General features: G+C 44.9%; 2 protein-coding genes across 3 annotated transcripts in view; one reads left to right on the top strand and one right to left on the bottom strand.

The window, feature by feature from the left end:
- The window catches only part of LOC123030861 (CD2 associated protein), a 117,179-nt gene extending 110,263 nt beyond the window's left edge, over window positions 1-6,916 (bottom strand). The window contains exon 1 of the mRNA XM_044445151.1: window positions 6,759-6,916. Within this exon, the coding sequence (XP_044301086.1) occupies window positions 6,759-6,762 (4 nt within the window). The 5' untranslated portion in view covers window positions 6,763-6,916. The remainder of the gene's footprint in view (window positions 1-6,758) is intronic.
- Window positions 6,917-28,982: 22,066 nt separating this feature from the next.
- On the top strand, window positions 28,983-66,586 carry TNFRSF21 (TNF receptor superfamily member 21). Of its 2 annotated transcripts, none has more exons than XM_044445191.1 (4): window positions 28,983-29,012; window positions 53,470-54,055; window positions 54,908-55,414; window positions 66,273-66,586. In XM_044445191.1, exons 2-4 carry the CDS (start codon window positions 53,476-53,478, stop codon window positions 66,569-66,571), a joined length of 1,386 nt encoding a protein of 461 aa, XP_044301126.1. In that variant the 5' UTR covers window positions 28,983-29,012; window positions 53,470-53,475; the 3' UTR covers window positions 66,572-66,586. The 2 variants fall into 2 exon arrangements, with proteins under 2 accessions (XP_044301126.1, XP_044301125.1); XM_044445190.1 differs by lacking the exon at window positions 28,983-29,012 and adding an exon at window positions 46,341-46,838.
- Window positions 66,587-71,676: the final 5,090 nt, after the last annotated feature.

Raw genomic sequence — 71,676 nt, 5'->3', positions numbered from 1 at the left:
AGAGGGATACCATAGTTTACCTAGACACAACATTTGAATTTATTATTTGGAGAGAATACAAATTTGAATACAGTCCTGAAGATTATTTCGGATTCACTCAACATCTGAATTTAAGATGTATTTTTATTAGACCAACTAAAGGTCACAAAATAGTGTTCAAGCTTTTTGAGTTCTCCAGAACAAAGCAAAAATCTGTCTAATAAGAACATTCACATGGCCCATCCAGGCATCCATACACATTGCTCTGGTTTGGGGGGGGATGTCAAGGGGTCAAGTGCAGAAATATAAAATGTCATAAAATTATGAATCCCTAGAAGGAAAACGGTCATGGTACACAAGAAGTACTCAGCAGGGGTGCTGAGTTTCCTCTTCCAAGGAAGAAGCTCTGAGGGGACTACACTCCAGTGGTGGGTGAAACTGAAGGCAAACGGTGTGGACTCAAAGGAAAAGGGCTGAGGCCAAAATGAGAATAAATGTCAATGTGTTTTGCCTTAAAGCACTCTTTGCTAGCAGCTAAGCCTTGGAGGGGCATTTCAACCTTTTAGAATGGATGGAAACTGCACAAAGACCAGGAAATCACCAAACTGTTGGTTACTGGGGGCAAAGGAAAAGGGGCGTGGCTATTTGGAGAACCTCACAGGGCAGGGTGGGGAAGGGACAGACTGGCTTTGGTTGCTGGGCTACCACGCTGACAATTCAGGTACACAGTCTCTTTGGTCCAGCATGGCTCTGGAGGCGGTGGCACTCTCTGTGGCACAGCCTCTTTATCATCCGAGGCTTAGGCTGACATACCAACTACGACCCTATCCAGAGAACTTGTCTAGCTATGGCTGCCATGCTATGGTAATTTTGCATTTAGATTACCACAGTGCATTACACATGGGGCTACCTTTGAAAGCAGTTCCAAGTCTTCAGCTGACCCAAAATAGGGCAGAGAGATTGTAATCATGGTCTAGCCAAATTTATCATATAATAGCCGTGCATTCAGCAGTGCCAGTTGGTTTCCAGATCCAATTCAACAGTTTGATATAAGCCTATGTTATATGAATACTCTCCATCCATCTATACCTGGCCAGACCCTAAGAGCATGCCCCCACCAAAAGAGGTGAGGTGGATGGCTACCAAGGAGTGGGCCTTGTTAGTGGTGGCCTCCGAGTTTTGAAACATACTTCCCAGAAAGATCTGTACCTACTTCCTAACTTTAGTACTATCAATACCAGGTGAAGATATTTTTGTTTTGCTAAGATTTTTAGTCCTTCATTTAAAAATGTTGTTACTTAAGTTTTAGATCTATGGCAAGCTTTTACCCTGCTTTTACTTAGGCTTCATTCTCTTTTAAAGTTTTAATACATTTTACTATGTTATTGTATTATACTGTTTTAGGTTTTGTGAATCATGATGAGGATGTAAACTACTTGGAAGTATACCATTGTAATAAATTAACTGAGCTGCATTTAAATTAAGTACTGTATTTAATTTAATTTCTGCCAAAACGGAATAAAATTAAGACTTTGAAGAAAGTTGCAAGAGCAACCATGTTACAATTGTGCACAATTTTCCGTAAGTTAGGATATGTTATTGTGAGACCAGATGAACAAGATTTAAGTACATTTTGAAAGTATTGCCTAATCAGTACATATTTATATCACCTTATAGCCATCCCCCCCTTCATGGATCACTGCCTTGTCGTGGCAAGGGGCTTGTGCAGCTCAATGAAACTATGAGCTATGCCATCCAGGGGCACCCAAGAAGGACAGGTTATAGCAGAGAGCTCTGACAAAATGTGATCCACTGGAGAAGGAAATGGCAACCCACTCCAGTATCCTTGCTATGAAAACCCCATAGACAGTACCAAAAGGCAAAAAGATATGACACTGGAAGATGAGCCCCTCAGGTCGGAAGGTGTCCAATATGCTACTGGGGAAGAGCAGAGGGCTAGTACTAGTAGCACCAGAAAGAATGAAGTGACTGGGTCAAAGCCGAAAGGACACTCAGTTGCAGATGTATCTGGTGGTGAAAGGAGAGTCCGATGCTGCAAAGATCTATACTCCATAGGGACCTGGAATGTAAGATCCATGAATCAAGGCAAGCTGGACGTGGTCAAACAAGAGAAGACAAGACTGAACATTGACATCATAGGAATCAGTGAACTAAAATGCACAGGAATGGGGGAATTTAATTCAGATGACCATCAGGTATACTACTGTGGGCAAGAATCCCTCTGAAGAAATGGAGTAGCCTTCATAGTCAATAAAACAGTAGGAAAAGCAGTACTGGGATACAATCTCCAAAATGACAGAATGATCTCAGTTCGAATCCAAGGCAAAACATTCAACATCACAGTAGTCCAAGTCTGTGCCCCAACCACTGATGCTGAAGAGGCTGAAGTTGACCGGTTCTATGAAGGCCTACAACACCTTCTAGAATTAACACCAAAAAATGATGTCCTTATCATCATGGGGGATTGGAATGCTAAAGTAGGAAGCCAAAAGATACCTGGAATAACAGGCAAGTTTGGCCTTGGAGTACAAAATGAAGCAGGGCACAGGCTGGTAGAATTTTATCAAGAGAACACGATGGTCATAGCAAACACTCTTTTCCAACAACCCAAGAGACGACTCTGCACATGGACATCACCAGATGATCAACACAGAAATCAGCTTGACTATGTGATCTGCAGCCAAAGATGGAGAAGCTCTATACAGTCAGTAAAAACAAGACCAGGAACTGACTGTGGCTCAGATCATGAGCTTCTTGTTGCAAAGTTTAGGCTTAAATTGAAGAAAGTAGGGAAAAGCATTAGGCCACTCAGGTATGACCTAAATCATATCCCTAATGAATATACAGTAGAGGTGACAAATAGATATAAGGAATTGGTTCTGATAGACAGAGTGCCTGAAGAACTATGGATGGAGGTTCGCAACATTGTACAAGAGGTAGCAACTAAAACCATCCCAAAGAAAAAGAAATGCAAGAAAGCAAAATGGGTGTCTGAGGAAGCTTTACAAATAGCTGAGGAAAGAAGGGAAGCAAAAGGCAAGGGAGAAAGAGAAAGATATACACAATTGAATGCAGAATTCCAGCAGAATTTGTGAAGTCATGTGGGTCTTAGGAAGTCTGAGCAACAACAAAGTTAGTGGAGGAGACAGTATTCCAGGTGAGCTATTCAAAATCCTAAAAGACGATGCAGTAAAAGTGCTACACTCAATATGCCAGCACAGTTGGAAAACTGAACAGTGGCCACAGGATTGGAAAAGGTCAGTTTATATTCCCATCCCAAAGAAGGGCAATGCCAAAGAACGTTCAAACTACCACACCATTACACTCACTTCACATGCTAGCAAAGTAATGCTCAAAATCCTACAAGCTGGGCTCCAGCAGTCTGTGGACCAAGAACTACCAGAAGTACCGGCAGGGTTTCAAAGAGGCAGAGGAACTAGAGATCAAATTGTTAACATACGCTGGATCATGGAAAAAGCTAGGGAGTTCTAGAAAAACATCTACTTCTGCTTCATTGACTATGCTAAAGCCTTTGACTGTGTGGATCACAACAAATTGTGGTAAGTTCTTAAAGAGATGGGAGTACCAGACCATCTTCTTTGTCTCTTGAGAAACCTATAGGCGGGTCAAGAAGCAACAGTGAGAAATGGACATGGAACCACTGATTGGTTCAAAATTGAGAAAGCAGTTCGGCAAGGCTGTATATTGCTGCCCTGCCTATTTAACTTGTATGCAGAGCACATCATGAGAAAGGCGGGGCTAGATGAATCACAAGTTGGAATTAAGATTGCTGGGAGAAATATCAACAACCTCAGATATGCAGATGATACCACTCTAATGGCAGAAGGTGAAGAGGAAATAAAGAGCCTCTCGATGCAGGTGAAGGAGGAGAGTGCAAAAGTTGGCTTGAAACTCAACATTAAGAGAACTAAGCTCATGGCATCCGGTCTTATCACTTCCTGGCAGATAGATGGGGAAGAAATGGAGGTAGTGACAGATTTTATTTTCCTGGGCTCCAAGATCACTGCAGACAGGGACTGCAACCAAGAAATTAAAAGACGCTTGCTCCTGGGGAGGAAAGCTATGGCAAATCTAGACAGCATACTAAAAACAGACATCACCCTGTTGACAAAACTATGTATAGTCAAGGCTATGGTTTTCCCTGTTGCAATGTATGGCTGTGAAAGCTGGACCATAAGGCTGAGCACCAAAGGATTGAGGCCTTTGAGTTGGGGTGACGGAGAAGACTCCTGCGAGTCCTAGAGGAGATATCGACCCTGACTGCTCTTTAGAAGTCCAGATACTGAAGATGAAACTCAAATACTTTGGCCACCTAATGAGAAGGAAGGACTGCCTGGAGATGATCCTAATGCTGGGAACAATAGATGGCAAAAGAAGAAGGGGACGGCAGAGGATGAGGTGGCTAGATGGAATCACTGAAGCAGTCTGTGTGAGCTTAAGTGGACTCCGGGAGATGGTGGAGGACAGGAAGGCCTGGAAGAATGTTGTCCATGGAGTCATGACTAGCAACAAGCAACATAGCCATTTCCATGAGCCTGAGCAAATATATGCATCCAAACACACTTTTTAACTCAGAGTAAGTTTCAGCTGTATTAGCCCACTATTATATATGTGATTAGTGTACAGAAACAGGCACACAGGTAGGTTGCCCCAGCCATCTCTTATAGCAAAACCACAAGTGCTCTAGAGGAGCACTTATGTAGGTACTACTAAATGTGACAATATCTGCATCAGAAAGTTGTGTCTTTGTAGTTAGCACTGAACAAATGTAGTTGATATTATGCAAGAGACAACTGACAAAGGAATTCTTGGAAAGAATTACCTTGCAGAAGAAAGGAGTATATTTGCAGACAATATAAAAGTACAAGGAAATGCTTTGTATTATCAATAAGTAGTGAGGTACACAGTAGCTGCACTACATGATCATCTATACCGTATCTTGGGCTATAATTTTAGGGTTGTACTAATCCTAATCAATGTACACGTAGTCAAATTTAGAACATGCCCATAGGCAACCATGCTTCATGGGAGTGGGTTGGAGACAGCAATCCAGCAGCCACAGGATACCATATTTTTCTGTGTATAAGATGATACTACTTCTTTAAAATATTTACATAAAAATGTAGGGGTGTCTTATACACAGGGGGCCAAAAGGAGAACCACAGGCGCACTGGGGGGGGGAGGCGGGCACGGACGCGCTGGGTGGGGGAGGCTGGTGCGGGCGCGATGGGGGGGGAGACTGGTGCTGGCGCACACATGCAGGGAGGTGGCGGGCACATGCGCGCAGCAGCAGCTTGCTCGCTCAGAGATCAGTAAAAAGTGGGGGGCGTCCTATACATGGGGGTGTCTTATAGTCAGAAAAATATGGTAACTCAGCAAAGCCCTTAGAAAGGGGAGTCAAAGAGCTAACCCCAGACCCACCTCTGGTAGAGAATATAGAAGGAAATAGGCCTGCTGCCTCTCCAGCAGCAACTCAGAGGAAGGGGGGGTGCTGGTAAATGCGAAGAGCCTCCTCCACTCCCAACTCCAAAGTGCCCTTACTAGATAAGTTTAAAAGCTCATCTAGCAAAAATACAGGAGTTGAGAGGAGTGAAAAGCAAAGATCAGGCTCTTCCCACCTTGCCAGCTTCAGGCCAGGAGGACATAGGAGTCTCAGATGTCCTAAGTTCAAGGGCTTCCCAGTGGCAAAGGCAGTCCATAGGATTGAGTCCTTAATGAAATACTGAAGCAATGAAATAATAATGAAATATAATAATACTGAAACATTATGAAGCAAACATTCAATTCATGTAACTGTATTATTTCCACACAACAGAAGCCAATGCCTGCTGAGGAGCAACTGCTAATTAATAACAAAAACAAGACTTAGGTCATATAAAGCAAATTATTCCTCCAATTATTGCATTGCCTATACTTGTTACATTGCACAGTACTCAGTAGTCCAAACATGCTTTAAAGATAGACACAAAAACTGATCATAACAATAGTAAAGACATTTGACATGTTATTTACTCCCTCAGTAACAAAATTGGAAGAGGAAGAACATATTTTCTTGTCCCCGTACAATGATCATCAGCGAGTAGGATACACACTTCTTGCTAACTTCAAAAATCTAGGAACAGAAAAAGGTCTGAAACAGACCAATATTCTATTCTGAGTTCTAATTTAAGAGGAAGCATAGTTAGTATCCTACCGGCCCACATAATTACAAAAGACGGAGAGGATAGCCTGAAAAAAGAAAAAAACACTGGGAGAAAAGGAAAATCAAGTTGCCCGCAGACTAGATTATATCTTCCATGTCTTTACGAGGGCGGAACCAACCAAGCCCATTATTCCCACCTTCTTTGCAGCCTGGATGGTGTTTGTGCGGAGGTGGAAGCTTGTGCCAATCTATAAAACCTAAACTGGCGGGACTCATGTAGACCAGTCCAGTAGGTAGCGAAGGACAGGTGGGACTGGTGAGGACTGCAGTGCGGAGGTCCACGAAGGAAGCAAAAAAGCGATTTCCCCACTTAACGCATCCAGTGCCCCGGCCTTGATTTGAGATGTTAAAGGATGCGAAAGCGCTTACCGCCGGGACATTCCGCAGGCTGCGACAAGCAGCCATAGACGAGCGACCCAGCCGCCACTTCAGGAGACTGGGCAGAGGAACGAGAGAGCGCCGTCCTGCCGTCGCCCCCTCCCCCGCACCCGCGCACCGCCGACGTGGCCCCGCTCCCCATCGCTCCCCCGCTTACCCATGCTGGGCTGCGAGACGGTAGGCGCCTGTGCTGCCGCCTCTCAGCCGTCCGGGCCGCCCCTTCCAGAAGGCGAGCTCAAGCCGGACGCGCCGGCTCCTCCATCGGCAGCGCGTAAAGCGCGGAGGAAGCGGGAAGGAGACGAAACTTCCCCAGGCGCCCGAAGTGGCCGCTGCGGCGCCGCCCACAACAGCCACCGGCCGCCTCGGCGCCGCAGCTTCGCCTCTCTCGCGTCCCGCCCGCCGCGGGAATGGGGACCGCACGGGGGAGTCAAATCCCGCGAGACCTCGGTGCTCCCGGGCCTCTTAGCATCGGCTGAGCCTGCCTGCGGCGCGCGGTTGCCAGGTGCGGCGTCGGCTGCTCCTCCCTCTCGGCTCTCCTGCCAGGCTGGGAAGAGGCAGAGAGGAAGAAGGCGGAAGTGCCTGCGCCGTCGCCGCGCAGCTTCGAGGTCCGGCGGGGCTCGGGGTCCTTCCAGACGGAGGGAGGGCTTCCAGCGCTCGGGAAGCACCTGCGGTTTTCCCACTTACTTAGACTGTTTCTGTAGCCTATCCATTTTCCATTTCCAGTTTTAGGAAACTACATGTCATTTTTCCTGTAGTTCTTAGCCAGCAGAGCTACTTTTACTTTGCACACACATCAAAGAGCTCCTGCAATATAATTTTACCAGAGACAATATTTCAGTTGTTGTGGAAAGGGACATTAGGGGGCTAAGCTACCTGTTGAAAACAAAAACAAAACCACACTTTCTGCTGTAAATATTATGGTTTTACTCAATGAGGACATTTTGTCCACAATGTCTAGCTGAAGTCTGCTAGATATGAGGAAAAAAGCATCTACTAAAGAGATGCCATCTGTAGTTATAGGAAAGAAAGTGGGAGTTTCTTAGGAAATGAACCTGATCTTTTTGTGGTTGTTCACGCAGGAAACTGCTTTAAATTTAGTTCAGTCTCAGATTTATTTTTATAAGCAAGAGTCCATCAATGACAGAATCATAGAGAAAACAAAGGCCCCTGAATTGTCTATGCTTTGGAAACTGACAGGATAAGCAACAAAAGATTATTAAAATGGATATGCTGCAGTGACATATGAAATTCAGAATCTACTACAGATAAACAGGGATCTGACAGTGGCCTGAGTTACTGAACAAGGGAATGTCTCTAAATGAGCCCTGTTTATATGAAAGCAATCGTTTAGGGATTTCATCTGAGTCAGGATTCGGCCCCAGGAAGTGTTCTGAATACACAGAAAATGTGTCAGCATAAAAATAAATAATTATTAAGTAAATTAGTTTTTTTCTCTCTGATTTTGGGTGCTTCCAGAGAGAAGGCTCCCAGTTCTACCAGTCAAAATGCATTGTGTAGTGTTGGGAAATTTCAAATAAATCCTCATAGAAAAATGTTGCTTATATGTGCCTTTGTGTTATAAAATCAAATATACACTCTTTCTCACAAAGCAGCAGAATTCCCAGCCAGGTTGCTGTTTGGAGTTGCTGTTGCCTTAAGATGATGCCATTATTAGCTGCAGACAAATACCTGTGGAAGAACTGAAACAGATGGTACCAATTTGCTTCTGAATGGGCCCACCTAAGTCCCACTGAGGCAAGCCTGAGTGTAGTTGTCAAACCAGACTTCCTGAATGGCTCCTCCATCAGAGATATTTGCATGTTTAAACAGACAGACATGCTGGCTGACCTGAACTGTCAAGGATTTGCTAGACCAGGGGTCTCAAACTCAACGTCCCTGGGAGCCGCTGGAAGTAGAGTCTGGGTGAGGCTGGGCCGCATCAAGTATTCCACCCCCGCGGTGGTGGTGGGCTGCTCATCCCGTGTGGCTCCCGGAGGCCAGTGGCACTTTGAAGGCCGCAGGGCCTCTCCCCCCGTCTCCTGCCCGTCCCGGCAATGGGCCCACGGGCCGCGAGTTTGAGACCCCTGTGCTAGACTGATCTATCAATACAGCAATCAGTACTGTTTTCCATACTATTGTTACCAGTATTTCTGATCAGTTTAAACTTTAGAACATTATGTCATGCCTTAAAGGCATCAGGATGCTCTTGTGCTAAGATTACCCGGAAACTTAACACTCTGTATTGGTGCACCTGACTAGCACGTTTTAAAAGTGTCTGTACATGGGCTGTGATTTTGTAGTTGAGTTTCCCTCTACCCCGTAATACATTACGTATCGTGACTGACTGCAGGGTACTGGGGCACTGGTCAATAAAGCAGCAGAAGTTCAAACATTTGATCTTTCCCACGGACCCAAGTTTTTATTTCCTCACAAACTGAAAACCGAGATTCCGTCAGTAGCTATTTCGTTTTTCTCATCCCTAACAGATTTTTTGTGGAAACAAAAGCAAAGGGGTGAGCAGCAAGAGAAGGTTACAAGTGAAAGATAACATTGTCCAGACCACACATGTGCATAGAATTCTGTGAATGGGGCAGGGCAGGGTAGTTGCATGATACAAGCCTATTCTGGAAATACTCCATGAGTAGAGAACATTTCAGTCATCACTAAGTAGTTGTGTCTGTTCATATGTCTCTGTGAAAATAGGCACAGCTATCAAATCAGAAAGTTGAACCTTGGTTTTTCACTGTTTGGGGAAAAAAGTCACTAGCCTTCAGTCAACAACCTCTGAAATACTACAGTTCTCCCAACATAGGGAAGGAAAGGGAGCTTAGCCCTGGTTTGTAGCCTCCCTTCCAGAGGAGAGCCAGGCAGGACGGAGACCCCTTCCAGCCCTTGCTTCAGTGGAGCAATTATCCCTTTTTACTCACAAGGCCTTTTTAACTAGCTGCTGTGCTTAAATCTTCCTTTTGAAAATTTCTTTATTTGTGTGTTGTTTAAATATTGTTGTGATTTGATTTTTTACAAAGAAACACTAAGAGTTCTTAAATATTACATAGAACATCATGTAATTTTAAAAATTGCTGTAAATCAACAATTACTATCCGTTTTACACAATCACATTTTTAACACTTAATTAAAATTCATTGCAGATTCTTCTGATCTCAAGCAATTTTCTCAAAAATTCTGTTTCTTTTTACTTGTATTTTTCCATTGTTAGTCCCATTAAAAAGTTGTGTGTAATATAGTTACCACTTAATTTCTTTGGTTATCTTTCTACGTTCCTAGTTAGTCCTACCCAATGCTTTTTTTGTAAAAAAAAAAAAGGTGCCGGAATCACACACCAATCCCAAGCAGCTATCTCCCACTATCAGATAGCAGATAGCAGACACAATAGCAGCCTGCAGGCACTATGTTAATGATGTTTGCTGCTGATCTGCTTCGATTCAAGATTCAAAATCACTTCGTAAAATCCATTGAAAAAAAGGTGCCGGATCACAGTTCTGGTGCGTTCTATGACAAACAAAGCCCTGGTCTTACCATTACTACATAGGCAATTAACTTATTTTTCCAGTCTTCAATAATTATATTTGTTCTGCTTTCCATTTTAAAACAGTTTTAATTCTAGCCACAATTATCATGTACTTAAATAGCTCTGTTCATTTTAAGTGAACTTACTATAACAATAAAACATCAGTACAGGAGTCAATCTCTATCAATATTTTCAAGAATTCTATTCCATTTATATAACTCTCCTTACTATAATACTGAAGCATTAGGTTAAATGTTACCTCGGAAATTATTCCACTCTGTTCATATTTTTCTATTATCCCCATTATAAAGTAAGTTGTGCATAGTAGAGTTTCCATTTATCATTGAATTCTTTTGCTAGTTTTCTATTTACACAATTAGTCAATTTTGTAATTACTGCATAGTTGGTTAATTTATTTTTCCAGTCCTCAATAGCTGGGTGATCTTCTGCTTTCCATTTTGAAGCAATTATGACTTGGGCTGCAGTTACCAAATATTTGAATTACTATATTCTTTGGCAGAGTTTCTGGTACAAGCTCAGCAACATAGTCTTAGTAGCCATGGGAAAAAATAATTTTCAAAATTGTCTGTATTTCCACATGTATTTCTTCTCATTTTTTTATTTTGTCACATGATCAACACCTATGATAGAAAGTTTTGTCGACTTCTTTACATTTCTAACACTTTCCTATGTAATTCTTATCCATTTTCTGTATATTTTTTGCAGTAATATACCAACAGAAAAACATCTTGTACCAGTTTTCTCTCAATGTTTGACTAACTGTAAATTGTATATCCTTTGTCCATAAGGTTTTCCATTGACAGAATAGTATTTCTTCTTGAAAATTCTGCATTCAATTTATCAGTGCTTTTTTTGTAAGAAAAAAAGGTGCTGGAACTCATGAAATTATTTACCTTTCACACGTAATCAGTCACTGTACACACACCCACACACGTCAGTTGTGTAACAAAACATAACAGTCGCTGCCCACAGTAAGCTCAGCGCGCGACCACACGACCAATCACAAGCCGAGCAGCACCACAAGCTGAGCAGTGCCATCACAACCAGTGTTAAGTACGCATGCATCGGATTCGACACACAAGCAGCCTGAATACCTTTTTATCTACTTGCATTTCCATGCTTTCGAACTGCAGGGTTGGCAGGAGCTGGGACAGAGCAACGGGAACTCACCCCGTTGTGCAGATTCGAACTGGTGACCTTTCGATCAACCAGCCCAACAGCACAGTGGTTTAAACCACTGCGCCACCTTACTTTTCCTTAAATACTTAACATAATATGCTTAAATTGGAGAAAAAATAGAAGGACTACTTCTTCTTAAGGAATACCAAATTTTAATGAGACCATCTCTTATATGACTATTGTTTGGTATTAGAGCCTTTTTGGTAGAATCCTTAGTCCATAGGTAACTGTGTATTTCTTCTTCCAAATCTGTTGTTTCTCATTTTAGTAGCCTCTCATTAGGATTTCTAATCCAATCTTTAATCCAAACCAAACTAGCCACATAGTAATATAATTTAATATTAGGTACTGCAAGGCCTCCCCCCTCTTTTTTCTTCTTGTAAGACTTAAATCTGATCCTTGAGTTTTTCCCATTACAAGTACATGTATTCAGTTGTATTTGCCATTCTTGAATGAGTTTTCCCTGCATAAAAATTGGTATCATTTGAAATATAAATGATTTATTAGCAGGCCTTTATCTTAACTGTAAGCCACCTTGGAAGGAATTCTATCCTGAAAGGCAGCCTGCAAATATTAACTGTAAAAATAAATGAACAATCAACAATACTGACAATGTACAGCCATCTTTAACTTTTGGAAACTTCTGAGATAATTTTTATTCTTAAAAGTGAATTCCACTGACTTACATGAAACTTAGTGCAAGAAGGGAAAACCGGTTGCTTAGCAGCTCAAAATCAATGCCACTGGGGAAAATTTTCACAGCAAACTATTTTTCTTTCAAGGTACGTTACTTCTATCCTTTATGTCTTTAAATGATGTACCCCTAAATGTCCTGGTTCATACCCCAGAGGCTATGCGCACCCCAAACGGAGAAACACTGAGCTAAGCTAGGTGGTCAGTTTTGGTCATTTAACTGAGGTGCTTCAAACAGTGGAAAGGAGGCTGGAACATTGCACAGGTAGATTATATTGGGACAGATCTGGTCTCTTCCCCTCCCTGTCCCTACAGAACACCTTTCTCCCAGGTTGTTCTTACAGCCTCAGAGATAGAGCTGATGTAGTACTTTCTGTTCAGCCGTAAGTGGGGGAGAGGGATCTGACCATGAATCTGGAACTTTATAACATTTTGGAACTTGGTATGAAGTGTTTATGCTTAGAGACATTTTTTCTAATCTTAAAAAAAGAGTTTGTGAGTCATAAAATATTTCCAAGCTATAATTACAGAAACTTTTCATTTGAGGATAGAGAATGCGGCTGTCTCAACAGGAAGAGCAGAAGGGAAAGACTTCATAATTATACTAACGCAATTGCCAGATCTCTGCCTCTCATTAATCATTTAATATGCATCTCTCTCACACACACACCCCTAGCATTCACAAGCACTAGATTGGTTGGAAGTTTAATTTCTGATAACAGTATTTCATGCAGTTTTGCTGCTCACATACTCTCAGCTCTTGATGTTGACAAGGAATTACAAGAGAAAATGACTGGATGATTTCAATAATTCCTTCCTTGTACAATTTCCTTGTACTTGTGATGTCATTTCCATTTCATTTCTGGATTTTTGCAACTCTAGGGAAGAAATCAATAGATTCTTGAAGTTTCCAGCTGGATGTCTCATAGCACCTTTTCTGAGAAAAAAAAAAAAAGCTGGAAAAAGTGGTGGGAAACGGGGGTAGGGCATTTACAAAGCATAGAAAGTGTCATTGGGACCCCTCTTAAAATAAGGTGTTTAAGGTAGAGTGATTGCAAAATACTACATATTTTTTTTAAAGGTAAATGGTATATTATTCCATTAAACGCCTAATCTTTTCAGGATGCCTGTCACCTCTGAATCTGGAGGCTTGCAGGACTCCAGTACACAGCAGGAGAAGGAGGAGAACAAATCTTTTCCTCCCAACCTTCCCACCCTGCATTTTTGCTAAACTGGCTCCTTTGCCCATTTAGCTAAGGAGTCTTGGAGAAGAAGGGAAGGAAGCTGCATTTTCTGGCCATTTCAAAAGACAAACTGTCAAGGGAAAGCCTAAAGTGACAAGTTATTTTTGCTTGCAGAAATTGGCAATTGCTATGTTGTCTACCTTTATTTTTTAAGCTGAACCTGTCCTTTCTCAACGTCCTGCATTTTCTCCACCCTTTTCCTAGAGTCTGGGTGCTCCAGAAGGAGGAAAAGTGCAAGCCAACCGTTTTCTGGGAGCATGCAGCCTTGAAAATTATCATTCTAGGTACTCAGAATGGTGGAAAAATGTAAGTCACTCCATGTCCAAGTCCATCAAGCCCTACAAAAGCCATGGGTTGTTAAGATAGCCATGACCAAGCCACCTTGTGGAAGCAGTCTGGGTTCACATGACACAAGAATCCACCCTAGTTTGTAATCCGTGATGAATGCAGTCATTATGAATAGTGTGAGCCTGCATTAGCTACAAAAGCTAGAGACACAGAGCTATAAAAGTTAGATTGAGGGAACTCGGTCTTTTCAGCCTGTAGAAGAGGAGACTCCAAGGGGATCTTTTAGTGACTTATAGGTATGTGAGGGGATGTCATGTGTAGGAGGGCTGTGATCTGTTCTTCCCTGCAGTGGAGGGCAGGATGTGTTCCAGTGGGGCAAAGCTCAAAGACCCAGACTTCAGGTTGGATGTCAGGAAATACTTCCTGACTGTTAGGACCCATAGGATATGGAATGGGCTTCCACGGGAGGTGGCTGGGGCCCCATTAGCGAGGGAAAGGAAAGACTGGACAACCACATGCTGGGGATTACATGAACAGGGCCGGCTGGAACTGAGGGTCAGACTAGATGGCCTGGGAAGCCCCTTCTGACTCACTTTGTTTCTGTGTTTCTAAAATAGGTCTTTTGATAAAACTAATCACATTTTTTGAAAGGGACATATGGATATGTATAAGCCCCTGAGAAAAGAGCAGTTAGCCCTGTCAGAGAAACCCACTGTCAACACTCTCTGTTCCTGGGCAAGGGGTGGCTCATGCTTTTCCACTTCCCCAAGCACCTAAAGCATGGCTCCTCAAACTAGGGCCCGGGGGCCGGATCTGGCCCGCCATGGCCATTTATCCGGCCCGCCTCAGAGGTTTTCAATGTGCCACGTGCGCACCCATGTACCACACACCCCACGTGGAACAGTGGCAGCTTGCTCGCGAGGAGAAAACAATCCCCAAGCGAGCAGGCCGCTGCAGCGCACGCCCCCCTCGCCTCTCCTCCCCTCACTGCTCACGCACACCCGCTCGCACCTCGCTGCACCAGTGCGCCCTGCCCCCCCGCCTCAGCGCCTGCCGCCCGCACACCCCACCCCGCTCCCACGCCGGCCTGCGCGCCCAGCCAGCACCACCTTTCCGGCCCGCGCCCAGCACCAGCACCTTTCAAATGGTCCCCTGGTGGAAAAGTTTGAGGACCCCTGACCTAAAGTCTCGGGTACTTAGGAAGGTGGAAAATGTGGGAAAAAATGTTTTGCAAACTACCTACTCTGCTTAACCTATTGGCAAGGTGATTTTTAACAACATGTAAACCTGGGATGATCCTTCTGCTCAGGACTTAGAGTAAGGAACTTGTGACCCCACAAGTGTTTTGCCTCCAGTCTTGTGATCTCTCACCACTGGCTTGTGAGAATTGTAGGAGGGTCACAAGTTGCAAAGCGACTAGTGGTGTGATGGCTTAACTTGGGAATCTAATACTAACTTGCGAAGAATATCCCTAAACGAGTTGCACTGAAAAGGCTTTAAGCAGTATACAGGAAGTCCCCTTACTTGAAATTCTTCTCTAAGAAACCTTATATTAATTTTGTGTAAACATTGTATGACTACCACTCCAGAGCCTCATCTTCAGGCTTAACACTGAATGGCATAGGCGCTGCAGCAGCAGGAATTTTGTCCATATTCACAAGCATGGCACAAATTAAACAGTTTCTCAGAATCCTCTCTATGAGCCAAGAAACCCAAATATGTGAGAACTGAAACAAAAAGCAAAGGACCAAGCAGAGAATTTGATCAGAACTTGTCTGGCAGGATTGAAGCCTGGAAAACCTTGTGGAATGTCAAGGTTGATAGAAGTTCCTGTCAGTCTTTTCACCTGAAGGCATGTGGGAGCTGAATCATTCCCTGCCAGCAACAGTTTTTGTCCTTTGCAGACTTAAGAACTGGCAGCTTCTCCATGAATCCTGCAGAAGGAAGGCTAGCTTGTGGACTGCCACTCATTTAATCTTCATAGCCTGTATTTTTATGTTTGGCTCCATCACTGCTTAGGACTAAGGAAGCACTCTGTGCATTGGCTCTCTGGACATTCTGCAATGAACCTGAAATGACTATTTTTATTAAGCCATTTCTTCCTCTGAACTGGGAGGTCATGCCCATGCCCCAAGATACCTATGACCCGTGCATGCTGTATTCAGCCTATGACTTGACTTACATGCCCAAATACATGCCCAATTCAAGAGCAGGTTCCAGGAGGTGTCCACTTCTTCAGGGTGGAGGGATGACTTGCATAAATAGTCAAATGCTTTGATATCTTGTGCAGTAACTCATTTTCGAATTTACTTGCATTTAATCACAAAGACCCACTGATTCACTTACCTCGTACTTTCACACAAGCTTGGCTCCTTTTCTGAATAAAAATGCTTGCACCCTCTGACATGTTCAAAATTTGTTCTGTAGTTTTATTTCTTACCAGTAGGTGGAAGCAGAGAACAGCCATGCTGCCACAAACTTAATTGACATTCCCTCTCCATTTCCCCTTTGGCTATGGAGGATACTATTCATGTGCTATTACTGATTAATTATATAATTCAGGTTAGGTTTCCATGCCTTCCATGATGTGGATCTCAGGAAGCATCTGGGCTGGTGTCAGCCATATTATTATTACATTGCGTTCATATTCTGTCTTTTCTACTCTTGTGAGGAACCTAAGGCAGCTTACATACTTCTCCTCCTCTCCACTTTTATCCTCACAGTAGCAAGCCTGTGAGGTGGGCTGGGCTAAAAGCATGCTTCTGACCCAAAGTCACCCAGTGAGCTACAAGACTGCATGCAGACCAGAAACCAAATCCCCCAGGTCCCCACTGCAACACCCGAATCACCACACCATGCTGGTGCTTAGTCTTACATCTTGGTCTTTACTGGGGTTGTACCCACACAGTGTAGAGCTCCCAATGCTAGAGGCTGTTGAGATCTGTGCTTGTGAGGACTCTATGTGTTGCCCTCCCCTGAACCTTTCCAGCTTGATTGCATCTTCCTTAAACTGTGATGCCCAGAACTGGGCACAACACTCCAGATGAGGCCTAATAAGTCCTGAGTAAAGGGGAACCTGTACCTCATGTGATTTGGAAGTGATCCTTCTATTAATGCAGCCTAAAATGGCATTTGCCCTTTTAGCAGACACTTCACAGTTGATTCATATTTGGCTTGTGATTTACAACAATTCCAAGATCCTTCTCACTTGCAGTATTGTTGAGCCTAGTATTCCCCATCCTGTAACAATGCATATTGTTTCTTTTTCCTATGTAAGAACTTGGCATTTGTCCCTAGTGAATTTCATTCTGTTTTCAGCCCAGTGCTCCAACCTATCAAGATCACCTTGAAACTTCTTTCTATCTGCCAGTGTATTAGTTATCCCACCCAATTTTATGTCATCTGCAAATGTGATAGCATTCCATGCACTTCCTCATCCAAATCCTTCATAAAGAGCACTGGGCCCAGGATTGAACTCTGTGGTACCCCACTAGTTACCTCTCCCATATTTGAGAAGGTATCATGGCTGAGCATTCTTTGAATCTAATTCTGTAGCCAACTATGGATCCATCTGATAGTTGTTCCATCTAGCCCACTTTTAGCCAGTTTTCTGATCAGGATATCATGGGATGCTTTGCCAAAGGATCTGCTGAAATCAAAAAATATTATTCCCACAGTCCACTGGGGAGGCTCCACTGTCCAAATATGAAATCAGCTTAGTCTGGTAGGATTTGTTCTTGCAGAATCCATGTTGGCTTCTAATAATCACTGCATTGTTTTCAAGGTGTTTGTTCCCACATGCATATGAAGGAAGAGATACATGTCAGTGTGCTTTGTGAGCCCAGGCAATCTTTCTGTTTTATCACCAGTCTGTCCTCCAGGAAGACAGCATACCTGATGAGTCCATGGGCCCTGCAGACATAAATGGGTTTCCATCCCACACAACAGGGAGTCTCCCACAACTAGCACTTTTCTCTTGCTCTCGCATGCCTTGGTATCATTGCCACCGCTTGGTTGACCATCAGCCTCTTGCTCAGTGTTGCACAGAATCCCTTGTAGTTCTTCCACTGCAGGCTGCCCTGCACTCTCATCCTCGAGTAACTGAACACCTTTCCGTAGTTCTTCTCCTTCCATTGGAGCAGAGTGTCTTCTAGTTCTTCTGTCAATCTTTTCCAGGGGGTCTCTTCCTCATTTTCCCTTCCCTAAGCTTTCTCCTGCTCTGTCTCAGCTTGCTGTTGCACTTCTAGCTTCTGTACTACTCTTAGCTGTTGCAATTCCACTAAAAACTCTTCATCTGCTTTTACTCCCTTGGGAGTGGACACTTGCTGCTCTAGTGCTCTCAACTTTTCTTCCAAGGCCACGTTGCCCTCAGACAAGAAAACAAACATTGCAGCGAGCCACCACTGGGGAGTCTTCTCAGTCCATACTTTCTGTTGCCTTTCTGATCCTACCTTGCTGGTCCTGCTACAACAACTAGTGCTTTCTCCTATCTTCTCTGAAGTTTAACATTAAAATCCTACCGGTAAGTGAGAGTGTGTTACACAGAAGAAGAAGAAGAAAAAGGGGGGGACTAAGGGGGGGGAGAAAAAAAAAGTTAGGGAGGGACCTCCCCTACCAAACTTTACTGCCAAATTCCTGTTAGCTCTCCCTGCTTGCTTGTTCTGATTGCTCACTTTCTGGGAGCTTGGGTACTTGATTGCCTGGGAAGAGAGGACCTCCGGAATAATTTTGCCCCTCTCCTTTGTTCTGAGCCACTGAGGTTACAACGGAGGGCCATCTTGTCATGGGTCCCTAGTAAGGCTGTAGCAGTTAAAATTTGTGGTAATTGCCACAAATTTGGGTGGCGTGGCAATAGGAGCCACAGAAAAAGCCAAGAAGTATGAATAGCACATGCTTTCAACCACTGGTCTAAGAGACGTGTTCGTGCGAGTAAATTAATTAAAAGGCTGAAGACTGATGTGATGGTTTATTAGAATATACAAGAAAGTTTTTCCTTGTATTGTTTGGAACAAATGCTTTTATTCATAGGAATATTTGAAAGAAACAGATTTTAAAACATTCCGCTGGACTTTCAAGGTAATCTCTAGAGTTAATCAGAGAATGTTTTAGCACTGATAGCTAATAGTTTTTGAAAAGTTTATTTTTCAATCTGATTCCCAACAGTATCATTTTGAAACAAGAGTCCAACATGTTCATCGATGAGCTGACAGTCTGACATTAATGGGGCCAGGTGATACCTAAGAGGATTAGAACGAAGAAGCCTCAAAATGTGTGTCATTTGAGGGCATTTTAATTTGAACCACTTACACAGAAGCATGTTGCTGAAATAATTTCTGAAACTGCTAGTATAAAGGAAATTGCAAGAATTTGTATGGCTTCTAGGGTTCTTTGGCCTCTAGTGGTGCAGTTGGAAATTAAATGAAATATTCCACTTTTTTGGTGCAATTTCCAGTCAATGATAAGTCCCATGGCACTGTAATAAGGAAATGAGTCCAAGACAGGTAAGTTGTGTTGTGTTGTTTTGTTTTTTGACAAAAGAAACTGTTAAGGCTGAATAGCTAGCAATTCCAATAAGGAAAAGGGGGTTTGTTTTTAGATCATCTCTAAGCTTTTTGTGAAGCCACATGTGAAGCTTTTTGTGAAGCTTCTTCTGTTGTCTTCGACCCTTTTTCCAGTCAAGCCATTTTAATTAAATGGTATATCCAGGCTTCTTACAGCTTCTTACAAAATTGATAAAACACATCAAAGCAATAAAAGCAACAACCCACAATGACTGAAAGTAGTATCTGTTACTATCTGCTTGTACTGCCACTACTTCGCCAGTGTTTTTAATATTTGTCTGCTTCAGAACCAGGACATGTCTGTTCCTTCCTAATTCTTGGTCTTACCTGCTATCCCCTCACTTTGCTATTGCTCTTACCTTGCACCTTCCCCACTACACCCCAGAACCTGTTGAAGTGGCCACCCATCTTTTCTAAATCATTTTTCCCCTCTGCCCCATCTCACGGTTTGTGATTTCCCCTGTTGGTAGTCATGTTAAAAAGCCTTGAGATAGTAGACATTTCTACCTTGCCACAGAAACCCTTCCAGTTACAGTACTCCTCCCCAAATTTGGAGGGGGAGCCTAGGATGGAAACCTGCATGGAATCCAGGACACTCCTCTAAGAGGAAAGTCCAGCTTGTGGAAGCCCTTAATGTTCTTCTTCTTGTTCTGCACCTTTATGACATCTGCAAGGTATAGTTGAGTCACTACACACAGTCTCCTGGAAGATTTCACAGACAGTGGACTTTCCCATAGCTAAGATGGTGTCCACAGGCAGGTAGCCAGCATTGACAGCTAGTTTGTACAAGGTTTTTGCCAGTCTTTTCTCTGATATGCACCTGTGTTGGCTTAGACACAAGTGGCGAATGATTGGTCCAGTCACAGAGGCTATGATGTCAGATGTTTTCCTGGATATGTGGAAAGTACCCCTGAACTTGGCATTACCCCAGCCTCGAAGTGCAGCACTGATGCCCACATGGCTTTGGTGTGGTGGTTAGGTCCACCTGTATGCAGTGCACTGGGCTTCCATTAGCTGCTCCTCCAAGGCAGCAGCAGGCATTGCTTCTCAGGAAGCTTTCTTGGAGTTGATCACCTGCATATCCCATAGCAACTTATAGCACTGCACAGAGATACAAAGCCAGTTCCTCAGTATGGGTTGCCCCGCCCCTTGTGCAGCACCTTCCACATGCTATTGTCATTGTTGGTCTGTCCCTCTTTCCCAAAATGAAAGCAAGAAATGTTCTGTGCCCCTGAAGCAGTGCCCACCCCCCACTAGGCAGACATTTCAGGTTGCAGCAGTGTTGCATTCCACTGTTGGCCTGTATCCTTGGATACCCCCCATCAAGGCATCGGTGGGTCTGTGTCCACGGCTGTGGCTAGAGGAGCAAATTCACGCTTGGCATTGTGCTCTCGCACATACCACTGTGGAGCAGAAGCGCTTCTCCCAGGCTCCTCTAGAGGGAGCAATGCGTGCTACCAGCCAAGGTGCCGGTATCCCAGTGTAGGAAACTTGCGTGGAGGCCATGGGGGGGGGGGACGTGAAGCTAGGTGGAGAGGACCCCCATGCTCACAGCCCAAATTGAGGCTGGGTCCCGTGCCCTCGGGCTGCTGCTCGGCAAGCTGCTGCCAAGTTCCTCGGGATGCCAACCCTCTTGACGGTTGCTGCAGTGTGGGCCTCCCTTGTCTGCTCGTGGGTGAAGCCGTGCTGTCCTGTCTGCACTAGCGCACCGACCCCCTGGAGGCACCAATACTGCCCCCAAGCGCTCTCTCTCCTTGTTTCACTCTCTTGCTGATTCGTTTCCCGGAACAGCCCGCACCCTCTGTCTCAGTAAGGGAGACCCAGGCTAATAGTGCCCAGTAGGTTCTAAGCTTGTTTGGCAGGGAAGGGATGGGATGGATATTGAATAAATGGCTCTTGCTTTGTTCGCTGTAGCCATCTATTTATTATATCCTATAAATAAATAGGTATTATGTGAGCAGTTACTCCTCCTCAGACAAGTCAGCACCTTCTTCTCTCCGTGTACCCCTGGAAGCCACTTCTGCAAGGAAGGCTGCTGATGCAGCAGCAGAGCCCTGGTTCTCAGCGCCCCGGGGAGGTGGGGTTGCTGGCCTCTGCAGCAATGTGTTGTTGGTGGCAGCTGCCCCTCCCCTCTGTGTCAGCTCTGGAAAAAAGGGGGCCTCTAGCTCGCCTTTGGTGTGCGGAGGTGCTGGTCCTGTGGCGGCCAGGCGTCGCGTGTCAGCTGGTGCAGCTCGAGCATCTGGCGGAATCCTTGACAGGGGCCAAGTTCCCTAGTACCTTGGCTCTTCCCAAGCTAGTGGTATCTATTTAGTTCGGAGCTGGAGTTTCAGCTCAGGAGTAACTTGGTGTGGACATGCTCTTGGCTAAATGACCCTTCTTCTAGTAACTGTAACATAATCCCACAGTACAATGGCACTCATACCCTGTTTTGGGCAGCCTGAGCTTGACTACACCACATTGCACTGGTGCTGGGTTTGAGGGCATGGAAGAATTGGGAGGAGGTAGAATCACCAGGCAGAAAGCAACTGGAGGAGCTGTGTTGCAACTTACAGAAACCTTGCTGGCTTGTTCCTTCTGTCAAGTCAGCTGTTTTCTGTTGACAGATTGAATCAGAAGGGCCAGCATCTGAGGCTGGTGCACTCTAGTCCACTAATCCAAAGCCTCATCATTCAGGCCCTCCAAGTGCTGAGCCACCTCTCTGTACACGTCTTTTGTCATGTGCCGTTTCCTCCACTTCCCATACTAGTCCATGTTTGTTTTTAGCCCAAAGCTTTTTTGGAGCCACATTGGTTTCTCCTGTCTTCTCTTCTCTCTTTCATTTTTGTTGGAATTATCTGTAATTGTGCCTTTAAAATTTCTCTTTTAAAAATCCCACCTATCCTGGACTCCATTCTTCTTTAGGGTCACTTGCCATAGGACCTTACTTATAATTGTTCTGACTGTATTAAAATCAGATTTCCCAAAATCCAGAGTATGTTTATGGCCACACTCAGTTTTTGTTTCCTTTAAAATCATGAACTCAGGTATGCCGTGATCACTTTCCCCCAGAGTTCCCATAACCTTCACTTTATCCATTAAGTCAGTATCCATTATTTGTCAGTATTAAGTTGAGGGCAGCTGATCCTCTAGTTCCTTCCTCCATTTTCTGTAGAAGAAAGTGATCTGCTGTGCATGTCAAGAATTTCTTGGAGGAGTCACTTTTGATAGAATTTGTCTCCCAACATAGATCTGGGTAATGGATGTCCCCCATTACTCCCCACAACACTCTTCTTTGAAATGCTGGCAATTTGTTTAATACGAGTGTCATCCTCAACTTCTTTTGCGTGGGTGGTCAGAAGTAGACTCCACTATCATGTTCCTTATATTCCTTGACACATTTATTTTGACCCAGTTGCTCTTGATGGGCTTACCTGGTTCATCTTCCTTCATTTCTGTGCAGCAATAAATATTTTTAACATATAATGCAACCCCACCTCCTTTCCCATTTCTTCAGATCTTTTAAAATAAGTTTTACCCTTCAATTGCTATATTCTAGTCATGGGAGTCACCCCACCAGTCAAGACATTATACCTATCAATACATGGATATATCCTTGCCCAAACTCCCTTTTTAAAGGGAAGCCTGAGTTTTGACAGCTCCTAAAATGGCTCTGCTTACTCTTTTCCATCTTCCTGAATACTTAGGGAAAAGCGGAATAGTCAGGTCCAAGGGGGTGGGGGTGGGGGGACTGGAGGATCTCACTTTAAAGGAGGTAATCCTCTCACTACCCCAGTTGCAAACCAAGATCCATTGCATGTTTGCTTTTTCCTGACACCTTGCCTTTTGATAGATGTCAAGAGAGTGTGATGTAAAATAATAAACCTACTGGCAGCCTCTCTAGGACGATTTCTATGGTTGGTGTCTACTCCTTGACAGCAGACACTTCCCAGGACATTTCCCAGTGAGGCTTCCCAATGTGGACTCTCATAAGTGCACACTTGTGCAAGGCTAACTAGAAATTTAAAAAGAAAAACATTAGATGAATTTCATGTACTTAAAAAAATCATTTTTGAAAGAGCAATGGACCAGGACTAGCATGTGTAATGTAGTGTTTGGGCCCTGTGGAGGGACTGTGGCTGGCTGTCACCCTGGAGATCCTGAAAAGCAATCTCTGAAAATAAAGGCAGGAAAAAATGAAGAAGGGCTTATGCTCACTGTGGGGAATGGTAAGCCAGTGATGGTTGCTCAATTGGGTTGGGGGGACACCTGTCCCCATTGGTGGCCCAGCCAAGTTCAGCAAGAAAAGCAAGGGGGTTTTGCTGCCGTTGCCATGGAGGTTTCTCATTGCTTCTTAGTACCCACACTGGTGTCAGTTTCCTGGTTTAGGAAAACATAAGAACCCATCAAGTGCACAACACCCTGCAGCAAGCCATGGGTTGGCAGGATGGCATGCGGCCCACAAGCTGGTCTCCCTGCTGGAAGTTATCCAGGGTCACACCACAGAACATAACACCATGAGAAGTTACCCACTCTAGGTTGCTGTGTCATACAAATCCAGTCAGTCCTTACTCTGAGGTTCACAATCTCAGAAAACAGGAAAAGAGACTCAGAGTGGGGAGCGGAACAAATTGTTCATTTGCCAGATAGATAGGAACATATCAGCTAAACTCAGGTTTGCTCTGCGATTATGGTTCACCTGGGCTGACTTGTTTCTCCTTCCCACCGCCCACTTTCTGTTCTCTTCTTTCTTTCTTTTCTGCACTTCTCTTCTTTCGAGCTGAATCCTAATCTGTTTCTTCTCCCATCCCCTCAAAAGCCCTTCTGCTAGAGTAGTGAAAATACCAATGTGCAGGCCTGGATAAGAATTAAACAAACACTAAACATATTTCTGGATAAGAATTAAACAACCCTACCAGCATGTTCAAATATTTTTCAATTCTATCTTTGTTTGCTAAAAGAGCTTTTAAAGAAGATCTACTTCAACACATCTTAAGAAGATGTGTTATTTCAACAAAATCACTAGATGTCACTGTACTGCTAATTAGACCTTTGAAATGCAAACTGTAGGGAAACAGTTGTGTTGCATTTTTCTTGCTATTTACAGATCATCTAAAAATTAAAGAACTATACAAAGATTAAAAATATGGTGGTGTCTAAATGAAGGCTTATGATCCAACACACACAATACACATGAGCAAAGGAATGCAGTGAGAAGAGTGAAGCAAGCAAATTGAAGTACCAGTGCTTTAACTTATATAACCGATCTTACAGTTACTCTGGGATGGCAATAAGGAGACCGTTCCAGGAACAGAGGAGCAACCGAATGGCAGCTGTTCACTGCTGCCCTGAGGAAGCAGGCTTTGCTGTCTGTCCTCTCCCTCAGACACCATTGTGTGTTTTATGAGATTTTCCTTCTGAAATGTTACCCATGCCCCTAGATACCTTCAGTGGAAGCATGCTGTATGGCTTCCAGAGCTTTCTCTCGGGGTAAATGAGACCTCCATGGTGGATGCCCTGTCCTAGCAGAACTTCTCTCCACTGGTGGATGGAGATGCTGTGTATATCCTGACCACTCCCAAATGACACCTGAAAGAGTTAAGTGTGTTCTCTTGGCCACAATTCATGTAGACAGGCCTGGTCCATTCACTTTGGGGCAGTTGCATGAACTTTGCAGTTGCATTCCTGGTGGCTTTGTGCCCAGGGCATGACCTGACTTTTTGTTGAACCAGCACCCAGTCTTTTAAAGTTTCTAAAAAGGCATGTGCCAAGACTTTCCCAGAAAATTGTGTTGAGTCAGAGGCTGATTTCACAAGGGCATTTCCAGGTGACCTTTTTAGCACAAACAATGACTAGCTACTTGGTCGTCACTGAAGTTTTTAATTTCTACTGCCTTTTGAAGTAGAAATTCACATTTGCCCACAGTGATTAAAGTGTATTTGAGAAGTGTTCTATCCTCACACAAGCCATATTCTGTGACTGTCTGCATTGCTCACCCCCAGTCCCATTAGAATCAGCAAGGGACAGCCAGCACTGATGAGTGGAGACAGAGTCCCAGAATTTCCAGCAGAGGATCAGAAACGGTAGGGCAAGGTTTTCTTCATCTCAAGTGGTCTGGAAACTTCAGGAAATGGGAATGGGGAATGACTCCCTCTGTTTACTTCTTCTTGTTTCCAACCTCTCTTGTGGTATCACTAGTGACAAATAATATAGCTCCTTTCCTCCTCCACTCTTGTGTCATTGCTGTACCTTTTAAAAACTTCATTTTATTGTATTGTACTTTAATTTATTTTAAGAAACTGAGCCATTCAAGCTCAGGAGCTCTTCTTAATGGTAAGAGGAATGCTGCCAAGTTCAGTTCAGAGCCATAAGTGTTCCTGAAGCTAGGAGAGCATTCAACTGTTTTTATTTATTTATTTATTTATTAAATTTGTTTCAAGGACACCCATTAGCATCACACTCTCAGGACAGCCATTACAATAACATTACTAGTAGGTAACATAAATAAAATAATATAATTAAAAGTATACAAGATAAAATAACAAATAAATAATCAACAAAAATAAGCATAAATTAGTAAATTAAAACCAGTGCAAATCAGATTATTTTTACATCAAGTGGTGCCATAAGTGCACCAGAAAAGAAAAGTTTTTGTCATACATCTAAAACTCACCAGAGTAGGTGCCTGACAAATCTCTGATGGTAACACATTCTATCCTTGGGTGCCAGCACAGAAAAATCCTTGCAACCTCCCTCTTAACCTCCTTATGGTAAGGACCTCCTAGGACCTAGGATGACCTCTGTTAATGACCTTAAACAACGACAGGCAGGAATATATGCATTGCAGAGGTCCAATCTGGAGGTTACTAGTACATGATTGACTGTGGTAAGACTACCACCATTAAGTGCAGCAATCAATAAAAGCCAACATGGTGCATGGTTTTATCAAGAATAAATCCTGTCAGATTTAATCTCATTTTTGACTGGGTAACCTCCCAAATGGACAGAGGAAACACTGTGGACATAATCTACCTAGAATTTAGCAAAGCTTTCAACATAGTGCCCCATGGCATTCTGATAAGCAAATTAGCAAAAAGTGGACTAAATAGAACAACTATTAGGTGGATCCGAAATAAGCTGCTAAATGAGACAAATGTTCATCAATGGCATCTTCTCAAACTGGAGGGAGGTAACCCCAGGCCCAGTGCTCTTCAACATCTTTATTAATGTTTTGGATGAGGAAGTACAAGAAAAGAAAATCAGATTTGCCGATGATAGAAAACTGGGTGGAATAGTGAACACTCTGGAAGACAAGTAAATGCATTAATACAAGATGGGGAATATGTGGTTCAACGGAACTGGAAAAGAAAAAGGCCTTGGAGTTATTGTGGACAATAGGCTAAGCATGAGCCACCAACTTGATGCAGCTGCAAAAAGGGCAAATGTTATTTTGGGATGCATTAACAGAAGTATTACTTCTAAATCATGAGAAGTTGTAGTTCCCCTATACTCCTTATTAGTCAGACCCCACCTGGAATATTGTGTCCAGTTCAAGGCACCAAGGTTTAAGAAAGATGCAGAAAAATTAGAAAGGATTCAGAGCAGGGCAACAAAAATGATGATGGAATCATAGAATAGTAGGAAGGGGACATATCATCAGGCATCAGCAAGAAGATATCTTGACCTTCCTCTTTGTGACAGCCTTTGAAGTGCTTATAGAGGGATATCAGTTTCTCCTCATAAGACAGCGCTTCCAAACCCAGGATCATTTTTGTTGCCCTTTGTATTGTCTCCAAACCAGAGTCAGACTAAATATCAGGAAAAGTTTCCTCACTGTCAGAGCAATTTCTATGGAATGACTATGAAGTGACATTGGGACCAGTTGCCTGGAAAGGTGGTGGGCTCTCCCACACTAGAGACATTCAAGGAGAAACTGGACAGCCATCTGAGTGGGATAGTGCAAATTGTGTTCTGCAACAGCAGGAGGCTGGACTCAAAGGTCTTATTGGCCACCTCCAATCCCCTTCTATGATAATTAGGAGCATAGTTGGTAACTCAGCCAAAGCTGATAAAAGGCATCCCTGGCAACTGAGCCCACCTTTGAGAAGGGAATTACACAGCAGCCTCTTCCGTTTATCAGGGAGTGCTATGCAGTATTTATCAAAACACACCACCCGTGGGACACATGCCAATGGATATGGGGCAAGTTCCACTGTGCTGAATGTGTGATTTCATCACATTCAAATGCAATTGTGGGAGAAGTAGAAAGAGTTGGGAATGGGAAACTATTTCCCACCCAAAACAATCCCCTAAAGCATGTGCAGCTCCTATTGCATGGTGACTTTCTGAAGAGTAAACACTGTTGAAGCGAATGCATAAGCAGCATTGAAGAAAATAGAATTTAATTTTGAGTAGACAGGTCTATAAGCACCATTGAAGTCAATGTGATTTACTCCTGAGTAGATAGGGAGTTCCCCTTTCCAGAGAAGTGTGAAGATACACCAGGAAAAGCAGCGGTGCGTTTACTCTCTGGGTCAGTGCACAAGTCATGGGAGGAGGGTGATAGATGTGAAAGGATGATTTGAAACAAGGGAGTAGAAAAATTTAAAAATGTAACAGAGAAAATTACTTAGCCCAAAGGAGAGGAGGGGCTAAGATCAGATAGCACAAGGTGTGGGGAAACAGGCACAGGAGGGTCAAATACTTCCTGATTGTTTATTGACAAGCTGGGCAGAACAAAATGAGCCTATTGTAGCCCACCGGGGGCAGGGCTGGATTGGGAAGAAGGGTCGGTGTTGGGGTAGCGCGGAGTAGGCAGGCGGAAAGAGTGTTAACTCTCAGTACCCTAGCCAATAAGGGGAAAAGGGGAGGAAGAAGCGGCCGGGGTCAGGGCATATAAAATGAGATGTGAACAGAAAAGTGCTCGGGTGAACAGAAAAGTGGGAAGGAAACCATTTTTTTCTGTTCCCTTCATTGCAATAAAGTTTTAAAAAGAACTCTCTGCATGTCTGGAATATTCTTCTTTTCCGATGGAAAGAGTGATCATAACAAGGGGCAAGAGCCTCTCTTTCACTGAGTGGCTGCTGTTTTGCTGAAGCCCAGTAGGACGCTTCCTGATCCCACCACACGGACCCCCTCTTCCCATGCAAGCAACTCCTCTTCCCAGAACCTCACGGCAAGTTTAGCACAGACCAAAATATGTGACTGGGGAAAAACGCATGCTAGAGCAATAGCGTGATCTAACTCGTCTAAGGAACTCTGGGATATCCTGGCAGAAATTGTACAGGGGGAATGGCTTGGGGTGAGTGTTCCCATGCTGTAAAAAACTCTCGCGTGGGTGGTGCATGCCTCGTGAGCAACAGTGCTACTCTAGTGAGTGGGTAGTTGCTTCTTTGGAGCAGCAAGAAAAACAAAAAGAAAACAAAAAAGGCAGCCACTGTGGCCATGCCCGGGGAAGTCTGTGGGCCAATGAGGGGAAGGCTGGCCAGACAGGCAGGAGAGGTGAACTCGAAAATTTATTCGGAGCTGTGGGGGCTGATGGGATCTGTGTTGCCATTTGGAGGAAAGATGGAGGAAAAACTCATCAGTAGTTACCACACAAATATGTGAACCCAGCGCACAAGGTAAGGCACCATGCTGTGCGGTCACAGTGCAGCATTGTTTAGCATCATGTGTGAACACACCCGATGGGTTTTATCGAATCCATTCCTAGGGATGCCAAAGATTGAAACTGGAATCTTTTTTTTTCCCCCATACAGAACATGTGCTCTGGGTTTGCTATGCAAAAATGCATCCTCAGGGGAGCTCAAGGGGACCTGGACAGTGGGGATCAAGGAGGGACTTTGCCTTGCCCTCTCATGGTCCCTGTGCAAAGCTTTCATTTGCATTTTCATGGAAGCCTCTGTTGGTGTCTACACAAGGTGAGTGCTAACTGCTCTGAGTTCCCAAGCTGAGCAAAAGAAGTGAGATATATGTGCTTCTATGAAAAACTGCATAGGCTCATTTTGTTGATATGCTTAATCGATGTCAACAAATCCCTCCTGATGAAAGGAAATCGGGCACAGGCGTGCACTGCCAAGGTCCAGGTGTCATCTGTGAGTGAACAGTATCCAGCAAAAGAGAAGCAGCAACCCATCTGTTCCATGGGAATAATGTTTCTCTGATATCACTGTGCTATTTAATATTGCATTAACCATGCACCACTACATCAGGACCATACCATGTGTAGTTAAATGGCACAAAAGAATCCCGCCTTTGTCAAGTCATGCTGTTTTCCTTGCATTGCCCTTCCTTTCTCACATGGCGACTCACACTGAAGCACCAGCAGCTGAAGTGCTGTTTTATCCCCAGGCAACAGAGCAGCAGTGCACTAGAAGAATTGTTCTGAGTTCAGCTTTCTGTGTTGGACAAAGCAGGACTGTAACGGCTGTTGAAAAGAGTTTCTGCTGGGACAGTTATAAGGCATCCTAGCTACACACACTGAGAGAATCATCCAGTGGCCCCTCAACTGAGTTCTAAGGGCCACAGGATTGCTCAGGAAAACCCCTCCAAGGTCTCAGACAAAGGGCTCCCCCCATGTCATCAGAGACCCAGCTTCTCCAAACCACCATGCTGGCTCCTCTGTGAGGATGAAGCTGACAGGTCAGTCCACAATGCATGTGTGGTGGTGGGTGAGGAGGAAATGGCTTTCCCAGGCCACAGCACAAAGGGAATGTCAGAGGCCCATCTAACTGATCCTGCCCTCTTGGAGGATTCAGAGGCAACAATGCTTCCAGCGTCCTTTCCATCCTGTGTGCAAGAGCAGCAGGGTTTTAGAGGTCGTGCAGGGACTGACAGGACTCCTACAGAGAAGGGCCAGGTATCAGAGAGGATGGGAGCAAGGAGGAGGCTGGGGACTCCCAGGAAAGGAAGTGGTGGGAAGGAGTTGAGGTGCATGTACACTAATGCTAGGAGCACGGGTAATAAGCAGGAAGAGCTTGAAGCTCTCCTGGGAATAGGAGGGTATGATCTGGTGGGAATCACAGAAACTTCGTGGGATGAAAGGCAAGACTGGAATGTGAACATAGAAGGGTATCACCTTTTTAGAAAGGACAGGAAGGGAAAGAGGGGTGGGGGCGTGGCTTTATACATCAGGGAAGGGATAGGATGCAGTCACGTCGCTTCCTAGAAGCTATTGAGGGAGGGTTTTTCACACAGAGGGTCCAAGAGGCAATGAGGGGGGGAAACATCCTTGACTTGGTCTTGACCAATAGAAAGGAGCTGATAGATGAAGTACAGATTAGGGGAGCTCTGGATGCAAGTGATCACTCCATCCTTTGCTTTGAGATCAGGGGACTGGGGACGTGCAGCAGGTCGAGCACTAGAAGCTGGGACTTCAAGAGGGCCAACTTTGGCCAACTGAAGGCCAGACTGGGGAAAGTCTCCTGGGATAGGTTACTGGAAGGTAAGCGAGTTGAGGAGGGGTGGATGGCACTCAGAAGGGAGGTTTTGGAGGTGCAAGCCTTGACGATACCCTCTAGTTAGTAAGGTGGGGAGGCAAAGGAGAGTGCCGCCATGGATGCAAAAGGAGGTGGTTAGAGGGATTAGAAGAAAGAGGAACCTCCATAGAAATGGGTACTGGGGCAAATAGACAAAAGGGTATACTGGGAGGAGGAGGCCCGTTGCAGAAGGACTCTTTGCAAGGCTAAGGCTGATTACGAGCTGAGACTTGCAAAGAATATGAGCCATCCCGAGACTATATAGCAAGGGGACGGCATATAAAAACTTTAAATAAATAAATAAATAAACAATATCAAGAGCAACAAAAAAGGTTTCTTTCAGCATCAAGAGGAAGGGGAGACAAGTAGTGGGACCACTAAATAAGGAGGAAGGAGATCCAGTGACTCATATGAGGGAACAGGCACAGATGCTAAATGATTATTTTGCCTCTCTGTTCTCCCCAAAGCTGGATATGTAAGCCACCCCGAAGGTTTCGGCAAGGGGCGGCATAGAAATGTTCTAATAATAATAATAATATCTGCATAGGAGATTAGATAAGGTCTGGGACTTAGGGACCCAGATTAGAGTCACTCCCCTTGAAGTCAAGGGGCTCCTCAGGGCATTGGATATTACAAAGGCGTCAGGCCCTGACAGGTTACACCAGAGAGTACTTCGAGAGTTGGCAGGGGTTCTCTCATGCCTGCTGGCCTCCATTTTTGAGGCCTCGTGGAGAACGGGTGAAGTTCCAGAGGACTGGAGGGTGCATCAGTGGTCTCAATTTTCAAAAAGGGTAGTAAAAAGGACATGGGGAATTACAGACCAGTTAGCCGTACGTCCATTGTAGGAAAAACAATGGAAAGGCTCATAATAGAGAGAGATCTAGTGATGCTAGATAGGGAAGGGAGGCCGACAGCCACACAACACGGCTTCCACAAAAACAGGTCCTGCCAGACAAACCTTGTGGGATTCTACGACAAGGTTTCAAGGTGGCAAGATGGAGGGGATGCAGTGGATGTGGTTTACCTGGATTTCAGCAAGGCCTTTGACAAAGTGCCCCATGATATCCTGGTTGAGAAACCGAGGAGTTTTGGGATAGACCAAAGCACTATCCAATGGATTTGGGCATGGTTGACTGACCAAAAGCAGAGGGTAACCATTAGTGGGGAATCATCGGGATGGTGGCCAGTGACAAGCAGGGTCCCCCAGGGCTCTGTCCTGGGGCCGATCCTGTTTAATCTTTTCATAAATGACATGGAAGAAGGGGTGAAGAGTCTGCTGATCAAATTCGTAGATGACACTAAAACTGGGGCAGTGGCCACAACTGAGGAGCAGGTACTCCAGATCCAAAAGGATCTGGACAGACCATGGAAGTGGGCAGCAGACAACAGGATGGAGTTCAATGTGGATAAGTGCAAGGTCTTGCACTTGGGGCATAGGAATAGGTGTCATAAGTACAGGTTAGGGGACAAGTGGCTGGAGAGCTGTACTTGTGAAAGGGACCTCGGGATACTGGTTGACTGCAGGCTAAACATGAGTCAGCAGTGTGATGTGGTGGTTAAGAGGGCGAATGCCACCCTTGGTTGCATAGCCAGAAGTGTGGCTTCTAGATCGAGAGAGGTATTACTACCACGCTATACAACTCTGGTGCACCCGCAACTGGAATATTGTGCTCAGTTTTGGGCCCCTCATTACAGAAAGGATATAGCCAGGTTAGTGCAGCGTAGGGCCACAAGGTTGGTGGCCGGTTTGCAGGGGATGGTGTATGAGGCAAGACTGAGGGAACTGGGTCTCTTCAGCCTGGAGAAGAGGAGACTCAGAGGGGATATGTTGGCAACATACAGGTATGTGAGGGGGTGTCACACGGAGGTGGGTACAGACCTGTTCTCCCCTGCAGAGGAGGGCAGGACGCGCCCCAACGGAGCAAAGCTCAGGGAGCCAAGGTTCCATTTGGATGCCAGGAAGCATTTCCTGACAGTTAGGACCCCGAGGGTATGGAATGGGCTTCCACAGGAGATGGTTGAGGCCCCATCGGTGAGGGTGTTCAAAGATAGGCTGGACATGCACATGGTGGGCATGTCGTGAGCAGAGCCGGCTGGAGCCGGGGGTCAGACTAGATCACCCAGGAGATCCCTTCTGACTCGCTCTGTTTATATGTTTCTAATGTAGCCTCCAAGACTGGAGCACTCAACCGCAGTCCTTGGAGAAACTGTGTGGTACAGGGGCTAAAGTGGTGGATTTAGACTGTGTCCCACCATCTGAGGCAAAAAATATTCAGGGCAACCCAGATTTGATTTGTCAGTACTCGCTTCTGCTGTGTGTATAGCCATTTTGCCACATGATCATTATAGAACCATTTACTGACAACTGTTGGACCATGGTTGCTTGCTTTCTTAAAGCCTAAGAAAGCCTATGTGTCAATTCTCTTTCATTGGACACTAACTTAGAGAGAGAAAGTCTATGGTCCCTAAGATTGTTCCAAGTCCCCTTCCTGAGGCTGTAGGCACTGCTGAGCTCTTGAGAGCGGGGCTTTGGATTCCATTTGCCCTCATGCTCACAGCTCCTGCGGAAAGAGCCAGAGCAGCTGCTTCCCAAGGTCACAAATATAACCTCAGAGGGAGGAAAAAGGGGAGCCCCAGCAGATGAGGAGGGGAGAGGAGAGGCCAGAATACCAGAATCCTGTGACTTCTCCAGTCTCCACCAGAGTGCCCTCTCTAGCTGAGCTGAAAGGCTCTTCTGAGGAAAAGCATATAAAAGGAGCATGAAAAGGTAAAAAAAATGCCTCTTATTGCTCCCACCCTGCCAGCAGCAGCCTGAGAGGACACTGAATATGTAGAAGCCTTCAAGATCAGAAATTTCTAAGGGAATCTGTTGTTAACAGAAAGTCAAGGTAAGCATTTGCAAACACACATTTTCAGGATGGTGGATGAAGAAGTATCCAGTTTCCATGAGGTTTGCTACGGGTAGCAGGCCAGAGTAGCAGAATGCACACATGTCATTCTCATGCTCACAGCCTAACAAACAGCCAAGTTCACTAAGCCAACCCACTGAACATAATAGCGCTTGTTGGAAGGGGGACTATCAGAGGGAAGAGAATCTCCAAGCTACTGATGTTTGCATGGCAACAGCCAGCAATAAGTGGGTGGGTTGCACCAAATTTTCTGGGCTGATTTGCTGTAGTTTAGCAAGCAGCTGCAAAAGTTAAGCTGCATTTCCTTTAAAGCAGAGATGCAGAATGTCCTTCATCTCAGGAGCCAAATTCCATTTCAGAGAAACTTTGGGGGCAGCTCTCCAAGGTGGGTGGAGCTAAAGAAAAAGCGGTGGGGCCAAAATACCAAAAACTGCCAACATATTGTAGCCTAAGGACACAACTCTGTGCTGTCACAACATGCAGAGAACTATTGCTGCCAGCAACTAGGGCCCAATCTACACAAAGTTTTTACTGTAGTACTGTATTGCCTGCATAACACACAATGCTGCTTGTTGCTCATCTCTGTCAAGTTGTCCCTCTCCTTTTACTCCAGAGGTTTCAGGACCAGCTTCCTTCCAACTTCTCTCCCTCTTGCACTTCCATTGCAGTGCATACCATAGAAATTTATCTCAGCCCAAAGTGCTTGACTTTCCTCCCTAAAGCTTCAGAGTCTGATGTGATTTCTTCAAAGCTCCATTTGGCAGTGTTCTTTGTTCCCACATGTATATGAAGGAAGGGATACATGTCAGTGAGCTATATGAGCATTGGCAATCTTTCCATTTCATCACCAATCTGTCCTTCAGGGAGAGAGCATACCTGAGCATTCCTGACATGCATGTGTTTCCATCCCACACAACAGGGAGTCTCCCACAACTATGTACCACTTGCTCTCCCATGCCTTGGTATCCTCCCCACCACATGGTTGACCTTCAGCCTCCTGCTCAGTGTTGCACAGGATCCCTTGTAGTTCTTCCACGGCAGGCTGCCTTTCTAGTATTCCTGTACTTCTCTTAGCTGTTGCAGTCCCACTGCTCTGTCTGAAAACTCTTCATCTTCTCTTATTACCTGGACTCAAGATCCTTAAGAATGGACACTCATTGCTCCAGTGCTCTCACCTTTTCTTCTAACAGGGCTTCTAGCTTGCACTCATTGCACATGAAGACCATGTTGACCTTGGGCAAGTAAACAAACATGGCACAAACCTTGCAGGTCACCACTGCTGAGGAGGTCTTCTTGGACGTTCTTCCATATTGATGCATATGACTTGAGAGATCATGCAGCAAAGCCCCCAGAAAATACTCTTCATTCATCTTTGTGTCCAGGTATTACATATTCTTGAAAGACCTTTGCCACCAAGTAATATCCACACATGTCATCAGTCCAGCCAGAAGCACAACATAGACTACAACTGCACTAAGAACAGGGTGCAAGAAGATCTACAAGTGACTTGTTTGGGGCTGCATGCTAAATTCAAGCCAGAGCTTGGGTCCAAGCTTGCAAATTCCAAGGTACTCCTTTCAACCAAGTCAGTTACTTGCTCATCCAAATCAATTGCCCTTCACTTATCAGAAAAGCAGCTTAGAAATTCACCATCTGTTGAGTCACATAGGCCTGGTTCTTTGGGAAAGGGTCAAGAAGCTGAAGCTTTCCACATTTTGTAATATTTGTTTGAATTAAACAATGTTTATAGAATGTTGCTGTGTTGAAAATTAAATGTTATCTTGGTAAGTAGCAATTCTGCAGCAATTCTGTCAGTGATAACTGTTGCCCAGAATCTGCGCCCTGCAACTTAGGGTGAAACTACATCTGACCTTAAACAAGGAGACGTGTGTGTGTGTGTGTGTTGCAAATAGCAGCCCTTGCCATCAGTCAGGATTGAGGCACATGGGTTGGAGAAGGGGTGTTAATCTGATCCTCCAGCTCTACAGTCTCAAGGCACATACATGCAAGTTATTAGGTTGCATGGGAAGAAAACACTGAATTTTGCAAGTCGTTTTGCCCTTTGTTCCCAACACATTTTAGGATTTACCTTTATTTATGTCCAAATCACTCCTTTTAAGAGAGCTGCCAAACTTTATTTGATTAATTAATTGATTTAACACCATCTAACAGCAGAATCCATCTGGGCAATTCACAACAGTATATTAAAAAAGCAATATAAAATGCAACATGTATGTCAGCCTTCCCCAACCCGGGAGGCTCCAGAGAAGTTAGACCGCAAGCCCGGTCACCCCAAAGAGCAGAACAGCAATGCCAGCTGGGGATGTGAGGTGGTACAGTCCAGTTTCTCTGGAAGGTTCCAGGCTAGAGAAAACCACTGCTTGTTGTTAGAGGCACAGCAGCCTTCCCCTCACCCCAAGGGGCGAAAGCTGTATCAGCCCGCTATGCAATTTTCAAAGGATGCAACAGTCCTGTGAGGGACTTCCAGAAGCAAAAGAAGAGACCAGACTTAACTCCACAACTTTGAAACATCTTAATCCCAGTATTTATGATAAGGCTGTTGGGTTTTTTTACAAAGTTCCAAGTGTAAAGCTTAGGAAACATGCCCTGTTGTTGCTGTGTGGCCAGGTATGCAATTATGCACACAAGTAGCGGAAGGAGAGCAGTCCAGACCAGGCTTCTCCAGCTGGTGCCCTCTGCATGTCCCACTGTGCTGGTGGCAGATGAATGGAGTATCATCCGGAGAGTTCCAGGTTGGAACAGTCCTGAGAGAAAGGCCAGGTGTGTCTCTGAAAGGAGTGATTTTTGCAGCCTGAACTCTTATATGCCTTAATACCCTATACTTCACCTCACGTTGTGTTTAATAGAAAATTAGGAAAGACATGAGATTTCACAACTTATCCTCATTTTCCTCTGTAAACATTTTTTCTTGAGCTAGGAATGCATACAGCATTGACCATCTATCTACCTTTAAATTAACTCACAGCTCTAAGGTTAAAACAAACACCTTTTCTCTTTCGGTTCTGGATAATCTTATCAATAGCAACTTAGAACATGTTGAATAACCTTCTTCAGCAGACAATAACACCTTGTGTATGTGAAGCAATCTTCAACTTTAATTAAACAATAGGCTTTTGTTGAACAATGAGCAGTGGAATTGTGTGTGTTTGATATAAAATTGCAATATAATTTTAGCAAGAAAAACAAACTTCTAGCTTAGTCAATTAGAGCATAAGCCTTTATATCAAGCATATTCTCAATCCATATGCTCCACTTTGTTCTCTTTCTCTCTGTCTTGCTCACCCAGCAGAAACCTACAGTGAAACATCCCAAATATATCAGGAACATCCAGGAGGACTTAAGCCAGCCATGTTTCCTTTTTCGAATGATTCCTTATTTCTCCTCCACGACTTTGATTATGTCAAATTTAGATGTTTTACATGACAAGCAATTGTGATGTTCAACAGCCCCTTGTGCTACGTAGTAATGAAGAAGATTACATTACTAAGTTATACAATTGCAGCTTAAGTTAGTTGACTGGGGTGTTACTGTAAGATCATCTCTTCCAATCTTTTCTTACAGTAGCACCCGTCAACTACACATCTTTCCTTCCTCAGCCCCACACTGCAATCTCAAAGAGGAAGATAACACTGGCCTCCTTCACAGGGCAAGCGTAATAATTCCTGAGTGAAATACTTCACAGCCTAAATAGATGCTGCTGCTGTTGGTGATTTCAGCCATATTTAAAAGGTACAGCAGAAATACTAATAGAACTGATGTCTAAACCACAGGTAGCCAGGGGTACAGCTGTGAGTGCCATATGTAAAAGTCCACCTATCATCTATTTCACTTCCAATTATTTTGGTAGTTCTTTTCTGGCATTAAACAAAGAGAACTCCATGTAACTAAGGGGAAGCGTGTGTGTACCACAGGCCTAACCTGAACATGGAACACACCCCTGACATCCGTGCATTGTGTGTAGCTATCTGCAGGAAAAACTTGCAAGTGTAGGCTTCAAGGGAGCTAGAACCCTGCACAGTCAGGAGGCTGCAGGGGCGCCTCAATGTCCCCTACACCTTTGTAGCCCACTGCTAACTACCTTTTGCAGAATCAGGGGTGATCGGGACAACCTACCAAGGGCCACTTAGAGAGTCCTATGGGACTAGTGATGTGGAATGTAGGTTTAATAAATACCTCCAGGCATCCCAGATAGCCCAAGGCCAGTTTGGGAAAGCCACCTTTAAGAGTGCTTTCATGATCTTCAAAACAGCCTTCAGGCAGCACTCAGTGGCTTGCTCAGCTTGAAGGAGTGGGCAGAGCCTTTCCCATCTCGCCTCAAGTGCTGTTTTTGCACTTTGGGGTACTTTGGAAAAGTAGCTGTCCTTTGACTAGAATGGCACACAGTTCTGCCACTCTTGCCATGGGGCTTGCTGCTGCTGCTGCTGCTGCTGCTGCTGCTGCTGCTGCTGCTGCTGCTGCTTTTACTGGACTGTCTCTTGTTTTGTTCCCTAGGCTTGAACAACACAATAAACCAAGTGGATTTGTTAACTCCTACAACAAGCCTGTGAGAAGCAGGTTGGGTCTCGACACAAGGCAAAACCACACAGCTTATAAACCCCCAGGGCTTAATGTGTTGTGCAAAAACAGCAAGCACCTTTTCATTGGTAGGGAAACTGGAAGCTCCCTGTGTGATTCTGGTATCATCTGAAATGACTGTGACCGAATCCATACAGCCAGTTTGGTCTTGGTGCTTCGTAAGCCACAATGGTTTAGTGTGTTGCCTGAACACAGCAGTCTTTCTGCAGGGTGGCTTACAAGCCATCCCAACTCACTATGGCTTGTGCAAATGAACCTATCCTGCTTGTATCTCAGACACAGCGGAGTTTTAATTGCTGTGAAAGATTAAAATTCCCAAGGGGGTTGAACCCAGCCAGTAGGTTAGCATGATCAATATTTTAAGCTCAAGGTGAACGTCCACCCCTCCCTTGTATCCCATCGTGGCCCATGCTCCAAGATGCTTTGGACTGCAACACTGTGTGAAGCCCACCTTCCCCCTCCCCTTCTCTTGGCTTTGTTTCTTGCAGGCCCTGGCTGTCCATCCCTCTTTCATGCCTGCCTTGTCTCCTTGATAAGGGAAGCTTCCCCCTCCTCCACCGCTTACCAGTTCACATTCCAAGTTTCTGACTCTCCTCTTCTCAACGTCATGAAAAGTCCTCTGCACCCTTGATGGCCAGGAGATATATCCACATGGCAAGCATCACAGTCCATATACTCGCACGTACACACCTTCCCAACCCACACCAAATCCTCCCCACAGGAAAGACGTATTTGTAGCAAAGCACACCTTTATTTCAGCAGCATCCGTGAGATCCAGGTCATGAAAAGATCCATCTGAGAAGAAACTACAAGAGCACCATATTGCAGACAGACAGATTCATCTCCTCTGCTGGTTTGCAAGCCCTGCTGCCAAAAGCAGCACTCAGAATATTGTATGTGCAGCAGTTGCATGAAAGGCACTGCGAGCTGCCTGCAGGACTGCTCTGGGGGAAACAGATCTGTGCCATGGCTGCATCCACCACCCCATGTCTCTGCAGGACAGACTGGAAGCCCTGATAGGCCACAGTACCATGGCATGGAATGCAGCCCCCAACACCTGAGTAGACACCACAACCCCGTCACATGCCTTGCGCATGTCCACCAGGTAGAACTCATTGATCATACAGACCATCTCATGGAAGATCTCACACACAGGACACTTGCCAAGGCTGAAGGGAGTACTTACAGGGGGAAGGCAGCCAGCATTGAAAGCCAGCTTGTTCAAGACTGTGAGGCACTTCCACACAACCCGGCTTCTGCAAAAACAGGTCCTGCCAGACAAACCTTGTGGAATTCTATGACAAGGTTTTGCGATGGCTAGATGGAAGGGATGCAGTGGATGTGGTATACCTGGATTTCAGCAAGGCCTTTGACAAAGTGCCCCATGATATCCTGGTGGAGAAACTGAGGAGTTTTGGGATACACCAAAGCACTGTCCGGTGGATTAGGGCATGGCTGACTGACCACTGCGTGTCGGGCCGCCACCACCGCGGCCATGGCGTTCACGCTGTACACCTTGCTCCAGGCCGCGTTGCTCTTCGTCGCCATTGCGGTGCTGCATGAGGAGCGCTTCCTCCGAAGGAGGTTATGTTCCTCGTTCATCCACAGTTTCCCCCAACTCCACTTTTATCCTCACAACCTGTGAGAAGGCTTAGGTTGAGTGTGTGACTGGCCAAAGTTCACCCATTGGCTGGGGAACGGACCAGGGGATTGGAGGATCTGGAGAGGAGCCAGGAATTAAAGGACAGTTAATGAACCTTATCCGATCTGTACGGACAGTTATGAGAGTGCCATTATGAGAGTGCCAAAAGCAGAGGGTAATCATTAGTGGGGAATCTTCGGGATGGCAGCCAGTGACAAGCGGGATCCCCCAGGGCTCTGCAGAGGAGGGCAGGACGCGCTCCAACAGACCAAAGCTCAGGGAACCAAGGTTCCATTTAGATGCCAGGAAGCACTTCCTGACAGTGAGGACCCAGTCAGAGGTCATTGAGGCCCCATCGGTGAGGGTGTTCAAGGACAGGCTGGACATGCACGTGGTGGGCATGTCGTGAGCGGAGCCGGCTGGTGCAGGAGGTCAGACTAGATGGCCCGGGAGACCCCTTCTGACTCGCTCTGTTTCTATGTTTCTTGGCCTTGATCAAATATCTTATTAGCTTATCTTGCCATTGGATGACTAGCCCAATTTCAGAAATGATTTTTCTCAAGGTGGCCTGGGACATGTGGAAGAAAATTGAGTACTATCCCAAGCACCCATATCCAGTATGGAAATCCATGGTGCCTCCTCATGAGGAAGGGTCCAGCACTGAGCAATGGTTGTGGCCCTTCGCTCCCGGGCCAAGGCCCCACCCACGGCAAGACGCTCTGCCGTCCTCCTGGCAGCCAGGTGGCTTGGAGGTGTGCCGGGGATTCAGGGTGCGGAGGCAGAAAGGCCCCTTTCCCGGGGCGGCGGCTCCCCCTGCCTGGAACGTGCCTCGGGAGCCACATGCCACGCGAGGGCAGCACGGCTGCCTGGGTGCTGCAGCCACCCCTGTGCAGCCCTCCTCCCCCTCCTGCTCAGGCCCCACAACGCTGCCGCTGTGTGCGGAGCATGGTGTGAGGGGGGAGGGACTGTGGGGAGAGTGGAGCGGGTGAGGGGCGGCCCGCGGAGGCCCCCCGGGTGCCTTGCACGCGGAGATGCGGGGCCGGGCGGGTGGCCGCAGAAGTAGGAGAAGGCTGGCGCACGGTGGGGAGCGGAAGCCGCACGCCCGCCATGCAGGCAAGCCTTGCGCGTGTGCCAGCGCGCGTTGCACAGTGAGCGCACTGCAGCTCAGAGAGACAGGAGACCTGCAGGCAGCGGCAGGGCCCGGTGCTGCCTCTGGAACAGGAAGGACTGCACCCTGCTGAGGAGAGTGGCAGCTGAGAGTAGATTGCAGCCAGCAGGAACCCCGGCAGGAGGAGGGAGCTGCGGGATTCAGGAGAGGGAGGATAAGGGGAGCAGGGAAGAGGAAAGCACCCCAAAGTTAGTCAAGGCAAGCTTGATACAAGACAGGCAACCTTCACAGTCTTCTGAAAGAGGGGGAGGGGGAGGGGAGGGGGGCTTTCTCGATGGCAACTAGGTGCCCATCATGGGGCAGATGTGCAGCCCTGGGGGTTGGAAGGGGGGGATGCCACTTCCTGCATTGCAGTTGGGGGCTGCCCCTGAGATCGAGGATTAAGAGAGCCATTGTCACAGAAGGGCCTGGTTCTGGGGCCTCTTGAGGGCACTTGTGTGTGACAGGCACAACAAGCGTCTTCTTGAGGGTGTGCAGTTGCTCCTTGAACAGGGCCGGAGTGCAGGGGACACCCCATGGGAGGAGATCTTTATGGCACGTGGACCCGAAGTGCTTCTGTGACTCTGTGCTGCCCCATCAGTCAATGATTGTGCCCAGTTCTTCACTGGTCCAGAAGCAGGAATGCATTCGACTGCTCTGGCTGTCCCCCATGGCAGATGGGACGTCCTCCAGACAGTACTCCTGAGGAGGAGGTTAAGAGGCTGCCATAGTTTGGGGGTTGAGGGGTCACTGTCAGCATCAGGCCCAGCATCCCTCCTGTCTGGGATCCTGGATGGTGCAAGTGAGCCCTGCTGAGATCAGGACTCCAGAGGCAGTGAGTGCCCACAGCTCCCTGGGCCTGCTGCTAGGCTGGCTGCAGGGAAAATGTTTGTGCTGCAGATGCAGGGGTGGCTGGAGGGGGCAGTGTGGCTGGTTGACAGTCTTGAGGTGCGTTGCAGACACACCTACAAGGAGGGGAAAGGAAGGAAGGCACAGTGGAGGACACTCCTTTTTGTAATGCTCCATGTATTGTCCATGTGCCCTGCATTGGATGAGGAAGCTTTAAAGAGAGAAGTTTTTGTCCGAAAGCAAAGGCAGAGAACTGCAGTGGGCAGATAGGAGCACATAATGCAGTTGCCTCCAACGTCACTGCTCTGGGCAGCACAGTGTGTTTCTCTGCTTCTGGAAAGCAATCCTAACAGGTGGACATCTAAGAGAAGTGGTCAAGCTTGAGGGAGATGGGAAAAGAGAGCAGCTTGTTGGAGTTAAGCAGGCATTGGTATATCTGGTGCTAGGCAGAGTAAGACAGCAGAGGTGGGATGGCTGGGGCAGCTCCTGCAGCTGCTGCTTTTTACAAGTAACTCGGTGGTAATTGTATTCCTAAACTGTGGAAACCATGATTCTAGGTTTGGGCAACATGGGAAGCCATGATGGAACACAGAAGCCATCGTAGAAACCACTGGTTAGGTTCAGACAGTACAAGTCAAGGTGGATTTTTTTTTTTACCATAGTTGGTTTTTCATGTTGTCTGAACCCCGTTGTGGTATTTCACCATGATATATAAGAAACAATGGTCTGTTCTATGGATTCACTGTACCACCATGGCTTGTGATGTTATCTGAACCCAGGATTGTGGTTTTCATGGTCCTGGAATCCAACTACCACAGAGTGCATTGGAAAGAATAGCAATTGCAGGAGTCTCTCCAGACATCCAGTGTGGACTGATGAGAAAGAGGAAGGCAATATAAGCAGGAAATGATGAACCTTGGAATTGAATTTCAGGCAAGGTGGTTGATGGGATACATGCCAACAGTGGGAGGACTGAGTAGAAGGAATGGAAACTATGACAGATTAAAACTACAGGATCATCTGTCAAGTAGATTATGGTAACCCTCAAACCCTGGCAACTACATAGGGTTGCTTATTGTGTCGTGTGAACACAGTCATAGTTTCTCTACATGGTTTCTAAAGACCAAACACACCACACTGAGATATTATGACTAGTTTCAGATAACATGACAGACCAATAATGGCAAAAAACAAAAAACAAAAAAATAACCCACTGTGGTGTGGCATGCAAACTCACACAGTTCCTCAAAACTTAGTGTTCCTCATATATTATAGTAATAAATTAACCTGTTGTGAAGATATCTGAATCTGTTGCATGTTGCCGACAGAGCAGAGCCTAGGAGGAGACTGCAAGCTCAACATATCACCTCCCCCTTCTAAATATTAACCACACTCTTGACCCTTGTAATGGTTGTTGGCCCAAGAGACATTATAGGGATGAGAGAAGTCAGGGACAGAATTGAAGGTTTTAGCTGTGGCTTTAAAATTATTGTTTTAAATAATAAACAGTATACAAATTTTTGTATACCCAGTATGCAAATTTTTCAGAAGCAAGGTCTCTCTGTCCAGGTGTATAGAAGTGGTGGGCCCGATCTTTAATGCTATTAGGACTTTTTAAAAAATGGTCAACCATACAAAAAATGTACAGTTCCAGCAGGGGAAAGCAATTTCAAAGTAATATCACAGCAGTTCAAAATTCAAGCAGTGTAGGATGTTAATTAGTGTTTTTAAAAAGTGTGTTAACAATGGGAAAAATAAAGAGAGTAGTCTAAACTCCTCTAGCACCCTAAACTCTGATCAAGCATACTCATTTCTCCTTCTCCTGCTAAAGACGGTCACAGATATGAGTGCTATTCTGTAGAGCCATGTTCCCCAAACTTGTGACTTCCAGAAGTTTAGACTTCAATCCCCAACAGCTTTAGCCAGCATGGCCAATGTATAGGAAGGCTGGGAGTTGTAGTCCAAAACATTTGGAGGGCACCAGGTGGCAGGCTGCTGTACAAAGCAACATTTCCAAGAAGAAAGAAATTCCAGGCAATTGTGTGAACTTGTCAATATTATGAGAAGGGCAATGATGCCACAAAATATCCAATAAAGTCGTACCCTGGGTCACAAACTTAATCCATTCCAGGACTCTGGTCATGACCCAAATTGGCTGTGAGCCAAGTTAAATTTCCCCATAAGGTTTAATGTAAATAAGATTAATCCGTTCTGTAAGCATTTTTTAAATCACAAAATTGTGAAGCAAAGTGACAACAAAGATCGCGGCCATCTCCCCGCCCCCCAGCACGACCAAGATTGCGCCTGTCATCCCTACACGCACCTGTCATCCCAGCGCGCTGGGGGTGGGGGGGTGGAGAGACAGACGTGATCGTGGGCACACTGGGGGAGGAAGAGACGGGCGCAAATGGCACGCTGGGAGAGGGAGAGATGGGCACGATCTCAGCCATCTCCCACCCCCCCCAACCAGCATGATTGTGGCCATGAGTGGGGAGATGGCCGCGATTGCAGTTTCGTTCGTGCAGGGAAGAGGTGCCTGATCAGAGGCGTGCTCCTGCAGGAAAGACAGGCGCAATCTCGGCCATCTCCCCCGTTGCTCCGCTTTGCTGCTCCTTTCCTGCAGCAGCATGCCTTCCCTGCACGAAAGCAACTGGGATCGTGGCCATCTCCCCACTCGGGGGGGGTGGGGAGATGGCCGCAATCTGTTTGTGCAGGGAAGAGGTGCCTGATCAGAGGCGCGCTCCTGCAGGAAAGACAGGCAGAATCTCGGCCGTCTCCCCCGCAGCTCTGCTTTGCTGCTCCTGTCTTTCCTGCAGCAGCGTGCCTCTGATCAGGCACACCTTCCCTGCACGAATGGAACTGGGATCGTGGCCATCTCCCTACTTGGGGGGCGGGGGGAGATGGCTGCTATCTTGGTCGCCAACCAAAGTGGTGTTCGCGACTCAAGTGAAAATTTTTCAGAAATTTTTGTTTGTGACCCTATTTGTTTGTGAACCAAGGCGTTCGTAAGCCGAGGTACCACTGTATTCTTAAGACTGTGTTTGCATATTTGGGGTTTCTTCTTATTCCTAGGTGTGTTTTGTTGGAGTTCATTATGTTTCTTCAGCATAACCCGTTTTTGCATTTGTGCTTGTTTAATTCCCAGGATTCTCTACTACTCTTTTTAGGCTTCTAAATCTCATGGGATGTGATGCTAAGCAACAAAGTGCTCAGAGAAGGTAAATGCCTGAGTGTGTTGTAGGAGCATGCAAATTACTACTACAAAATGGCCTCAGCAGTTATAGGTGGCTTATAAATATGTGTATAAATAAAATGGTATATAGTACATTTTTCCCCTCCTGTAAAAACTCCTTTAGATTCTTGCCCCACTGATGCATTATTATCCTTCATCAGTAGCTTGTTGCAAAGACTTAAAAAGCTAGACAAGTGTAAAATGCATTTCATGTCAAAAGAATTTGTGTTGTATACTAGATGCAGCACTGAGGCCATGCCTGGGTTAAAATCTTGGTACTGTAGAACCAGGAAACTCACAGGGTGACTTTGGGTCAATTACTTTTAGAACAACCTATTCACAAGGTTATTGTGAATAATGCCTTATTCATAGGGCTAATGGGAAATTATGAATGCTCCTTGAATGAAGGGCAAGCAATGTGTCATAGGAATGCCTCCAATTGAACAAGGGTGCTGTATAAGGGTTGAAGAGCGGAAGAGCATTCGTGCCCTGAAGGCTTTTGAACACTTCCCATGAGGTTCAGCACATATGAGGCTCAGTCTAAGCATCCTGCCTGGAGCTCCCTGTGAGGGCTGGTTCACAAACATGACAACTGCCTAGCTGGCATTGGGAAGGTCTTGTATTTTCCCTTCCTTTGAGCAGTCCCAGAGTAAAGAAAGTGGAGGCCCTGGGCTAGGAGACCTTAGGAGACCCAAACTTAATAGCATCTGATCATGAGAAACAAAACCTGGGTCTCTTATTCATCTACTCAGTGAAAGTAGAACGTTGTTGAAATTGTAGCATTGATAAAAAGATTATTAATGTATAACCTTTAATAAGTTTACAAAAGTATGGAATTATGTATACGTTCACATAGAAAATTAACAGGGGAATCATAACAATGCTATAACATTGCACTGTATACAAAGTCAGAACAGTTTTTTCCAGCTTCTTTGGATGCAAACTTACCAATTATATTTAACTTCAGTAAGTCACAGTTTATCATTTTCGATGCAGAGAATGCTTAGATCAGACAAGTGATCTTGGGACACTGTCGACCAAGATGACCTTTTTTTTATCCGTTTTAGTCTAGGAAATGATATTTCGCCTAGCTACGCCCCTGATTTTTATCTTTCCAAATGAAATAAAACTGATGGTAATTTTCAAAAAAGGCAGGAGGCCGAGGCCCTGCGCCGCAGCCTGCTTAGCCTACATGTAAATCCGGCGGGAGCTTCGATCACGGCGGCAGCTTCCCCCGCGGCCCCGAGCAGGAGGCGGGCAGCCTTTCCTGTGACGTGATGCAACAAAGGGGAGCCACGCCCTCTCCTCCCGGCCCACGTGCTCTGCGGCCGCCCTTCTCACCGCCCACCGGCTCCGCCTGGGCGCAGCGGCTCGCCCGCTTTTTCTGGTCAGTCTGAAGCCGCCGGAGCGCGAGGTAGGTGGCAGGAAGCATCCTGCCGCCCCTAGTCGCTATGGGAAGCCGGCCGTTCCTCCTGTGGAGCCCGCCCCTCCTCGCCCGCCGCTTGGCTCCCACCGTTCAGGCGCGGGAAGGCTGGCCCCGGAGCCCCGCGCGACCCCGGGCTGCCTTCTGCTGAGCCTGCCCCGGCGTCCCTCCAGCCTCGCCTGCCCTGTGCCGCTCCCGCTTCGTTCGCCGCCCTCCGCTCGGCAATGGGGCCGCGGCGCTGCTAGATGGGCAGCTCTTCTGGCGGCGGGCAAGGCACGACCGTCTCCGCTCCCGGCCTCCATGGCTGTGTAGCGGCCTCCGAGCGCGCAGAGAGCATCCCCCCCGCGCCCAGCGCCAGCCATGGGGGCCTTTGCGGCCAAAGCAGCTGGGGCTGTTGCAGCTGCCGCCGCCGCCGCCGCCGCCTTCCCCAGTCCCCTCCGAGGAGCCGCGATCGTCTCCAGCCTTCTTGTGGTGAGTTGCCGAGTGCCGGCAGGAGGGGCGGACGGGGGAGGCCGGGGCAGCGCGGCTGGTGAGGAGCGGTTCTGCCCGTTCCCCTCTTGCGGCAAGCGGGTAAATGATTTAGTGGGGGATGGGGGGGAGCGGGCGGACTGTCTGGAATCGAGGCTCTCCGCAGTGCCGCGGCTTGGGAAGCTGAGCCTTGCAGAGCCGTACCAACCATCTTTGTGTTTAGAGCCGCAAGGATGCCTAATATGGAACGCGCCTAGGCTCTGGTCTGTCCTGATACTGTGGTGACAGGAATTCAGTCTGCACGTGCTCAGAGGCGGCCATGAACAACATAAATTGGTATTTGAAAGCAAACTTAGGGACTTATCCGGGGCGCGTCGCGGCTCAGCGGAGCCTCGCTGAGCATCTTACTGAGCAACGTAATTCATAGGCAAAGCGAAGTCAGTAGGCTGCTCCTTGGCTCCGCTTCCCGTTTTGCTGGGAGAAGCTGCTGCTGTTGTCGAGCTTCTAGATCTGTTGAGGGGGCTCCGGGTGTGTTGATATACACCAGCCCTTCATATCGCCAGTGCCCCCGCAGTCTGGGGCTTACAGATGCAGCTTTACAACGCATCTGGAGGGCACCATGTTTGGGAAGGGTAATGTGGAGGTTTGGTTTAGTTGCTAAGTCATGGACCAGCGTTGTTGCTGCAACAGCAAAGGGTGTGAATCACCATTTTCCGGATCGAGCTGTTAGCACTGAACCCCTCCCCATTTCAGGGCAGACACTCTTTTCTTTTGTGTTTTCTAAGATGAGTTCAGGAATATGTAGTAATTCTCTGTTGGAGGACTGGAATGCATTTGTGTTCTGCCCCCTTCCCTCATCCAAACATGCAAACCTAAGCTTAGGTAGCTGAATGCCAGCTGCAGCCTCAGAAGGGTTCCTTTCTGTGCTGAATTCAAGGACCTCCAAATTATTATGCACCTCATCGGGTTTATACGAGATGGAAACAAAAGCAAAGGTCTCCTTAATCCTATCGCCATAGCATGGGTAGCAGCAGGAGCAGTGCTATGAATCCTAATGTACCTCCCTCTTATGCATGAGCAAAGACACACAAGCAAAAATGGTGAAAAGCTGAGGTTTCTAAAGGGAAAGGCTCTGCTAAAGCCAGTGTTGCTGTTTACACCAGGAAAGAGCAGGTTAAAGAGCTCCTTACCCATGCCCTTGCTCAGTTCAGAAAATGGCCATTAAAAATTATTTGCTAATCACTTTCCTAGAGTGTTCCATCAAATATGTGGGAGTCCAGATGTCAGACACTTCAGTGTATTCTTTATTTATTAACTTTATATTCTCACCTTTCCTCCCAGGAGTTCAAGGGTACATGGTCTGTTTTCCCTATTTTGCCACTCCTGAGTTTATCCTTGCTACGGGCTGTGGGGATTTGCCATCCTCTAAGAAAGGCCTTTTAAAAGAAGGTTCTTACATGAAATAGTTGAATTGTAATTGGCAATAAAATGTGATTCTACTTGTTTGACATGTATAGAGGCAAGGATTTCCTTCAGGTATTAACATTTATCCTGGCATTACTGTTGCCAGTTATTGTTAGGATGCTGCTGTGCTTATTTGCTTCCATTTACATTTTAATTGGATTTCCACAGAATTTCTAGTATTCCATTGTCATTTAACACCATAGTCCATTGTATCTTTCCTTGTTCCCTGCCAGTGCCAACTGAGGATATCACTAAATCCATATGATCAAGTGGGTACACCCAAAATGTTATTACAGAGTGCATTTGTTAGTCTTTAAGGTGCTGCAGAACTCTATGTGCATTCACTACAACAGGCTCATACCTTTGGACATGTCAGGTTTAAAGACTCTATTTCAATTCTCACCTCTGACAGGAATTCACTAGGCAGCATTAGCGAAGGCATTGCCTCATCCACTGTTTTCCACTTTGAAGATTATAATAGTACTGATTTACATTAAAGAGTCGTTGCAAGGATGACTGAGATGGTATATGAACTGAGTGTTCCTAGGGTTAGAGGTTAAGCTCTTAGAGGTTAAGTAAGGGTTCTTAGGGTTAGAGGTTAAGCTCTTGTCATTAATAAATACCACAGTCTCTTTGGTAGCTTACCATCAAAAGCATACTTGCAATTGCTAAGAGTTGGGCCCTGTGGCAGCAGTTCCTTAAATTAAAATATGTGCTGGCAAAGACATAATGCTTTTGAACTCTTGGCCATGATTAAGATACGGGAAGTAGGTTGGCAAGCTGCCTCCTCCCTTCTCTCATGGTGTTTTCTCCTCTTCCTCTTCTTTCCTGCATTGCCTCAGTACCAACCTTGAAGAGAAGGTAGGAGGCTGACTTGGTACATTGGTGCTGTAGCTCAGTACTGTTATCTGCAGCTGGAGGTGTCTCTGTGGTAGTGAAGACAGGAGCCTCTCCCACATTTGCCCAGGGTGCCATCTCTGTGCAAAGGGTTAATATTGGCAAAACAAGTGCCCAACACTTCTGTCTCTAGCCAGCTGTCAAGAGAACTGCAGCATTGCATCTGCAGTGGGCCTAGATGGTGTGTGTTGTTAACTTGGGGATTCTGCAGCAGAATCTCTAGGAACGGGCAGAGGTGGTAGTGACATAGTTGCTTAGATGTGCTGTTGCTATGGAGCTGTACATTTCTCAAGAACAGGATGAAGTTTGTTTTTCATTTGCAGAGTGTGCACATTTAATTCCCTTTGTAACAGCTAAATGTGGTGTGCCATGGGAATTTGATGTTCAGTGCAGAGTTAAACGTTGAGATGAATGCTTCTCAGTATATCATGTACAGTTCTTTGGGTTGGTAAACTCAATTTTTGTGTCTACAGTATTGAGTACCTTTGGTTTTTCCCTTGAATATAAACAATGTAAGGGAAGACATGCTGTTGTCTTTAAATTTTCACAAGTATTCTGATTAAAAATGCCTACTTAATAAAAACCTTAAATCAGATTTAGTATATACCTTCGGGTACAGCACAGGTGTTTAACATTAAAGTTGTGGTGTGCTGGGACAAAAAGTGAACATGGGGCACTTTTTCTTCACTGTATTTGCTAAATGCAAGTAAATTAAGCACACACAATTAAGTTTCTCTAGGACAGGTGGGGGCAGCTCCTCTTGTGACTTCAGCCTGCAGCTCCCATGAACTGTGGCCAGCACTGTACTCAGTGATGGAGGGTGGGAGTTAGAGGCCCGCACATCTGAAAGGCCAGAAGTTGCCCACTGCTGCTGTGGAGCATCGAAACATTTTCTGATGCAAACTGAAAAGTTTCTTATGGAAATGCCCCCATGCAGATTGATTATAATTGGAAATGTTCCAAATAATTTCCCAGTTAAGATTTTTCCAAAAAATTCACATCACTGTCAAATATGACCTAAGGATCTGGGCATGTATATATGAGAGATTTCCTTTAGATATGCTGTTCATAGGTTGCTTCAGGTCTTTTGCTTTACATTTTGCAACATTTTGAATCTGGCCTGGAAATGGTCTAGAAGCCAGTGCATCTGGTATAACAGTCGCACCCCATGACTTTATTGACCAGTACCAGCTAATAGGCTGGTAGCTTTTCTTTTGACTAAAGGAAGTTTCTGAACCATTTCAATACGTTGCAGTGATCCAGCAGGAGGTTGGTCAGTTGACTGGTCAGTTATCCCATAGGGCTAAGAATGCTCTTTGAAAGATAGCAGGCTGTCATTATTTCTAAATACTGAACCTGTTGTGAGCAAAGGCCAGCATCCCATGGGGGCGAACCAGGCAGCAGTCTGCTGGATTGTTGTGCTGCTGTGTCTGCTTGCTATAATTGCAGGTATCTGCAGAGTCAGAAAACCTGCGACAGGGGCATCTCCAGTCAGAGGCACAAAGTGTCCACTTAGAAAGTCCTGCTGGACTATTGATTAGCTGAATATAACTTTAATAAAGCAGTCCCGGACAAGTACTTACTTAATGACGTTGGCTGATTTGTTTCATGTTTGTTTGTTTTTATAAACTAGTTCATCCAATTTACATTATGCGCAAAGAAAAAAGAAGCCATAGCAATTATGCAACACTAATGCATAATTAAAATAAGTCACCATTGTAACAAAATCCATATATGTATTCAGTACAAAAGTAATAAACACAATTATAAATAGGCAACCCAACACATACACACACCACCTTATTAAATAGCTGGAGAGCCGGTGTGGTGATTAGAGTGGGTTCTGGACTGGGTTCTAGTTCCTCCTCAGCCATGAAGCTCACTGGTGACTTTGGGCCAGGTACTCACTCTCAACCTCAGCCACGTCACAGGAAGATAAAACTGAATGGAGGAGGTCTGCATACACTGCACTGGGCTCCTTGCAAGAGGTGAAAAGGCCGGATATGAATGCAATATGATGATGATAAAGCACCTCTCTATACTAGTCATCTTTACTGATTACAGTTAAATCCACTGATTCAACTGCCTTAAACCAGCATTAATACATACGCAGTTCATCAATGACCCTTGTTGGACCAAAACAATATTAGCAAATATTAAGGTGGTGCATCGTTTAAGCCATAGTGAATGCTGCTCAGGAAGTCCCAAAACAGAAAATACTTTGTTTTGTCAAGAGCACAATGTTTTGGAGGGCTTGCATTCATAGGATTGCTCTAAGATAGAGACGACGTGAAAACACCTAACAACCACGATGTAGGACATAAAGATAACCGGGACATTTCTGTACTTGGAAGCAATATGGGCTGGAAAAAAATTTAAGTGCATTATTTTTCCAGGGAAAATGTGCCATTTTAAAAGTTAATTAGTAAAAATGTGTGTGTGCTAATTGCAAATACAATATTAGGTATGTGTGGTTGTGTCATAGCTGTAATTAATGTTTTTCAGGTCCATTTGCCTAGAAAGTATGTGAGAAAATACAGTTATATCACTGAAATAGATTCCATCTCAGCATGGAAATGAGCATATAGGAAGCAAAGACGAGGTTGTTCATGGGTGCTGCTGTATTCACAGGCATCGATCCAAGGAGGTGGTTATACTTCCTCCAAAGGAGTGCATAGCCAAATAATTAAAGGAGTCCACAGTCGGGGGGTTTTGTTCCATGTCAGTTTGCTGAAGGCTTAAGGGGCTTCAGTGGCAGAGAACCTCCTACCAGCTGAGGTTGGTGTGCCTGCTGACATGTCATAGTAGAGTTGGAAGGAGCTTGCAAAGCCATCAAGTTGAGCCCCTCCTCGGTGCTGTCCAGCTGCATCTTGAATGCCTCCAGTGTGGGAGAGCCCATGACCTTCCTCAGTGATTGGTCCCATTGCCGTATTGCTCCAACAGTCAGGAAGTGCTTCCTAATGTCCAGCCAGAATCTGGCTTCCTATAACTTTGGACCATTATTCCATGTCCTGCACTCTGGGATGATCAAGAAGAGATCCTGGGCCTCCTCCGTGTGACAGCCTTTCAAGTATGTGAAAAGTGCTACCATATCTCCCCCTGAGTCTTATCTTCTCAAGGCTAAACATGCCCAGTTCATTCATTCTTTCCCAATAAGGGTTTGTTTTCATTCCCCTGATCATCTTTGTCCCCCTCACATGATTTGGAAGCTATACTTCTATCATTGAAGCCCAATATAGCATTTGCCTTTTTTGCAGCCACATCACATTGTGATCTACAACAATTCCAGGATCTTTCTTGAGCCTAGTATCTCCCATCTTGTAAAGGTGTATTCGGTTCCCCTTTCCTCGGTGTAGAACTTGGCATTCATCCCTAATGAATTTCATTCTGTTGTTTTCAGCCCAGCACTCCAGCCTATCAAGATTACTTTGAATCTCCTTTCTGACTTCCAGGGTATTAGCTATCCTACCCAGTTTTGTGTCATCTGCAGATATGATACTTTGTTTTAAAGGTTAGCTTGACTTGAGGCCTCAGTCACTGAAGAGCCATGGTCTCTGGCCTACACACTAAGATCTTCCGCAAAGGCCTGCTTGTGATCTTGAATGAGTTGGGAGGCCACAGGGCAGAGGTACTTTTCCTCGGTAGCATCTTGCATATTCAGTCACCTCCTCCAGGAGGCTTGTCTGGCACTGACACTGCTCTATTATGGGTATCAGGCAGGCAGAAACCTTTTTATTCTCCCAGGCTTTTGACCTCTGCATTTTCTCTTTCCCGTTGAAATCATTTTTAGTGCTTTTATTGTTATGTGGTATGGTGTTTGGCTTTTGTAAATTGTCTAGAAATTTGGGTGATAGAGATATATATTTCATCAATGAAAATAGCCAGATAATTCAAGTAAATCCCAATGCTGAATTACTACAGTTACCATTATTAAGAGTTATATTGGGGTTGTGTGCTCACGAGAGAGAAGACAGATTCAGTTCCAGTGGGGAAGCAGGAGTGTCGTACCTCACCATGTACTTCCATTTACTTACACATGCCAACATGTAAAGAGAGAGGCAAACAGTCTTTGAAGAACCTCATATATACCACATTCTGTTTCAGTATTGGGTGGTAGATGGGCAGAGGCTGCTTCTAAGGCAGGAAGATAAAGCATATCTTCTGAATTACATTATCTCTACCTGTTGGCTAGTCAGTTGGGTAAGGTTATTTATGGCTTGCCATGATCTGCTTTACTCTCTGTACCTCATATACAATTATGTATGTGTTTCAGGGCTTTATGTTTCTTGGCACCATTGATGCTCGGTCGGAGTTAACATCTGAACAGAATGCCATAAGCCTCTCTTTTGGCACATACAGCCACCTTGATCCTGCCACTAACATAGAGCTGACCTGTGACAAGTGTCCTGCAGGAGCCTATGTATCCAAGCACTGTACAATGACCAGCTTAAGAGAGTGCAGCCATTGTGCCAGCGGGACCTTCACAAAGCATGAAAATGGTATAGAGAGCTGCCATTTGTGTAGAAAACCTTGTGAGCCACCAATGGTTGAGAGAATACGTTGCACTGCTTTGACGGACCGTGAGTGCGCCTGTCCATCTGGCAGCTTTCTAGACGGTAAAACTTGCACCCCTTATTCAGTTTGTCCCATTGGATGGGGTGTAAGAAAGAAAGGAAGTGAAACCGAAGATGTCAAGTGCAAACCATGCCCCCGTGGCACTTTCTCTGATGTGCCTTCCAGTGTGTTGAGATGCAAAATGTTTACCAACTGTACCCAAAACAACCTGACTTTGCTAATACGAGGAACAAAAGAGAGGGACAACATCTGTGGATTTCAGTCAACGACTTTTCCTCCCAAAGGTTGGTATGAAGCATTAGCAAACCTCTGTGGTTGCATTTTAAATGTCTCCATAGAGATGCCTTTTAAACCTCTATATTGCTTTTGGACCTCTTTTACCAGCCTTTCAGCAGTATCATCTGTCTGTAAATGGAGTGGTTAGCCACACCCAGGGTGGGGTTTGTTTCTCCCCGTATGTTTCCTCTGTGTTCAGCTCCCTGTGCAAGTAATTTCCTGGCCACCATGAGCCCTGGTGTGGAGATGGAAGTGCAGCCATGCCACTGGGAGAGATAGGTATGTCAGATGGATTTTTAAAAATAAATGCATAATTTAAAATTCACCCGGTTACCGGTGTAAATATGCATACATAGGCAATGGGAATGAGGTTGTGACATCTCACTTGCCAGTTAGTACTGCAAACATCCTGTTTCTGCTCCAAGCCGCATAACTTGTTTTGCCTGAACTCTGTTCTGGAGGAGAATTGGTATATCAGGACTGTATCCAGCAGTCTCTTTCCACCAGCAGACTAAACTCGGCTAAAGAGCCTCCTTTCCCTCAGATCCAGTTGAAAAGGTTGAGCACTCCAGAAGCAGATATGGGGGCTGCAGAAGGAAGGAAACTTGCCCTGCCAGGCAGTTCCCCTGAATGACAGTGGATTTTGTCAGTTTACTGGAAGATGGTGGATGCACGTCTGGCAGCTGCCATCTCAACGTACGCTTGTATGCTCTCTCAGTAGCCACCTGAGACCACATGGGTTAGATCCTGCGTTCTGATACCTGATCAGACTTAACGGCCTTGATGGCTAGAATTATATTAATTGCTCTCAGGCATTCATTGTTTGCATCTTTACTTCCAACATTGTATTTATTCTCCAGGTGTGAACTCTTCAGCTTCCAGCTTTGCTGCCACTCCTCCCCCAAGTACGTATGCTGACATTGTGGAGCCAACAGACACTTACAACAGAACCTCAAAGAATGAGATAGTACCTGTCAATGTGACTGCGGTGGAGTATCCTAAGCCTTTAAATCACCAGCAGATTTATTACCACAAACACACTCCTTCCATTGTTAAAATACAGCCAGCACTGGAAATGAGTAGCAGTGCAAAATCCAGCATTCCGTATAAACCCCCCAAAAGAGGATCCCCAAGACAAACCACTCACAAGCATTTTGACATCAATGAACACTTGCCATGGATGATAGTGCTGCTGCTGCTGCTGGTTCTAGTCGTGATAGTTGTATGCAGTGTCCGGAAAAGTTCACGGACTCTAAAGAAAGGACCAAGGCAAGATCCCAGTGCAATTGTAGAAAAGTCTATTTTGAAAAAATCTTCCACCACCACCCAGAACAGGGAGAAATGGATTTGCTATTGCAATGGACATGGTATGTATTTATGAATTCCTATGAAATCTGTTTGTAAGCTGAAATTTGCCCCATATCTCACATAGAAATATAGAAATAGAGTGAGTCAGAAGGGGCCTCCCAGGCCCCCAGCTTCAGCCATCTTTGCTCATGACATGCCTGCCATGTACATAAAACAACTAATTCTGTGGCACCTTAAGTATATATCTTAATGTGATATAAAAGTTTGTCTTTAATGTGCCACAGTTGTCTTTATTTTTCCTGATGTGGGCTGTCATGAAATTCAGTGCATCCTTTGTTGCTTTAACAGCTTGGGATTGTCATGAAACACTGCAAGAATTTCTGGGCTAAGCATCTCTCTAAGTCAGTGCTTTAGGATCTAGGTTTGGCAATAGAATGAATAAGATATGAATTTCCATGGGTCCAGGTAGCTAGTCTGGGTAGTTGGAGAAGATGCTGCATTTTTGAAACTGCTCTCTTTCTTCTTCTCGACTATAGCAAATGATTTTCTGCATAAGTCATTCCTTTGACAAGTTCATTCGCTAGTGCAAATGTGCTCCATTGCTTATCTCTATAAAATTTCAATTTGACCCTATATCTTCTTTCCCTGTGCCGTATTAATGAATTGAGTGTGTATCTTTTGTACTTCACTGTTCTGTTTGAGAGACAAACCAGATTTTTACTGGGAAAACAAGTTAAGCACTGGTAATTTGCACGATCTACATTTCTAGGGGAACAATCATATGCATGTTTAGATGGGGCAAAGTCCTACATCTCCTGGCATTCCCAGCTAGCAGTACAAAATGGTACTTGTTCTGTGGCAGAACATCTATCCTATTGCATGAACACAGTTCTGTATTTACATGATTTGTTTGACAGACCTGATTCTCCCATGAAAGATGTTCTATCCTTTCAAACAAAAGCTGGCTGTTCCAGTGGTAGCAGGTTTTCATCTTTTGTATAACTGCATAGTACTTAAAATCTGTTTTTTCTCCTGTACAGTGTACAGGAGAATGTATGTACAGTGTATGCTTTGCAAACAGGTATACAGGTAGTCCCTAACATCCAAGTTAAAAACAACCCATACTTATGAACAAACTGCCATAAAGCCTATTATTTAAAAAAAATTACTGCGAAAATCATCATCACCATAAAGAGCAAAGAAGTGAAAGGGGAGTGAGGGTGGCTCCCAGAGCAGGCCTTCCTGTTTCCACCCATCCAGAGAGAAATCTCTCCAGCATTTCCCTGCTGTAAAGAGGAGGTGTTACTGAGTTGGGGACTGGGTAGAGATATTTACCCAGTTTTTTGACTTTCACAGGGAGTCCTGTGTTCCTAACCCCCATGAATGTTGAGGCTCGACTGTACATGATCCAGCATTATATACACATTCAACTTAAAGATGAATTTCCATCGTCTCAGGAATGAAACTTTTTCATAACTCAAGGACTGCCTTTATCAACATTTTATCAACATGTAGCTATGGGCAGCATCCAGCACTGCTGGCCTGCTTATGCCAGGGGCAGGCAATGTGTGTCTGTGCACCTTTCATGGTGCCTGCCAAAGTGCCCCAGCCCTTCCATTGAAAACATAAAACCTCCCATTTCCATTTTCTTTCCAGAGTAGGTTGGAACACTTTAAAGCAAAGTGCAGGTTTGCAGCCACTACTTTCTTCATTTCCTCCGAGTCCCATTTTTTGGCGCAAATGCACCAGCTGCCAAGAAAAATGAGGGAAAGGCAGGAAAGGGCACCTGCCACTTTCTTCTAGTCAACTAGAAGGGCAGTTAAAGAGAGCATGGTACCCTGTATGTGTGTGTGATGGCGTTAGGAGAGGCAGCAGGAGCCCTGAAGGGTCTGGTGTGCCAACTGAGGGCAGCCTGAGCATTGACAAGGATTGTATTCTTTTGTGCCTGAATGGATGTGCAGGACATGGGAAAATGGGCCCAAGTTACAGGACACCAGATTCCAGCTAGACATCAGGGAATGTTTCCTGACTGTTGGACCAGTACAACAATAGAACCAATCACTGAAGGAGATCATGGGCTCTCCCACACTGGAGGAATTCGAGATGCAAGTGGACAACCACCTGAGAGGGATGGTTTAACTTGGGATATTGCACTCACAAGGGGTTGGATCTGATGGCCCTCTAGCCGCTTCCAACTCTACTCTTCTGATTCTATTCATGGGCTTTCAGTGAGGAAGTGGAAGGAAGGAGGACTATACATGATTAATGCAGCTGTGTGTGAAAAAGAGAGTATGGGTGGCGATCCAAAACCAGAGGGAAAAAAGAGAAGGGATTAAGTTGGCTGAGAAGTAGAAAGGACAAGAACAGAAGTGAAAAATGTTGGTTTGCAGTTGAAAACTCTGGGTTACAAGGAGTAGTTAAGTATGCCTGGTGGAACAGATTCCGCCTTTGCCTTGCTCTTAGTGTTTTTGGCCTATCTCAGCATATGCACTTGACATGACTTTATCTTATGCTAATAGCAAGGAGACCAGCTGCTTTTGATAGTGTCCTATGTGTGCTTTTTAAGATAGATTAAGAACAAATCATGGGTTAACCTGCAATTGTTTACCTCATGAACAATTCCAAGTGCCTGGGTTAGGATGTCACATAGCCACCTAAAAAATGTCACATTTGTAGGTAGCTGCTGGAAGTGAGAAGTGGATCATGTGCTGTGTGTACCCTTGCAGTTCATGGGGTTAATTAGCCCATAAATTGTTGTCGTTACGTTTGAATGGGCCCTTTGGGTTTGAGTAAAGATACTAAGCCAGATCACTTCACTGATGACTAATGCACTATAACTGACAGGTCTTTTTAGACACTGGGATGATCACTGTTTCTCCATGGCACCAAAAGAAATATATTTGCATCTATGCAGCATGGGCAGATTAAGAATACAACAAAGTTTACCCTTGAAATAAGAGTTTGCTAAGTGCTTGTGTCCCATGAAAGTTCTGACCAATATTTTACTTTACTAAGTGCATCTGTGGTAACTGCCCCTTGCCCAAAGTGAGAAAATCACTACGTTTGGTGGACTTCTGAGGCCACCCAATACTTCTGGCCTCCTACCACATGTAGTATTTTAAATTTCAACACAGAAAAACATGAATGAGTGGAGTTGGGGACAGCATTGGGCTGGATGCCGAACCAGCTGGTTTCTTGTGAAAGATAAAGTGTGCTGTTGCCTTGGTAGCCCCGTTCTATGTCTGGTTTCCAGGCCATTATCAATCCTATGGCAATATGGTAAAACCTTGCAAACCCCCACCTGTGTATGGTTATATCAAGGACAATGGTGCAGGCAGGATGGTGTGCTGCAGCCACCATTTGGCCTGTTTATAACCTTGTGTGGAAACCTTGTGTCACGACAGTTCCAGACCCAGCAGTTGTCATTGTAAGGTACACTGGCTCTGTAATTGGAGGGAAGACATTGTCCTTGTTAACCTGCTTCATAGACACATCTAGCACTTTAGTTTAGATATGTCTGCTCTGGGGTTCTTTCTAGCCAAGTTACTTGAACTAAGGTTTTTCAAACATTCTTCTCAGAACTGCTGTTAAGGCTCGGCCTTAACATTAAATTCAAAAGTTATACTCTTTCCTCCCACCACTGCCTTAGCTGGTCTTTTCTTGGAAAGGTCTGTTGGATGAACAGGCTATTTGAGACACTGTTGGGCAAAGATGCTCCCTGTGTGTGCACAGAAGTGTGTCCTGACTGGCTAAAGGTCTGAAAAAACCTCCCCAGCTTCAGAGTAGAAAATGAAGCAGAGATCATTCTTGCCCACTCTGAAGGTTCAGAACTGGGAGCAAAGCTGCTCTCTTGTTACACACTTGCTGTGGTAAGCAGAACTGTTTGTTCCTTTTCAGAGGGACTCCACAGTATACCAGCTATAATTTTGGAATACGGTTGTTCTTCATATATGTGTTTCCATATGAATCCATGATGTATAGATGTTTTTACAGAAATATGTTGTACCGGTAGAATGAGCTACTTATCTGGATGATTCTTACCTTGGCCTAGAATTCAATAGATGGTCTTGAAAGGGCAATCCTAGCTAGGGATAGAATGGCAGAGAGAAAAAACTAGGGGAAAATGGTGGAAACTTTGTTTTCCCACTTTTTTCCTCAGGGTCTATTTCTCTCTTACCAAAAAGCAAAAATATATGACGCCAAAAGATGAGCCCCTCAGGTCGGAAGGTGTCCAATGTGCTACTGGGGAAGAGTGGAGGGCTAGTACTAGTAGCGCCAGAAAGAATGAAGCAACTGGATCAAAGCCGAAAGGACACTCAGTTGCGGATGTATCTGGTGGTGAAAGGAGAGTTCGATGCTGTAAAGATATATACTCCATAGGAACCTGGAATGTAAGATCCATGAATCAAGGCAAGCTGGATGCGGTCAAACGAGATGACAAGACTGAAGATCGACATCTTAGGAATCAGTGAACTACGATTGACAGGAATGGGTGAATTTAATTCAGATGACCATTAGGTATACTACTGTGGGCAAGAATCCCCCCAAAGAAATGGAGTAGCCTTCATAGTCAGTGAAAGAGTAGGAAAAGCAGTACTGGGCTACAGTCTCCAAAATGACAGAATGCTCTCAGTTCGAATCCAAGGCAAACCATTCAACATCACAGTAGTCCAAGTCTATGCCCCAACCACTGGTGCTGAAGAGGCTGAAGTTGACCGGTTCTATGAAGGCCTACAACACCTTCTAGAAATAACACCAAAAAATGATGTTCGTATCATCGTGGGAGATTGGAATGCTAAAGTTGGAAGCCAGAAGATAACCAGAATAACAGGCAAGTTTGGCGATGGAGTACAAAATGAAGCAGGGCACAGGCTGGTAGAATTTTGTCAAGAGAATATGATGGTCATAGCAAACACTCTTTTCCAACAGTCCAAGAGACGACTCTACACATGGACATCAACAGACGGTCAACACAGTAATCAGCTTGACTATGTGCTCTGCAGCCAAAGATGGAGAAGCTCTATACAGTCAGTGAAAACAAGACCAGGAACTGACTGTAGCTCAGATCGTGAGCTTCTTGTTGCAAAATTTAGGCTTAAATTGAACAAAGTATGGAAAAGCACTAAGCCACTCAGGTATGACCTAAATCATAATCCTGATGAAAATACACCTGAGTAGAGGTGACAAATAGATTTAAGGAATTGGTTCTGATAGAAAGAGTGCCTGAAGAACTATGGACAGAGGTTTGCAACATTGTACTAGAGGTAGCAACTAAAACCATCCCAAAGAAAAAGAAATGCAAGAAAGCAAAATGGCTGTCTGAGGAAGCTTTACAAATAGCTGAGGAAAGAAGGAAAGCAAAAGACAAGGGAGAAAGGGAAAGATACACCCAGTTGAATGCAGAATTCCAGAGAATAGCTAGAAGAGATAAGAATGCCTTCTTAAATGAACAGTGCTAAGAAATAGAAGAAAACAATAGAATAGGGAGGACCAGGTATCTCTTCAAGAAAACTGGATATATGAAGGGAATGTTTCATGCAAAGATGGTCATGATAAAGGTCCAAAATGGCAGGTACCTAACAGAGGCAGACAAGATTAAGAAGAGATGGCAGGATTACATAGAAGAACTATACAAGAAAGAGCTTAATGTCCCTGATAACCACGTTGGGTTGGTCACTGACCTCGAGCCAGACATTAAGAAAACTAAGCTCATGGTACCCGGTCCTATCACTTCCTGGCGGATAGATGGTGAAGAAGTGGAGGTAGTGACAGATTTTATTTTCCTGGGCTCCAAGATCACCGCAGATAGGGACTGTAGCCAAGAAATTAAAAGACGCTTGCTCCTTGGGAGGAAAGCTATGGAAATCTAGACAGCATACTAAAAAGCAGAAACAGCACCCTGCTGACAAAAGTGCGTATAGTCAAGGCTATGGTTTTCCCAGTTGCAATATATGGCTGTAAAAGCTGGACCATAAGGAAGGTTGAGCACCAAAGAATTGAGGCCTTTGAATTGTGGTGCTGGAGGAGACTCCTGTGAGTCCCTTGGACTGCAAGGAGATCAAACCAGTCAGTCCTAGAGGAGATCAAACCTGACTGCTCTTTAGAAGGCCAGATACTGAAGATGAAACTCAAATACTTTGGCCACCTAATGAGAAGGAAGGACTCCCTGGAGAAGAGCCTAATGCTGGGAACAATAGATGGCAAAAGAAGAAGGGGACGGCAGAGGATGAGGTGGCTAGATGGAGTCACTGAAGCAGTCGGCGTGAGCTTGAGTGGACTCTGGGGGATGGTGGAGGACAGGAAGGCCTGGAGGAATGTTGTCCATGGGGTCGCGATGGGTCGGATGCGACTAGCAACAAAATTAACTTCGAGGCCTGAGTATATGAAAATCATTGGCTGAGTTCGTACAACAACCTATTACTGTCCTTTGTTGCAGAAATGGGAATTTTTACCTGTTCTCAACAAGATTGTACCCCCCTCCCCCGGCAACTTTAGTATTTACAGCAGAGTGAATTCTGTCCCAAACCTCTGCAGGCCTGGGTAAAACTAAAATTACTTCCCCCTTTCTTACAAAAGGGAAATGGAGTTTGGTGATTAATTGTCAAAGCAAATGCTTTCTTTAAAAAGGGTGGGGGAAAACATTTAGCCTTAGCTGACCTTGCAGAGTCTGAAGAGAGAATCCAAAATTTGCCCTTCCATGAAGACTAGATGGGGAAACTCTCAAAAGATAAAGATCTGAGAAGAACATGTAAATCCCTCCTCAGGCAAAGATACTTCATGGCTAACTTTTCTCCAGAAAGGTTACGTTCTGTGCACTGTCAAAAGAAATTAGCGGGGTGGAGGGGTTGATTTTTGAGTCTAATCTGGACAGCGTGCAAGGTGGGTGCCTGCTGCCCCTTGGATGTTGCCCCAGCCAAGGCTTGAAATCTGTGCAGTTGCACTTAAGCAAACAAGCTCAATTGTGGAACTGCCATTTGCATTAAAAAATGTTCACACTTTTTGTCTGTAGGAGGGCCAAGGGAGGGGGTGGGGGAGGGGCTTGCTACCTCCTTTGTCAGTGACCCTAGTTCCTGGGCATAGACATAAGATTGACACCACCAGTATAGACACCCTTCCAAAAATACAATGATAATTCATGATATTATTCCCAAACAAGAATCAGACGTCACTTTTCTAATAATCAGTTTATCATGCTTAAGTTAAATCTGGTTGCTTACCATTCTCCTAGGCAAGAGAGTTTTTCCCAGCTAAATGAAAGTGCAGTAACTTCTCCTTCAGATCAGCCATCCTTGAGCTCCACCCACCATACAGGAACAGGGCTAGGAATTTTCCTGGGCTCCTTAACAAACAGGAATTGATGTTGCATGCTTACTCTTTCTGGTTTTCTGGCTTCTAGGGAGAATTAGAAGTTTCAGGGATAACATGAAGAAGTTCCCTTTGGTCAGACCTAAACGAGGAAACTAAAATGTATTCTGTATAACGTGCTTTACTCATAAAGGTTAAAGGTATAGTTTATTCAGGCAATAATTACGAAGTTACTGAGTTCGTAGTTACATTTTGTGAAACACAACAATTTTGTTAGAAAAATGGCTAAGCATAACATAACTTTAGGAACTTTAGGTCTTGCGCTTGGGGCATAGGAATGGCTGTCATAAGTACAGGTTATGGGACAAGTGGCTGGAGAGCAGCACTTGCGAATGGGACCTCGGGGTGCTGGTTGACTGCAGGCTAAACATGAGTCAGCAGTGTGATGCGGTGGTCAAGAGGGCGAATGCCACCCTTGGTTGCATAGCCAGAAGTGTGGCTTCTAGATCAAGAGACATAGTACTACCACTTTATACAACTCTGGTGTGCCCGCAACTGGAATATTGTGCTCAGTTTTGGGCCCCTCATTACAGGAAGGATATAGCCAGGTTAGAGCCAGTGCAGCGTAGGACCACAAGGCTGGTGGCCGGTTTGCAGGGGATGCCGTATGAGGTGAGACTGAGGGAACTGGGTCTCTTCAGCCTGGAGAAGAGGAGACTCAGAGGGGATCTGTTGGCGACATACAGGTATGTGAGGAGGTATCACACGGAGGTGGATAGAGACCTGTTCTCCCTTGCAGAGGAGGGCAGGACGCACTCCAACAGAGCAAGGCTCAGAGATCCCAGGTTCAATTTAGATGCCAGGAAGCACTTCGTGACAGTTAGGACCCCGAGGGTGTGGAATGGGCTTCCATGGGAGGTTGTTGAGGCCCCATCAGTGAGGGTGTTCAAAGATGGGCTGGACATGCACATGGTGGGCATGTCATGAGCGGAGCCGGCTGGAGCTGGGAGTCAGACTAAATGGCCTGGGAGGCCCCTTCTGACTCACTTTTATGTTTCGATAAAAGCTTCTCTATGTTCCTAAAGCAGGCCTCCCCGACCTGGTGCCCTCCAGATATTTTGGACTGCTGTGCCCAGCCAGAATTCCTGACCACTGACTAGGCTTTCTGTGGCTGATGGCTGTCCTCAAGTAAGAAGGCTGCTTGAGATATGTAAAGACAGGGGTGTCATGATCCTCCCCAGCATCTGTCTCTTCTCTGTTTGCGTACTTCTCATACTCCACCCTCACTTCGGAAGCAAGCTGAGTTAAGAAGAAATCTGCAGATGTGTGGCAACTGGCAACCTTCTTCCACAGGGGTCACATGCATGGGAGACAGTTGCTACTTGCTCAGTGTTCACAGGGGCTTGATTCCCAGCAGGCACTCAAAGGAATGCTTGGCATACTTGCCAGGAAAACAGCCTCATGGCCATGTGAAAGTGGGCCAGAGTCTGGGGAGCCAAGCCCAGGAATCCAACAGATTCCCAACCCCCAAATGGATTCCTCATATCCCTATGGAAAGAGCAACCCCAAAAAAAGTCTTGCTTAGTTGCCAATACCCCACAATTAACCGCCTTTAATTATAGTTTCTTAATAATATGGCACAGTATGGGTAGAGAACTGTTCTCCCCTGCAGAGGAAGGCAGGACTCGTTCCAGCGGAGCAAAGCTCAGGGAACCAAGGTTCCATTTAGATGCCAGGAAGCACTTCCTGACAGTTAGGACCCCGAGGGTGAGGAATGGGCTTCCACAAGAAGTTGTTGAGGCCCATCGGTGAGGGTGTTCAATGATGGGCTGGACATGCACATGGTAGGCATGTCATGAGCAGAGCCGGCTGGAGCTGGGGGTCAGACTAGATGGCCCGGGAGGCCCCTTCTGACTCGCTCTGTTTCTATGTTTTTATATTGCATTCCAAATATAATAGGCATTACATTTATGATTGTAGGATTCTTTCCATATTTCAGTTCTGGATGGTTATCACAGATACTTAGTCCTGAGAAGACAAGGTGCTCTGTTTTATGTTGTGCAACCACTTGGGTATTTGGTGTGTACCTTTTTAAATTTCTGAATGTTTATAACCAGATTAACTGCATAAGAACAAGATTTAGTTTTGGTCCCATGGAGGAACAAGTTGAGGAAAGTTCTAAGCCTAGACCTCAGGTCTTGCTTTGCATCTGTGCCTGAATTCAGACGACCAGTTGCCCTCTTGTCTCTATGAGGATCTTACTCTTAATGCAAAGATCAAATGCTCTATGGGATCAAAGGCATTCTTCTCCAACCAGGACATAGGCTGGGTTGATAAAGAGTGGCTGGTTTCAGGTCATCCACATACTTAGTAGTTACTTGGGGATTTGGCTCTCTTCCCATTTCTTAATATCACATATTCTATATGGCATTGACGTTGTCTGATTGTTATTTGTTACATTCATAGGGCTGATTCATAGTGCTACATGTCTGGTGTCATGTATCAGTTTGTGTGCTCATATAACACTGGTTGCTTGTTGAAGCCTGGGCCCAATTGAAAGTGCTCGTTTTAATATGCAAAGCCCTAAATGACTTTGGGGCCCGGTTACTTGAAGGACTGCCTTTTTCCATATATTCCTACCCTCCCATTGAGGCCTGGAAATGAGGTCTTTCTGAAAGAGCCATCCCTAGAGGAAATAAAAGGGATCGCAATTAGAAGAAGGCCTGCCCAATGACTACCCCCCAAGTTTGGAATGGGCTTCCTAAGGAGGTCTACCTGGGACCATCACAACTTTCACTTTGGTGCCAGGCAGGCAAAAACTGTTCTCTTCCAAAGTTATTTTGAAAACTGACTTTTAACACCTCATAGTAAAAGCTCACTTTGTTCCCAACAGGTTTCCCTCACCTCTCCTTCCCTCTGTACTTATAATTGTACTATATTTAAGACGGTTAGTTTAGCGAACCCTCAGAGGACTATTCAGCAGCCTATACATTTGAAAATCATAAATCAAACCAGCATGTCTTGTTTTAAGGATCTCATGTGCTCACTGAAATTAGGCTCTTTATTTGCCAGAATACAAAATGAAACACAGAAAAGTTTCTTGAAATTGATATGTGGTAGTCAAGTCTTTCTACCTAGCTAAGAGGTGTTTTGCTCCTGTAAGCAACTGAAATATAACCTTCAGAATAATGATAACAACATGAAAATGGAGAAAAGTGAAAGCACAATTGATATTGACCTAGAAAGAAGTGACTCCCAATATATTGGGCTATGGCAGAGTTCCTTAATGAAAGTAGCCCATGCATGAAGCATTACTCACACTGCAGGAGAACAGTAGGGGCAGAGTGTAAGTAGTGCTGCCAGCATGGCGCTCGACTGCGCTTCTGAAGGAAGAAGGGAGCATGCTCAATTAATACCCAAGCAAGTTAGAGTGTTGCTGTTTGACGCTCAATAAAGTTTCTCATTCAAAGCTGTAGATTGAAACTTGCTTTTCAAGCATTCCTGCAATAAATTTGAAGAACCTTGTTGCTGGGCCTGAACCTTGTTGCTGGGCTTTACATGCACTTGACTTATCAAGGAGCGTGATTTATCTGTTACTCTTCTTTCAAACAGGAATAGACATCCTGAAGCTGGTGGCAGCTCAGGTTGGAAGCCAGTGGAAGGATATCTACCAATTCCTGTGTGATGCAAGTGAGCGAGAGGTGGCAGCTTTTGCCAATGGATATTCCGCGGATCATGAAATGGCTTATGCTGCTTTGCAGCACTGGACCATCAGGGGGCCTGAAGCCAGCCTTGCCCAGTTGATCAGTGCCCTCCGCCAGCATAGACGCACAGATGTGGTGGAAAAGATCAGAGGTTTGATGGAAGATACGACACAGGTAATGCCAGATTGTGTTTCTGTAGGTGGTTAAGTGCACCAATATAATTATTAATATTTGATATTATTAAATTAATATTAGCAATATTAGTTATGTCACTGTTGCTGTGTGCAGAATAGCCCTTTGCAGCAGTTAATCACATGATGTCATTCAGAATTTCTCTTGACAATTTTGTGTATGCATTAAACTTGTAAAACCATGAAGAGGTGAATTTTCTCATTTGGAGAAGTAGTGTGGAGAAAGATGTGTGAATACTTGCAGGTAACTTACTTATCAACTTACTTGAAATGAGGCTTTTAGTATCTGTTGAAGATAATTAGCTGAGAAATTCTAAAAATCAAAACCCTGGGGGACTTGGAGGTGGAGAAGCAGTAGTTTTTCTCTGCAGTTTCTGGAGGGCAGGCTCTTCTGTGAAGAGGAGATCTTCTCATGATTTTCTGTCTTTTGCTTATCTCCATAACACTGTAAGAAACTGGAACCATTCAGCAGTCGCCAGAGAAACCAGAGTGCAGGGTAGGGTCACTCTGGAAAGCTGGTATCAGGATAATGCCCAACAATCTCAACATTAAAGGTACATTTACTGTAATAGACATTGTTGACAGTTCTGGAGAAACAACAGAATGCAATATTGTATAACCCAATGTCAGCAGCAGCTTTGTACTTATTTGTCTAAAGGCATCTTCCCTGCATTTGTTAGTGTTAAAGGAAGTAAGCTTGCATTTTGTTTTATTTTCAAATTCAGTATTTCACAGGGATGTTCATAAGATGCTGTTTGCTTAAAAGGTACCGTCTGCCTAATGCAGCATGGTGCATTGTTGGACCAAATGCCAGAAGCTTACATTTTCCAGAACCAGTGTAGTGTGGTGGTTAATTTGTTGAACTGGGGAGATCTGGGTTCTAGGTGTTGCTCAGCCACAAATTCACTGGGTGCTTTGGGCCCTTGGCCTTACCGCACAAGGATGATGATGATGATGATGAAAAAGGAGAAGAAGAAGAAATGGGAGTGGAGGAGGACATGTAAGCTGCCTTGGGTTCTTTGCAAGAAGTAAAAAAGTAGGATAAATAATATGTGTATACAGCTTTTAAACATGTTTCTCTTTCCTTCAGTAAATGTGCTTTGGATGTGAGTTCAGTAAATCAAATAAATGTGAGGTGTGGCTGTCCAGAATAGCAATTATTTATTTCTTGAGGGACAACTTTGCTGTTGTATGTTGTCTGCAGTGTGCTTATCTGAAGGTAGCTATTGAGCATGTAGAATTATTAGCTGTAACCTTATCATAGCCATCTGAACACCAACCACGGTTTCTGGTTCCCTTTTGATTTTTAAATAATTAATAGTGCAGTGTTATGCACTGTAGTTCCTATTCTAATTTTAACTAGCAGAAAGCTAGGTGTTTTTCCCAGCAGTTTTTGCTGTTCATCATGCAATGTACAGCAGTTGTACTTGCATAACATACTACACGAGCTTTGGGTAATATCCAGTGTTAGTCCTTCACATAATAGAGCCATTGAAAAGAATAGAGTAGACCCATTCAACTAACCCTGGCTATTACCCTCTCAGTAAGCTTCATGGCACATCATTGTAACTAGATTGTATGTGACTGTTTCTATTGTAGAAACCAAAGGCCAAACTACATGCTAGCTTTGCTATGTAGTTCTAGCCCAAATGTGGGGCTTTTGCTTTTCTTCCAAAATTTGCCAGTGCAGCAGGCTCAGTCCAGATCAGGACCATAGTGGAGGTCTGCATGCTAAGGTCTGATCTGGACTGGAGGGCACACTAGGAGTTTGTAAAGTGAAGTGACCTGTATTCACATTCCAAATTGCATAGCAAAGGTAGCATTTGCTTAAACTGTGTCAGCAGAATGTTGTGAAGCTGTAAACCTCAACTTGCATATGATGTATCTTGGCTCTCATTAGTGATAGATAGGAAAAGTAACTTATTCGATTTTTACTTTTAATTACATAGATATGCTTTAAGTGTGTCAATACTGCCTGATGAAGATTCAGAAGTTGCAGGAGTAAAATTAGAGAAAAATTGCATTGGTTATAGGATGGGGTTTCATTGCTTTGTTTATCATGCCCAGCCTCTCCCCATGAATAGCAAAGCAGAATAAAATATACATGACAATAAATTTACAGAACTTACACTAGTTGCAGATTTGAGTTACTTCAGCAAAATTTCTGATAAGTGTTATTCATACATTCCTGTCTTAAAGATATTTTGAGTATGGGTTGCTTTTCCTTAGCTCTTATAGTGATACTGTGGAAGCAAGCTCATTAAATTTTATGTTTTGATAAGATATCATTGTCAAATGATCTGGATTTTCATATGGATTTGCCTCAGAGAGTTGCCAAGGTATTATTTGAGCCCTAGTGGTTTAGTATGTGTAAAAACAGTGGGTGTTGTACCTCATTCTTCTCTGCACAGTTTATCTTAGATAATGAATTCCAGGTTTATAGATACTACTGCTGCCTCTTTGGCACTTTTGAAAGCCAGCTATGTTACATAACAGTCCTTCAGTGTTTTGCTTTCAGCAGATGCACAGTCAGCAGATTTGAGTAGCTTTTTCCCTGGGTAATTGGACTTCTGAAAACTGTTACTGCATGAATGCTATAACTGAAGGAAACTGGCCTTTTAATGCAATTGGCCGGCTGATTATTTGTGTTTTTGTTAAAAGATTCAGAGATGTCTCTTCTAAAAAATTCTTGTTTTGGAAGCTTTTGTCATTTTGACCCTGACTTGAAGCTAAAACTGAAGGAAGTACTGTGTGGCACACATCTCTCAGATGCTTATTCTCACCTGTTGGCCAGTCAATGTGGAAAGGGGCTTACCTTGACCAGTCTGACTCTCCAGGCTCTTCACCTGATAGCCTCATGGTTCCATAGTTTGTGAAGCCTCTGAGAACGGCACTGTTCTCAGGATGTTTTTGTTTTCCTTTCCTTTGCAAAGTGGACATGCTCCTGTGTATCTTGGACATGCCTCTGTATATAGGAACAACTACCTTAGTTTTGAATGGCACTCTTTTTCTACCAAACAAAATTATTTATATTTGGGAAGAAGGGAGGAAATGGGGATCCAAAATAAAAATTTCCTGCACATAACAGGAGTGCTCTTGTCCAAGGTTCCAGTTAGCATAGGATAGGAGCTCTGTGGTTTTTGAAGTTCACAGAGACTGGGTTCAGACAACAAAAGAACCTGCAGTCCAGGATTGACTATAGAAAACCCTTTTCCTCATTTCCCTCCAGAATTCTAGAGCTATTAGGGAATAAAGTCAGCCCCACCCTCCAGTCCTTTCATTTATTTGATGGACGCCTTTGACATTCCATGCTTAGCTGCCCTTAGCTGTTTTGAAGTTAATGGATGGGGAAAGGGGGTTGTCAGTTGCGGTCATGCATTTGTAAAGCAAACTTAGGCATGACTCCTAACTAGGGGCCTATCATTGAAAGCGTCACCTTTGTGGAATTCTGTTCACAGGACGGTCCTTCCAGGAGAAGAGGGGAGAAGCAATTTCCATCAGTTTCATAGTGCTTGCATTCCTGAAAAACCCTTAGGAGGGTTGGGGGACCCCTTGAAACAATGGGGGCTGGCACATGGGGACAGTAGGGGAGAGCTGAAAATTATCTTCCCCTTCTTCTCTGCTGGAGCAAAGTTGGATGCAAGGAGCTTTCTATTCAGAGAACTCCTGATTTAGTTCTATTTCTATTTATTTATCTATTTATTTGAAGTGGGGCACAGAGTAAGGGTAGCAAGACAGCTTTTAGCAGATAGAGCTTATTCTTAGAAACACGGCACATGAAAGATAAGTATTGTCAAGGTCACAGATTATGATAGGGCAGCACTTGAACAGAACCCATTTTGAGAAGATAAATGTAAAAATGGCAAAAATAAATGTAGTCTGATAGAAATTTCTTCAGTGGCAAAAATCTTTGTACGAACAATGGAAGTAGTTTGATGTAGGTAAATGAAGTTGTGTTAGGAACAGTTAGCTCCTTAAGCAATAGATTAGATTACTGAATTCTATGGGACTTTTTAGAAAGATCCTATTAATTGTTTTGTCTACATATTTTAGCAATCTGTTGGATTAGACTTGAAGGTAATGTGTCTATGATCCATATAGCCAGGAAAGATCTAGACGAGTCCGAATCATGATCATAGAATAATAGAGAAGAAAGGGGCCAAGAAAGCCATAATGTCTAACACCCACCATTCTGCTCAGACAACTGTCCAGTTTCATCTTTAATGTCTCTAGTGTGGGAAAGCCCTTCACCTCTCCAAACAGCTGGTTCCACTGTCATATTGGTCTGACAGTGAGGAAAGTTTTCCTGATATCTAGCCTGAATCTAGGTTGTTGCAACTTGACTTGATTATTCTGTGTCTTATACTCTAGTACCACTGAGAAGAGATCTTGACCTTTCTCCTTGTGACAGACTTTGAGGTAATTACAGAGTGATTTCCCCCCTCAGTCTTCTCTTCTCAGTGCCAAACATGCCCAGTTCTCTGTCTTTCCTCACAGGGCAGTGTTTCCAGACTCCGGATCATTTTTGTTGCCCTCCTCTGAACCTTTTCTGGTTTTTCTGAATCTTTCTTACATCTTGGCACCCAGAACTGGACACTGTATTCCAAATGAGTTCTGACTAGTGTTTGCCCTAAATTTTGTTGAACACAGGTAAGATATGTACATCGGTCTTAGCCTTTAGACTGAAGAAATCCACAGCAGGCTGTATCTTGAAGATCAGGCAGGCTTTATCTATGTTAGACAGTTGACCTAGAATAAAGGAAGAAGAGGAAGAAGAAAATAAGTAATGGGCATTAAGTGTCTATATATTCACTATTTTGTCAGTTCTAGCTGTATTGAGACATTACTTGAAATCTGTATCTAGCAGTTGTGTCTCTTATCTGTGCTTGAGTGTGCTCAAGCATCTGATCTTGGCCTTAAAAGCCATGCTATGTTCTGGATCATGCAACCTGTGCTGACTCTCAAGTAAAAAAAAAAAAAAGAGAGAGGCGTAAAAGCTCTTACCCTCAAGACACCAATTTAAAGTAACGCCTGCTTTGATCTTGACTGGAAGTTTTCAAGGGAAGTTTTACTTATATTTAGCTTTGGAGAAAATTTTAAGCTCTGTCTCTATCTATCACA

The sequence above is a fragment of the Varanus komodoensis genome, unplaced genomic scaffold (genome assembly GCF_004798865.1).
Source record: "Varanus komodoensis strain SLA01 unplaced genomic scaffold, ASM479886v1 scaffold47, whole genome shotgun sequence".
Taxonomy (NCBI): domain Eukaryota; kingdom Metazoa; phylum Chordata; class Lepidosauria; order Squamata; family Varanidae; genus Varanus; species Varanus komodoensis.
This window is presented reverse-complemented; position numbering and strand designations above follow the sequence as displayed.

What these genes read in the sequence shown, in the direction of transcription:
- TNFRSF21 (XM_044445190.1), top strand. Translation starts at nt 46,728, where the DNA reads ATGGGGGCCTTTGCGGCCAAAGCAGCTGGGGCTGTTGCAGCTGCCGCC. An exon ending in TCGTCTCCAGCCTTCTTGTG is followed by an intron (nt 46,839 to 53,469) that starts GTGAGTTGCCGA and finishes TATGTGTTTCAG; the next exon opens with GGCTTTATGTTTCTTGGCAC. An exon ending in AACGACTTTTCCTCCCAAAG is followed by an intron (nt 54,056 to 54,907) that starts GTTGGTATGAAG and finishes TTTATTCTCCAG; the next exon opens with GTGTGAACTCTTCAGCTTCC.